Below are 72,089 nucleotides of genomic sequence, written 5' to 3'. Positions count from 1 at the left end.
ATAATTCCATCGTCAAATAAATTACATACTTTGACATAAATCTGCTGGAATAACATTGGGAGTCGAACATTTTGAATTATGGAATGACTGAATAATGCTACGTAGATTAATTTTTTAGCCTAAATTTATAAATCAAATGATATGTCATCAATAGGAAATAAATATGTTAATCAACACTTAAATAATAATTCAATCATCAACAATCACGTCATATAATTTATAAAATTTGGTCTAAATAGTTGGTCTCCCTATCATTACTCGTGATCGAAATGAGACAATTCCTACAATTGGAGGGTAGGGTCCCCATTGTACAGTCGAATATTTGTACTTAAACTATATACCCATCGATATAACCCTAGCTCATTTTCTATTAATTGAGATTAACTTGCACATGCATTATGGATAAACTCGTTTTTACAACATGCACATGAGTATACATGTTGTGAGAAACAAAAATGTTGTGACAGGAAGATTATATATGATAAATCAATTGGTTCTTAATTTAGTCGTGTTGGAATTTTTTTTTTCCAGTTAAGTTAGTTCAACGTAATGAGATTTGCATTTTGGTTTGCAGCATTTTATTGCTGTCGCGGGACAAGTTACAGAGGAAAGAAAAGGTTGGTGTCTATGAAAATGTAATTAATCCCAAATGTGGAAGTTGACTTAATTTTGAGGCTTGTGTGAGAGTAATGAACAACCTTTTTTCTGAAAAAAAAAAAAGAAAAAAAAGAAGAAGAAGAAAGTAAATTGGCTAACCGGGATTGAAGACGATGGATTAGAAATCAGACGGCTGTTTCATCTGTTGAAAATAGTATTCCTGATCGGTATGAGAGGTACCCTAAATTTTAATTAGGACGAGGTTAAGACCGTAACACTTTATATCCCCTATTTGTGTTCTTTATTGGTTAAATTGAATTAATTTTTTCCTAGTATCGTCGAGATTTCTCAAAAAATTTAGCAAAAACAACATGCACACGAAACCCGACCACTTCTACGTGCACTTACTGCATCTCAGACCTATCTTATTTTGCTTTGTTTATAATTGATCTTATTACTATTACTACTGGAGTGCTTTTGATATTGCGCTTTGGTAGCTTTAGAATGTTGACTTGTGAGCAAGAAAGAAGGTTCATGAATGAAGAATTTAGGACAAAGCACTTTGGCGTGTTTAAGGGCTCACGACGAAATTCTCAATGTTAAAAAGCTATCGTTTCTAACAAGTTAATCATCTATAAGTTCTGAGCGCAAGAGCGAAGAAGCTTCATTTACCATTAAAAAGGAATGAAGAAGTTTCGTGGAAGAAATTATTGCAATTCATATTAAAGTTGTTCTGCTTTTGACATGTTATACTGGGGCCAAGAAAAGACAGAAAGCTATTAGCTTTACAATTTTTTGCCTATAGAATACTAGGTGCTTTAGATTTTGGCCCTTACAATTCATGATTCTTAAATAAAAACCCATCTACATTTGAACGTCCAATAAAAGTCCAAATTTAAAATCTATAGCCACATCGGAATACTATTGACCTACTAATACAAATTATTTACACCCATGCAACTTTCTCAAATCGCTAAATTTATTTCAAATTAAAAGTTGTAGAAAAAGTGAAATAAAATATATAAACTGTTGTATTGCATTAATTGTATCCATATCATACCAAAAATTTACCTTTTTTGTGATATATATATATATATATATTTTGCATTAATTGGGAAGTAAATTAATTTGTTCCAATTATTAAAAAAAAATTATACTAAATCCGTATTATATATTTTGAATCAACTAATACTTCTCTAACTTGTAGGTAAATTATTTTTCATGTATTGTTACATATATTAGGCACGTTTTATTGTTGTATAAATATAGGTATGACATAATATTTTTCAATATAATACATCAAATTATATTTCTTCTTGTTATGGGTAAATTAATCTCTATGTATTAGTGAAAAAAAGATATTATATTACACACGGGGTATAATTTTTTGTAGGTAAATTATTGAAAATTAATTTGTAGGTAGGTAAATTAATTTGTTCCAATTATATATATATATACACACACACACACACACTACATAGATTATATATTTTGAATGAAATAACATTTTTGTATACATGGTAGGTAAATTATTTTTCATGTATTATTACATATATTAACCTATTAGGGACGTTTTTTGATAAAAATATATAAAGTAATATGTATATGATTGTTTGTAGGTAAAAGATTAAATCAAAAGCATGATCCAATTCCTAAGTTTATGCAATATTTTGTTGTTGATCATATACAATATTTTGCATAATTGGAAATGAACATTTCAAATAGTAGGTAGGTAAATTAATATGGTCTAATTATATAAATACACACACACACACACACACACACACACACACACACATATATACACACATTTTGAATCAAATAACATTTTTGTAAATGGTAGGTAAATTACTTTTTTTTTTAATGTATTATTACATATATCAGGTTTTTTTTTTTTTTTTTTTTTTTTTTGTAAAAATATATATATGAACTCATAATGCCAGATACATAGAATTAAGCCAACAATTCTCATATTTGATATTAATATGCAATGAATTTTTTAACATTAATGTTTTATTTTTCTTTTTGCAAAATTATTAACTCTCTCCTTACAATTTGCATAGAATTAATTGTGCACATCAAATATGCAATAGGGTTATTTTAGGCATCTAAAAAATGTAAAATGTGTAAAGTAATATGTAATTAATGAATTCACTTAGGTGGATCCTAGTCACTGGGTTTTTTTCTTGGTAAAAAAAATTATGTCGGGTTTTATATGGAAAAAATTTGAATTTGAGGGGTTAAAGTCATATTTTCAGTAGAAGGGGGTAGAATATTTTAGCGGCATCTATGACTCACTTGAGAAAATAGTTATTAACTACATTGAAGAAAAACCAAAGAACAATGAAGAATTGATAATGATGAATAGCTAGAGAAAAGTTTAGTTAAGAGCTGAGGTTTCTGTATTTCTGAAAAAGGTGACTGACTGATTACATTTGTGAGTTGCAATTCCTGATATACTAAGCACAATAGAAGCTTACTTGTAATGAATTAACCAACGAACACTTAACATCTAATAAATATTTTAACAACTTTGGCTGACGTGGCAGTGATTATGACAACCAATGATCATGAGACATCTGTCCTCTTTTTATGAAACGGTAGTTGTATAATTGATAATCAAGAGAAGTTATATTTTTCAAGAAGCATATCGGGAATAATATCAAATTAAAGGAAAGGTGTTGAGTGCATGTATGACGATATAGGTTCAAACTCCGTTGGTGACTAATCTAACAAAACATATCGTTTGACCAAAAAAAAAAAAAAAGAATTTCAAATCAAAAGGACTCATGCTAAAAAAAATAAAGCCAACTTAACTAATTTATGAGCGTTGAATTAGTAGTGTGGCGAATATAACACACACAAGACTCAATAAATGAGTCCAAGTTTTATTTCAAAAAAAACAAAAAAAATGCAGCCACCACGCTCAGCGAAGAGAGGTTTCATGCAGGCTACCAATGGTTATAGTGTACAAGTAACGCGCACTTTAGACTCCTACATTGATTATATTATCAATCGTATTTCAATCCTTGACTTCTACATTGATTTGTATGCTCATTCCAGTTTCTGATAGTTCACAATTCTTCCAACCTCTTCATATTATTGTTAGTCTCGACTAGAAGTTGGCTCATCTAGTTGTTACTATTTCTTTTAATTATATTGTTGTTTGGGCCATAAATATTAAAAAAAAAAAAAAAAAACGCTTGTTGTGGGATCAAACAATTTTTATTACATAAAGTCATGCGACTCTGGTCCACCAATTTCGAAACCTAAGCTAGGATCCTATCTTAGGGATCGGACGACCAACTCTTTTCATCTCAAACCATTCGAGGGCTTGGATAGGATTCTTCCCGAAGTGTGTATGCGTGCAGCCAACCAAGCCTGGAAATATTTCGCCTCCCTAAATGCCAAGGAACATGTCATCCAACATGCTGATGCCACCACAAGACACAGCTGAAGGCCACCAATCAAGAATTATAGTCATCGTTAGAGCCAAATGACCGATCTATCTGTGCTTGAACTCAGCGTTAAAGGTTGAGGTTGCTTCTTCTTCACTGCTCAATCTCTACAATTATATGAAGGGAGACTTTGAATGCAGTCCTTAGTTATATATAATCTTTGATTGAAACCTTGTTGGTTTTTAATTTTTGATCAAGGTCCCTGAAATTAATGTGATAATTTATTTCTATGTACGTTACTATATTTTTTTAATTAAAAATTAGAAATTTTAGTTGTTTATATAAATGAGATTTTAAATAATAAAAAAAACCATAATTTCTGGGATTAAAAATATTAAAATATAAATATACTATTGTGTGTGTGTGTGTACATGGGTACATTCTTCAAAATCACAAAAAAAAAAAAAAAAAAAAGAAAAAAAAAAAAAAAGAAAAAGAAAAAAGATATTAGGCTTAATAACGTTAGTAAATTTCTTCGATTAAACTTGACATGGATACATTTTAAAATCAAAAAAAAAAAAAAGAATGTACCCATATAGGTTTAAAAATGGATTAGAAAAAAATTGAATAGATTTTATATAAAAAATTGTACATGTTACATATAACAAATTGATATATTTAAGAATGAGTACAAATTGGTATATTTAAGAATGAGTATATTTAGCAAAAATAAAAAGTACAAATAAAAAAAATATGGGCACAAAAAGAAATTAATATATGGGTACAAATTAAAACTGAAAAGAAAATTGGTACAAATTAAAAATGGGTACAAACTAAAACTAAAAATATATGATAAAAAATTTAGTCATAAATGTAAATATACTAATTGTAACATTTTAAACATTAAATGAATATATTTAGAAATAAAAAAAATTTATTATTGAAATAATTAATGATGTTATTAATACCAAGGATCTTGATCAAAAATTGAAAATGAATAGGATTTTAATCAATGGAGTAGCAAAAGGAAGAATGAGAACCTAATTTCTCCTTATATGAACCTAAGTGATTCTTTAATCAATCCAACTACTCTTCAATACAAACCCAAATTGCTCTTTAGCAAAACCTCTAGCTCTTCAATTACAATTTCAAAGCCTACCTTCGAAATAAATACTGCCTACGACCCTAGGATCTAAAACTTTTATAGCTCTACGACCCCATGTTATAATTTGGTTGACGTGCAATTTCAACTACCTTGATCACCTCTACCAGGCAATATTTCCTATTTTATCCAATCCGACCCTAGAGACCTCAGTGGACTCCTCCATATTTTACTTTTGTAAATATTTGTAATCTTGACTCTATCATGAAATGATTACGTTTTGTTTCTCGTTTTAGTTTCTTTTTCTCTTTCATTTACATTTCACCCAAATTCACACCAAAATTGTAAGTCCTAGTTTGCTTGGGGCACAAAAAATAACTTAACTGAACCAACGTCCCACTTAGTGTACAATCTTTTGGTTAAGAAGTTGGTTTTACGCGCAACTCTCACACACTCACTGTTTGTTGGCAGCTTCCAACACTAGCACTTTCCAGAAGGAAATCTGTAGTTATAATCCTCACATTCCAAATGTATGTATCAGTAGTTGTTTGGTGAGCATTATTGTACATCATTTTTCCTTTCCTTTTAGATTAGCTTGGACTGGAAATTGGCTCATTTTTTACGTTTTGGTTGCAGAAGATCATTTTTATGTTCTACTTTTTGAAAATACCATGTACAAAAAAGTACCATGATTCGATGCTCTCCACTTTTCCTTTTGGTGTATGAAAAAATAAAATAAATAAGTGATTAATGGATGGACTTCGGTTAACTTGTTATGAATTTCTTATGAGCCACATGTAGCTTTACTTTTCTTGAGCATTATTCTGCAGACAGCAATTGGATTCTGCATTTGGTGCTCCAATCTCCTTTTTTGACAAGTCAGAATTTCAAATAAAATGTCACTTTCCATGTCAAGAAACAAGAAATCTGTATATTACAGCACAAACATCTCACACAATTAAACAAACTTTACAGGGGAACAACAGAAATTTTGCTCCACTTACGTCTCAAAGACCGTTTCATCAAAATAGGGCTTATATGTAGACATTGCCTAATGGGAGAATGACGCCTTCGAGCAAGGTCCGAATGCATTTTGTCAGCATTCTGCACTTTGATGACTAACTTTGTTGGAGCCAATGAGGAAATAATTGAGATAGACCTTCTTTCAAGAGCCCAATTTTCATTTGAATTTATTTCCTGCTTTGGCATATTTTCACCGTCATCATCCACCCCAGCTCTGTTTTCGCAAACGTCTTGATATCCCACTTGATTATTTGCACCTATTTCATCTTCACTCTCAGAATTCTCCATCTGGGGTTCTCCATTTGTGTCTGTGGAAGTACTGATCTGAGTCTCTCTCATAATATTAGCGCGGCATATCGGGCAATTCGTGTGGGACCTCAACCAAGTGTCAATACAAGGAATGTGGAAAGCATGATTGCACTTTGGCAACAGCCTTAGGGTGTCATCTTCTCGAAACTCATTCAAACAAACCGAACACTCAGTCCCTTCGATCAAGCCCTCGTCTTTCCTGTACTTACAAACTGAAATTGAATTTATGATTGACTGTTGCAAACCAACGGAGGAGATGAACCAGATTGGATGGTCTACTTGATCTTCAAGTAACTCTTCATCCGTGCCGGTAGATTGAGAGGGTGAAGATCCATTACTTCTGTGACTGCACCAACTTGTGCAAGACTTCACCACAATAATATAGTACCCAATAAGAAGGAAAAAACTAGCTAGCAAAGAGACTAAGAGCACCACATAAGGTGAGATATGGTGATTTTGGTTGGTTTGATTGATAACTGAAGTTGGTGGTGGTGGTGGTGGTGTGTAGAAATCAGCATAACGGTAACAGTCGTACGTGCAATCGGGGCAAAAGTCTGGACAATCAGTTTGGTTTGTGGAAATTGGTGCAGATGGGAAGAGCTTTCTGTGTTTGATCACTGCCATTAAAGAGGGTTAGTGTTGAGGAAATTCACGAAGCTTGAGAGAATTGAAAAAGAAGATGAGAGGTATACAAGGAGTGAGGTGGGGTGTCAGTTTCCTTGTGTGAATTAGAAGAAAAGAAATGAAAATAGACACATCTCTTTCAAGGTTAGTGGGAGGGGGTATGAGAGTAACTTGTATAAAACAGGTTTGCTGTCACATGGTGTTCCAATTCAAGAACATAATATCACAAATTGTATTATTGGACGGAACGTTATGTTAGATGTTTACCCATTACATGTAAGTTCTTCTTGATGTGAATTGCTGGGTTTGGAATTTTGAGGGGAGAGGGGGAGTCAGGAAAGTCCATGCCTCCATGATGCCATGGATTTACCAATTCTTTGGTTATAACTAGTTAATTTTTACTGCATTTTCATGTCCGTCTTCTTTTCTACCTACCAAAAGAATGGTTGGTTGGTTCTATTTTTGTATTGATATTGATTTGTCTTTTTAATCATCTTCTCAGGCAAACTGGGGTGCCATTCAGTTAACCAAAAAAAGGGTTACTCTAGTTTTTTTTTTTTTTTTTTTTTTTTTTGAAGGAATTGATAGTGAATTTCATTCATCTTAAAGAGAAAACAGTACATTCAAGGTTTACATAGATGTGGGGCAATCCACAACTAATATGTCGATAATAATACTAGGGGGATGCTCCGCCCATTCACGCATTGATTGATTAAGAGTCTGAGATGAGCAAGTCTATGAGCCCCGACATTGGCTTGACGACAAACGTGGATGATAGGAGCTTCAGTGACCACCAGAGCCAGCGACTTGATGTCTTCGATTAATTGACCAAGAGAAGATCGATTAACCGAAGGTTGTTGCAAGCCTTCAACAATCTGAAGCGAATCTGATTCACAAAGGATATTAGAAAACCCTTTTTTTTTTACCCCCAGATCAAACCATAAGAACATCCATTGCTTCTGATTAGAGGGGAGAAAATATCATGGAAGCTTCCACATTTGGCAGCCAATAAGCCTCCTGAATTATCCCTTATTTTCAGACCGTAGCCACCTGAACAATTGACCTGGTTTTAGCAGGCTCAATGTTGAGTTTTAGGCGACCCGAATGAGGGCATGACCACTTTGCCGAAACTTGCAAAAGGGGGTAGGGACCACTATTTCGTTGGCCAAGAGAAATGAGAGCCACCACTGAGTAGCTCGGAGCACTACGGTGTTCGAAGGACCACATTTAGAACTCCAAAGCTTTGTTTTTCTAGCGCCCCAAAGTGCCTAGCAGATCATCATAAAGGAATCAAACATTTCAGATTTTAGCATACCCGCAATGTCCATGGCCAGAGGAAAATGGGGGATAGGAGTCCCAGAGTGGGCATCCAAGGTGGGACGATAACCAAGCACATTTAGCGAAAGGACATTCCTTCAGTAAGTGAAGGATTGTATCATCATCGTGGTTGCACATCACGCATGGCAAATCAGTCGTGATATGGCGCTTGGCTAGGTTCACTTTGGTAGGGATGATGTCGTTACAAAGGTGTCACATGCTTATTTTGACCTTTGGGGGAACCTTTGCGTGCCATATCTTGGACCAAAAGGTTGATCTCCCAAGAGGGTTTGAGGATGAAGACCCCGTATTGCTTGGATAGAGCCACTCCCAAGCAAGGTGATAGGCGCTCCTTACTGAGAATCTCTCATTCTTTTCGACCTACCATGATAGTAAATCTGCTGGACTTCAAAGGCTCAGGGGGATGAACCGAATTACGTTGACCTCCGGAGCAGAGAAGAAGCCAGAAATGAGGTCGAGATTCCACACTTTAGCTATAGGGTCAATCAACTCACTAACCATATGAAGAGGTGAATTGGCTGGCTTTGGAATGAAAATTTGTGATCGACCATACAAAGGAACCCAAGGATCCTCTCAAATTCTTATTGAGGATTCACTGCCCATTTGCCACCTTGAACCTCTAAATATTATATCCCTCGCTGTACAAATACTTTTCCAGGAGTATGAAGCATCGGGCTACACCGTGGCCTCAAGGAATGATCTATTGGGGAAGTACTTTGCCTTGAGAACCCTCAAAACCAAAGAGGTATGATTCATGATGATTTTCCACCATTATTTTCGCTAGAAGGCTGAGGTTAAAAGCATACAAGTTTCGTAGGCCCAAGCCTCATTCGGATTTCGGGATGCAGAGTTTTTCCCATGAAATCCAATGAGTTTGTTTGTTTCTTTCAATGTCACCCCACCAGAAGGAAGAAATCATCCTATATAAGGCATCACATCAGTACTTTGGCAGGAGATAGCAGTTTATAGTGTAATGGGAATGGCTAGGGCAACAGACTTGATGAGAAGTTCTTTACCAACAACACTAACAATCTTTCATTTCCAGCTTTGGAGTCTCTTCCACATCCATTCTTTGATGTATGCAAATCATTGGCTTTTGTTTCTTCCCATATAAGTTGGCATGCCCAAGTACTTTAAATGCCGATCGACCATCTGAACGCCCAGCAAAGCAACCAGCTTGCCTCGGATAGGTCTTTTGATATTGTGGCTAAAACAGACCTCACTCTTCTGGAGGTTGACTTTTTTACCCGGGGTACTTTCGTAGAACAAGAAAATCTTAGTAATCTGGTGGCATTCCAATTCATTGGCACGACAAAATAGCAGACTATCATCTGCGAAAAGCAAATGGTTCATAGTAAGGTCTCCAGAACTGATTGTGATCCCCTGGATTTTACCTTCGGCCTCTCTTTGGGCGATAAGGCCCGATAACCCTTCCACACACAGAAAAAATAGGTAGGGAGAGATACGGTCCCCTTAACGGATCCCACGAGAGGGGTGGAGGTAACCTATAGGACGCTCATTCACTACAAAGGAGTACGAGACCGAGCACACTAGTTCCATGACCAGGTTTGTCCATTTTAGGGAGAACCCCATACGAGATAAGATACACTATAGATAGCCTCTTTCAATTCTATTGTAAGCCTTGCTAATGTCCAGCTTTAGGGATAAGAACCCTTTTTTACCCCTGCGACGCTTAATGAGCGAATGAGAAATCTTCGAAGCCAACAGGGAGTTTTCTGCTATCAATCTACCCAGGACGAACTCGCTCTGGGTAGGAGAAATGATATGGTTAAGGATCCATTTTAGCCGATTCGCCATTACCTTTTGACGCAATTTTAAAGACCACGTTGCAGAGACTAATATGCCTAAATTAGGACATATCCTTGGGGTATTTCACTTTGGGAATAAGGCAAATATGGGTGAAATTTATCTGCTTGAGAATTCTGCCCGACTGGAAAAGACGTTGGATGACGATTGTCATATTCGGACCAACAATGGGCCAAGAAACGCTGATAGAAGAAGAGGGAGATTCCCTCGGGCCTCGGTGCCGTGGAGGGGTGCATGCTGAAAATAGCCACCCGAACCTCTTCAGCCGACACTGGAAAGTCAAAACTGATATTAGGAGTCACTCGACGATTGGTGGTCTGGAGGACTTCTTCTCGATCCCCCGGTCGCCAAAAGGTCCTCGAAATAGCTCAGGACTGAGCTCTTAATACCTCTGTCATCGGATTGCCATGAGCCATTCCTGTCTAGTAGCCCTTTGATAAAGTTTTTTACCTTACGGTTTTTGGCCCATTGATAAAAAAAAAAAAAGGTGTTCCTGTCCCCTTTCCGCAACCAAAGAGACCGAGACCTCTGGCACCGATAGGTCTCCTTTTGGCCTAGAAGAGCATCCAGATGCTCCATTAAATGCAACATCTCTGCTAAGGATGCCTTTGATAAAGGTTAAGCGAGGATAAAGCCAAGCTTCAAGCGGATCTCATTTATCTTTTCCCTTCTACCTTGAAAGACCACCTTTAACCACTTGAGGATGGCAACTCTAGTAGCCTTGATTTTATAAACAACCTGGAACATAGGGACAAAAAACAGCTTGTCCTTGAAGATGCTGATCACCATAAAATTCTATATGTTTTCCTTGATGGTAAATTGGTAATGAAGCCAATGAACAAATATTTGTAGAAGCATATGACTTAAGACTTGGATTGATTTAATATGTAAAATAATGGTTTAGGGTTTTAGAATGAGTATTAGGAGTTTAAGGGTTGTTTGAGTTTAAGGTTTAGTAATGGTTTTTGTTTTAGGTTGGGGTGGAGTTTGTGGTTCAAGATTTAAATATTGAGTTTTGGGCTACATCAAAATTCGAGATCTAAATTCTGAGTCATAATGATTAACTTGACACCCGAACTCACTCTCTTTATATATGTGATTAATTTGACTATAACAAAATAAAAATTGCAATGCAAGGTTTAAATTCACTTATCGACAGACGGAAACTACAATGTAGTCTAACCTAGAGGTTGTGATGAATTCTAAGCTTGTATTCCACATAGCACATCCTGAGTTCAATCCCTGACGCTAGTGAATTATACGATGGTGGCTTGCCGTAACGAAACGACCAGCTGGTCTCTTTTTTTCTTAAAAAAATATAAAAAAAAGTAAGAAAATACCTGCTAGTTGTACATGTAATGGCACTAGTAATATTTGTTTGGTCTAGGTGCATTAGTGTATTTGAAAATTTTATTGACCAGTTATTTTGTTTCGATCCAATTAGTGACCACTTACTAATTCTACTCCCTATATTAAGAAGGGGGCCTGGAGACATTTAACATAAAGTGATAAAGTACCTTATCTCTATGGGCGGTGTCAACTTGTTAAAACTGTGGGCCACTTTATTGAAACTATGATTGATATAAATACTTAGCGAGTAGTACAATAGCATATTTTTCTATGCAAATTAAGTTATCCATTATGTGGCTTATTCGAACTCCTCTTCTTCTTAAAGTGAAAATATCGATGTATTAAAATAATAATTAGAAAAGAAAAATGCTAAGAAGACTTTTTTAAAGTAGGACTCTTTATTAATTCTTCGTTATCTCATATTTTTAGTACAATATTTTATAACGTGGTCACGTGAAAAATGATAAGGAGTGAGACTCTCCATAAATTTTCTGACACCTCATGTTTTTAACACAATTCTAGTATCAAAATTATAAAATGATGTGCTAAACATATGATATGACAAATAATCCATTAAAAATATAATATCAGCTTGTTGAAACTATGGGCGGCGTCTTGAAGTCTCACGACTCACTGTGTAAATGTCATTAACAGCAAGACTTCCACGGCGTACACAGTTGAGTCGAGTAGCGTGTGATTTCTGGAAATGGGCCCAACTTAAATGGTAACACACACACACACACACAATCCCTATTAAGTCTCTATCAAGTGAAGGGTAGGCCTACCTTCTGTGAATTGAAAATTGTAACGAGTCTAGTGATATATGGCCAATGATTTGGAATTTTGTTGGTATAAATTTGGTATATAGAATTTAGAAATTAAGCAATTAATGTCAAATGCATGTATTGGAACGACGTCTAATATGGTGTTTAAGAGACGGAACTGAAGAGGGAAGAAACATAAATTGCATGGCCCAATCGGCACGTTACTCTCAAAATTATGTTGCAGTGACTAGGATTTGCAAGCATAAGAGCCGTTAAAATATGGTCTCAGTGAGATCTTCCAATCTATAAGAACTTTTAAATATTTTTGCAAATCGTAATTAAAGACGCTTTTAGTATTTCTAAAAATAGTTTAAAAAATACTAATAAAATATGAGGCCCAATTTCACAATACATTGGCCCCAAAAAAAATCTGAACAAGGCCCAGAGCCCATATAAACCAGCCAACAACATTTCATAGATTTTCCAATATATATCCAAAACCCTAGCCTCCTGTATCTCTTACCCTCTCCTCGCCTCACACACACATTCACCAGCCGCCGTCTCCTCCCAACCCCACCGTGCAAATCCGCCAGCATGGGCCGCGTTCGCACAAAGACGGTGAAGAAGTCATCTCGCCAGGTTATCGAGCGATACTACTCGCGCATGACCCTGGACTTCCACACCAACAAGAAGATCCTGGAAGAAGTCGCCATCATCCCCTCCAAGCGCCTCCGCAACAAGATCGCCGGATTCTCTACCCACCTCATGAAGCGGATCCAGAAGGGCCCGGTTCGCGGTATCTCCCTAAAGCTGCAGGAGGAGGAGCGCGAGCGCCGCATGGACTTCGTCCCCGAAGAGTCCGCTATCAAGACCGACGAGATCTCCGTGGACAAGGAAACTCTCGACATGCTCTCCTCTCTCGGCATGGCTGACATGCCTGGGGTCAAGCGGGTCGACCCGGAAGCTCAGACTCAGAACCTCGGCGGGTTCGGGCGTGGTGGTCCCAGGAGGTACTAATCAGGGTTTAGAGAATGATGGGTTTTGCTTAAAATCCCAAGTTATCGTTCCCTTAATTTTCTGGAAGATTTTTAATGTTATAGTACATTTGAAGTAGGAAGGAAACTATTGCCAATTTTCTATGCTTTTCGGGTTTTCTATGGAACGAATGCGGATGCAATGTTTTCTTATGTGATTTTGTTCAAGTTTGGATTTAGAATCGAAAGCGATGCGCATTGTTTCTTTTGGTTAATTAAACGTTTTGGTGAAGATTGTTGGTAGGAACTGATAGTATTGCAGTAGTATTCTTGCTGCTTGCAATGTTTGTGTTCTCTTGAGTCACTATCAGTTTTGGTTAGGTTTTGAATTATAGTTTGGTTTGTGAATTCCGGAGCCATTTTAGTTGTTGGGGATGATTTGTTTGATCTGTGAAACAGTGCTATGGCGTTGCATCTGGTCTGTTAGAATTCGGAACCTGTGTGATGCCAATTTGGATGTTTATTGTTCGGGTTTCGTGCAACATTCGGAATGCAAGTTGCTAGGATTTCATTTGACTAGCATCCCTTAAAATGCCTTCTCTTCTGATTAGCATGTAGACTCTAGTGATTTGTGCGGTTTAATTCACAAGATGATTAGTTCCGCTCACTCGCTCACTTGCACTCATCACTCATGTCTCTGCTTCCGATAGCATCACCTTGATTTGCCCTTCCTTAGCGTAAAATGTGGAAATGAGTTGGTATACTGTTGTGCACATAGGCAGGGCTTGTTGTTAGGATGATGCCCTTGGTTGCTGGACGATGCTTCTTTTTGCTTTCCTAGTTGCAACCCACCGGCTGATTCCATTTGCACCACCTGTAGTCAAGGCTACCTTGCTACCTTGCCTTGTAACCTAGGGCTGATGTTTTGTATCCTAGCCCGACCATGTTGAGCATATGACGATGGTCTTCCTTAAATCTCTCCAATAACATACCTTTCTGATCGTCACGTTTTCTTTCTTGTTCAGCCACTTTAGTAACAACTCCTTGGCAGCATTTTGTCACTTCTGGGTATATCCGTTTGGTCTTGGATAGGGACTCGGATTATCTCTCTTCCTCTGCCCATCTTTTATTCTTTGCCTTTCAAAAAATTTCCTATGGTGAAGATCAAGGCCGTGTAAGAGCCAAAACCACGCAGTCTATTACTCAAATAAAAAACAAGAACTCTGATACTTATTTAAAGCCAAAACGATGTCTATTACCCAAAGTAAAAATAAAATTTGCAGCGTCTTCTTCTACAGAACGACGGGGATTTGTAAGAGGTGGAAGGCGGGCCAGGTGACGAGGACAAGAAGCGATCCATGGTGTCGATCATGGTCGCGATGGCGCAAGGGTCGAAATTGAAGTTCTCTGTTTTGTTCCCAAATAGATTCGCACTGCGTAAATCAAGGTTTTGCTTTTATGTTTTGCAGTTGATGGAGAAGGAGGTAAGGGAGTAGAGCTCGGGCCATGGGCAAAGCAGAAAGAGGAGATGAAAGATTCACATTACACTGCCAGTATACGTGCAAAACAACGAGACAAAAAAATCATGAACCCAAAAATCTCAACTGATGTCATACAATGTGATGCAGTTGGAATCGAATCGATGTTTTCGAATCTGTCGAATCGATCGAGGAACTTAACCTAGTTGGTCTTCCTACCAACAATTAGAACAAACGAAGCCAGCGCAGAGGATAATACAACGCAAATGAAAGAATTTTAGTGAAGCAAAGCTGCTAGCTTAGCTGCTAATGCAACTGGTTGGGCTAACCATTAGAAAACGTTGCAAATGTGGGTTCGGTCATGACAGCAGGCCCTCCTCTACATTCAAGTTTTAATCCTGATCGTCGTATGTCAAGTTTCAATACACATGACAATTTTGCAAGGATGTATCATATTTGATATGCTGATCACAATTTCTTTCTCCGGTGGAGATGCAATTCCATCATCTCTTTCCATAAAAGATGCATTCCTTTACCTTGCTTTTTTGTTCTCACCAAAATAAAATCATCTCTCTTTTTGGTAACGATACGTTCCATTATTTGGAGCTTCCGGGGAAAATAATGGCTGACGCTCTCTAACATAGATAGATTTTATATAATTATAAAAAAAAAAAAATTAATAAAATGTATTAGTTTTATGTGTCCGAATAAAATCATTGTTAGATGAAACACTAATAGGCATAAACTATGCATTTTAATTGTTGATCGGGACGTGGACGGAATCTCCATAGCACGACCATGTGGTAAGTGCTGCTGGTGCAGGCAAAGAAGCTGTCCTATACTAGTTGCCTTGCCTTTACTGCTTTGTCAAGTTGCTATTGTGAAAATTAACAATGGAAAAAGAAGGAAGCTGTTATTGGTACTCTCAAAATTTCAATCTGTATTTCTCTTAAGTTTTTAATTTATCTTTTCTTAGTTTCTCAATTTGATTTTCGATTTTAGCCCTGTATTGCTTTTGATGTCCTAGAATCTTGAAAACCTAATTAAAGATAATTTTTTTTTTTTTTTTTGTCAAACGATAGATTTTGTTAGAATAGATGTTAGATTAGCCATCGATGAGATTTGAATTCATGCTGTCATGTAAGGGCTCAACTTCTTTCCACCAATGTGGTAAAGACAAACAAATATTTTGGTTAATAAAGATTTTTTTTGTTGTATGAGTTATTAATGAATTTGATTGGCATGTATCGGTTAGTAGACGGTAGAGACTTCTTTTTTACATATTTGCTTTTAAGTCCAGTAGGCTAAAAGTCTAATAGACTTTTGAAACTTCATTAGTATGCTTTTTGGGTAAATCATGGGCGAACACACGTATATGGACATGATGTGGCTGAAGAATAATGATCGCATGTGAATGTGAGATGTTTAGGGTTCTCGACAAATTTTAAAGACGTTAGGCACTGATTATTTCTTTATTTAAGTTTTAGTTTAGTCTTTAAGTGAAGTGGCAGTGATATTCACCAATTTTTTTTTTACTATTACGTTAAATGAGTTTAAATTTTGAAATATATGTAGTGGAGAAACGTAAATTTTAAAATTTAAACTCATTCAATCGTGATAGTTTTCCTTACAAGTTTTATCACATAACATATCTTTACAAGTTTTAGAATTACAACATAAATCATCTCTAGCCCCAAGTGTTAAGAAACTTCGTTGCCAAACTTCCTATATTTATCAACAAAAAGAAAAACAAGGAGAAGAAGTTGCATGTCACAATCCAGTCCACTCCGCATAATAAAGGTGACACAACACCTATAACAGTGGTCTCTGCATTTAGAATAAAATATTGTTGTATAGATAGACTTGAGCGATATAGACTAAGTAGGGCGCTCGATTAGTCATATAATTATTAAGGGTTCTACAATAGATAATTCACTATGGTCCCTTGGCACGAGAAATTTTTAATTATGACGGGAATATAAATGGTACATCACGTATTTTAATAGAAGTGGTGAGAAATTTTATTTTTAAGTTGTTAACATCTTAACATATATATCTCATTATTTATATAATGACACATAATATACTATTCCATGTACCGGTCACATTGAAAAATCTTTCCTTAGCACATGCACTTGCAATTTGGCAAAGCAGATTCTACAGTGAATGCACAATGTAGTACGAGATCGAAGGACCCTTCTCATGGTGATTTTGATTTTGATTAAACAACAACAATAATGATCGCATGTGAATGTGAGATGCTCAGGCTACTCGAAAAGTTTCAAGGACGTTAGGCACTAATTATTTCTTTATTTAAGTTTTAGTTTAATCTTTAAGAGAAGTGACGGTGATATTCATCACTTTATTTTGTCACTGTTACGTTAAATGAGTTTAAATTTTGAAATATGTTTAGTGGAGAAATGCAAATCTTAAAATTTAAATTCATTCAATCGTAATAGCGTTTCCTTACAAGTTTTATCACATAACGTATCCTTACAAGTTTTAGAATTACAACATAAATCATCTCTAGCCCCAAGTATTAAGAAACTTCGCCGCCAAACTTCCCAGGTTTATCAACAACAAGAAAAACAACGAGAAGAGGTTGCATGTCACAATCCAGTCCAGTTCGCATAATAAAGGTGACACAACACCTATAACAGTGGTCTCTGCATTTAGAATAAAATATTGTTGTATAGATAGACTTGAGCGATATAGATTGACTAGGGCGCTCGATTAGTTATATAAATATTAAGGGTTGTACAATAGATAATTAACTATGGTCCCTTTGACAATGATTCATTCATTAATCCAACTACCCATTTGAACATTGAATTCACTATGGTCCCTCACCAACATTTAGTTTTAGAACATTGAATTCCCATTTTCTTTAATCCAAAACTTGGAAATGTGATTTTTTTTTTTTTTTATCAGTTAAAATATCTTTCATTACATTAAAAATTAATACAAGGCCAAAAAAAGAAAAAAAGAAAAAAAGACAAGCTAAACAACAGTAGAGATAGTAAAAGCCCAAACAAAATTAGAGCCGCAACTCAAGATACAACGGGATGCTCACACAAACTCAAGGTCGAAGGCTGCAAAAAATAAACAATAAAAAATCATAATCTCCAGCAGCAAAGACCACACCGTCGCCGCCATCACATCATTGAAGAAAACCAAACTTCGAACCGAGAAAGTAGACACTTAGAATTGTTTTTGAGTTACAAAATTTGGGGAGGTCAAGTGCTTCTCCAAGCAGCATACGTGCTTGAATGGAAACAGACTTCGTTTTCAATGGAAGTTTTAACGTGCTTCTATTGGAAACATTTCGGGCAAAATAAAATAAAATAATAGAGAGACGTTTGTGAGTACTTACAGGGCCAAGGGTAAGTTCTACTTATTTAAGCAAACATATCATCACAGAACCAACAGTACCAATGTGTTGTGCGCACATAACTTTTTGGGGGCGTTTGTTTGCCCTCACTAGGTTGGACTGGACTGGACTGGACTACCTGTTAGTCCAATACTGTGTTTGTTCCATGCTGGGACTAACATTAATGAGACTAAAGGGGACTAGCATGGACAAAACCCTTCACTAAGAGGTCTTAGCGAGACCCCCCAATAACCATGGGACTAGCTAAGACTATCCTCTCTTTCTCATCCTCGTCATGCTTAACGACCACTCCCAACAAACTCCTCGTCATCTCCGGTCACTTAGATCAATCATTAACTTTCCGACAGGATTACGATTTTACCTGAATCGAGGCCAAAATGTGGTCGAATGTGGCCGGAAAATGGCCTGGAAGTCTCGGCCTGTTTGGGCTTCTTCAAATCCATGACAGATTTGAGCATTCAAAGCTAAGATCTCGGTCTAAGGATGGTGATGAATTTTTTGGCGGTGCTAACTTCATCCAATTTAACAAGGGTTGGCCGGAAAACACATCGGGAAACCTGCAACTCGTCGGGAAAATTGGAGTCATGAGGTTCCATTCGAACAACGCATAGCTAGAGAGGGAGGGAGGATAGAGAAATAGAGACTGGAATCAATAAGGAGTTTGACCAGAAATGAGAAAGAGACATGAATTGAGAGGTCTAAGAGGAAAAAAAGAGGGAGAGGGTGGGACGATGAGAGAAGAGGAAAAGAGTGGGACGGAAATGGTAGGAAAAGATGAAGAAAAAGATAAGATCATAATAAAATATTAATAATTTATATATTAAATAATATAATATTAGAATTTGTTATTATCCAGCTTCTTAGTCCAATACTGCACCAAACGCTTCACTAAGTTAGTCCAGTTTAGTGTAGTCTAAGCCAGTCCGGCTTAGTCCTTGAAGCTAATCCAGTCCGAGATAGTCCGGCGCAACAAACGCCCCCTTTAGGTTTTCTTTGGAATAACGTGTAGAGCCAATAGATGCTTCGAGCTTTTTATCAGTTTCCTCTTGATTTTTTTTGTGTTTTTAATTAAAAATCTAACAAAAAATTTGGAATATCTGATACTCCGAAGCACTATTAAAAAAGAAAAAAAAATCTGTTTTGAATGAGCAACTGTTCAAGAACTCATAAGTTCAACACACCTACCACCAGTGTTTAAAATATCGGTATCAGTAAAAATGTTGATATGCAAATTTGTAGAAATATCGGCAAATATATCAAATATTGATATCCGTTACTTTTGATGAAAATAATGGAAATTTATAATGAAATTTTAGGGATTGTCAAACATTGGTTTAGACGAAATATAAGAGTTTCTCCGATATTTAACAAACGTGTCAAAAATATTGAAGATATATGTTAATTTTAGCCTAAACTTAAGTTTCTCCGATATAAGGTGAAGCCCCCCATTTCCATATCTTTTTATGATTTTTATTTCTATGGAAATATCGACTGTCTCAAAGAAAATTTAAACCCTGCTACCAATAAGGAGTAGTTATGTTACTGAACTGAAGAAGAGAAACAGAAAGGGTTTCAAGTGCCAGGTGGAAGAAGTTTATAGTATGTGGGGCTTATAGGGTACTACTACATTAGTTCTCGTTGAGGCTACTACATTTGTAGCTCTAGTGAAAATTTTCATTCCCAATAGGCCGAAAAATGAGTCTACATCCACCACATGGGCTAGTAACTTCCTTTGATAACAAAAAATTAGGCTACAACATGCACCAAATTGAGGGCACAATCTTGATTTTTTTTTATTTTTTAGTTTAGAATTTAAATTTTCTTATCTAGAGAACATAGATTTTTTTCATATTTTTTATTTTTTAGGGGGCCAACCCATTTCTAATTCCAAAACATGATTTAAGAATTTAAAATTTCAACCGTTTTTTGATTAAGAAAATATAAACGTACAATAGCTATTTTTTTTTTTTGTGCTCTTGATTAAGAAAAAATGTTGTGCTTTGTGTTTACTTTTCTAGATTGAAAAGTACATAAAAAATGATGAAATTTAACAGTAGTTTAGAGGCCTAAACCGAAAACATAAACAAACAACATACCTATATTGTAAGGGTATTACAATTTAAATATTTGAAAGTATAACAAGCAAACAGACCTAAATTGTAAACTCACTACGATGTAGTTATTTAAATTCTACAAATACAAGACTTAGAATGTTGTTATAAAATGAAATCTTATTTTGTTTGACTGTGGAGAATGTGCCATCAGATAAATAAATCAACGGATGAGGTTGAGATAATATAATCAAATTTAATGGTTGTAATGAAATGAAATCTTATCTTGTCTGATTTCTTAGAAACAACCAATGTATTAGACTGAGATAAGAGAATCAAATTCAACGGTGCATAAGTGATGAAATTTAACTTTGACAGAATTTTTCCACTTAGTACTACAGAGTAGTGGTATTCGTCTTTACTTGTAAGTGAGAGTTCTTAGGTTTGATTTTCAACAAAGGTGAATTTGAACCACATTATTGCAAGCCCATTGTAAGGCTTAACTTATTCTCCACACCCTTAATGTTGATAATATCGTTTGTTCATAAAAAAAATTTATCAAAATTTGAATTTTTTTAGGTTGAAAAGTTTATAGAACAAAAAATTTAAAATAACACATACACAAATCAACTTAAGAAAAATTAAGACAAAAATAAATCTCCTGACACGCCCCGACCCCGATATTCCCCGAATACCAGGATAGGCACGTGCTGGCCGACACCCGAGGGTGACGAGAGCCATTTATTGAGTGCAAATGCTGAAAACAAAGGATAAATAAGGTTTATAAATATAAAAGAATAATGAATATGCAAATAAGGACCGTGTTCAGAGCACACCACTAATCTTGAACACTAAAAGAAAATAATATAAAATTGAATGAACAAAGGAGTGGGTCCTACACCGAGAGGACTCGAAGATGCCGATGCGGAAGTGCCTGGACGTCGGGATTGTATGCCTTGATTCTAAGTCCTGAAGGGGGCGCAAAACAAACATGAGTGGACCAAGTTGATATATATATAATAAAACAGTTATCAACATACTAACCCCCAGGTTTTATGAAAACACAAATATATAATGATAAACATAGGTTTTCCAAAACCTAGCATGTCGTGCAATATCTCAAATCATAAATCGCATAAATAATAAACACTAGCGAATGTCCGATATAACTCTCCAGGCCCCATGCCGGCTCCCCGTCTCTGAGCACACAGTCAGAGGAAAATGCACTTCAGGCCCCTTGCCGGCTCCCCGTCTCTGAGCAGACAGTCAGAGGAAAACACACTCCAGGCCCTATGCCAACACCAAACCGTCGCCCGGGACGGACCGGATCTATCCCTACGTCCCGTAGCGGAAAGGACCACTAGGTAAGTACAAAACCAGTGAACATACATATATTGAAAATCAACTTCATAGTATAAAGTCATCCATCATCTATACTATAAAGAGGTGTTCTAAACATGTTCTAAATATCATATCGTCATCCATCAGATATTCTATAAGAACATGGGTTATAGGAAAAATAGTAATAATTCAAACTAGCTTTAGTAAGCATATTATCTCAAAACGTTTCATAAAACATAATCGTAAAGTCATGCTTTTCTGTGTATGCAATTCTACCATTAAAACATGCATTTTTAGAAGGGGTCCACTCACAGTACTTCGCCGTCGAAAAGCCACGTCATCTAGCGAAGAAGGAAACGCCAACGATAATTGCCCCTAAGCACATAAATGGTACATTTAGTCAAACTCTACTCAAACGATTGAATTTGGGAAAACGGACATCGGGAACGGGTTTAGGACGTCGAAATTAGCCTAGGAGGGGTCCCGCACGAAAACCCAAAAAGTCAACCCGAGGTCAAAGCCAACGTTGACCGTTGACCGGTCAAAGTCAACGCTGACCGTTGACCGGGTCAACGGTCAACGGGTCAGGGTCAACGGGTCGTGGGTCAACCCGTCAGAGTCAACCCGGTTTAGGGTTTGGGTAATGGATCCGGGTTTGGGCCTAAGGGTTTGGGTTAGGGTAATTGGGTTTAGGTTTTAGGGTTTTGGGTTAGGGTTTTGGGTTAGGTTTTTAAGTGGGTTGGGTTTGGGTAAAAAGGAAAATGGGTTTGGGTTTTGGGCTAACAGAAAATGGGTTTGGGCTGCAACCAAGGCCCTAAGGCCTTTGGGGTTTTAAAGTAAACAAAAATAAAAATAAAAACATAAAGGGTTAGGGTTTTGGGGCCAAATACCAAAACAGGCCTAAGGCCCGTGGTGAAAGGAAACGGCCTGAAGGCCTGGGTGTTTTCTTGGGCTGGGTTTCACGCCGGAGAAGAAGGCCGGAATTCGGCCGGAATTCAGACAAACTTTGAACGTCCATAACTTTGTTACTACTCGACGAAATCAAGTGATTCAAAAATGAAAATCATAGCTCTCGAAGAAACGAAGAGAATGGTACCTCACACGACGTCTAACTCGCCGTGGTTTGGCTGGAAAACACCTCGAAAGTCACTGAGGTCGCCGGAAACTGGGTAAGATTCAAATGAGTATAACTTATTCAATACTCAATGAAATTAGGTGAAACAAAAAGGAAAGTTGTAGTACTCAGCGAGACGAAGAGATTGATACCTCGCACGTCGGCCAACTCGCTGTGGTTTGGCCGGAAATCGCCTCGAAAGGGGCGGTGCTCGCCGGAAAACTGAGAAATGTCTCCCGAGGTGGTTTCTTCGTGGTTTGACGTCCAAAACACCACCACGGGGTTAGAAAAGAGTTATAGGCGTGGGCATGGGTGTGTGTGTGTGTGTGTGTGGGTGTGTTATGCTCGGAGAAATAGCACCGAGAGGGGAAAGGATGGAGAAATCAGAGGGAGAAAGAGAGAAGAGAGAAGAGAGACTTTTCAGAAAAAACAAAAGGAAGGGAAAGGGAAAGGGAACCGGAAACAAGACAGGGGGTGGGCCCCTTGGGCTCACCAATTAAGGATAAAAACAATTTTAAAAAGGACGGTATCCCCAAACTTAGCGAAAAAAAATACAAAAATACCCATTTTCTTACGTAAATCCCGGGACGGGTTGTTACATCTCCCGTGTAATCAAATTACTAACTAAGTGTCACTTAGTACTACGGTTTAGTGGTGTTCCTTTCACTTGTAAGTGAGACGTCATAGGTTCAATTCTTGTCAAAGACAAATCTAAACCACAATGTTGCTATCCTATTATGAGACTTCGCTCACTCTCCGACCCCCTTAATGCAGATAATATCGTTTGTTCAAACTACTACATAAATAAATATGTAGCCCCATGGAGAGTCCAAAAGGTGTATAACACCTCATTCAAAAAGATTCTTTTTAGAGCTCTAAATTAGGTTATATCCACCACTTTTTCAACCTCATATAGAGCCCCTCATTGTAGATGCTCTTAAATTAAGATAGTATTATCCACACATATCTTTCTATCTTTTACATAGCTTATGTTATTTTTTTTGTTCTTTCATTCTCTTTAATTTATTTCGATGTAATTGCTAAATATTAACCGAGGCATGTGAAAATAAAAAGGATGCGCATCACCCTTAAATTATTATTTGGCATAGGAATTGAGGGTGGGACATCTTTCCTTTTTCCATGAAAGTTTGCATCCACCTTCCATGGAATTGTCTGTTTCTGGTTGATTCAATTGATCAACCAACAAACAAACTGAATTGAAATAAGTTTCCGGTGCTACACTGTTAGTGCTACTCCCCTTCTCAACTACAATTTTAAATGATGACTTGGGGTAAAGTCACATCATTACATTTTACAGTAATCGTACTTAGGATATTTTTCGTGTAATTTACTATAAAATTTAATAAAATAATATATGAAACCAAACTTAAGCACAAAACTTACATATAAATATCTACATTTCCTAACCTCATTAACATATTGAAAACAGTTTCACTTGACACTATCAATATTCTCAAAATATTTGAAACTATCTCAAAACCTTGTAGTGACTAGACAGAGATGGGATTTCGTGTGTATTGCCTAAGAAAAAACAATGTCAGGGAGGCCCTGATAACGTTGTCCTTGAGACAATTGTTTTTTTTTTTTTTATAAAAGTGAATTGTGGATCATTATTTGGCTTACAAGTGCAGAGAAAAATATTCTTAACTACTAAAATTACAAGTCTCTTGCATCATGTATGAGAGCAGTTTTAATTTTAACACATAGTCACATTAAATAATTGCTTATCCCTTTCCTCTCATTTTCTTTTGGTCTTCTTTGTTAACTTCCAAAGTCTCAAGAGGGATTTCTAAGTCTCAAGAGATTGATATCATTTTTTTTTAACAAATGATATTATCTATACTAAGGGGAATGAGATGGGTTTAGCCTCATAATGGGTTAACAATAATGTGGTTCAAACTCGCAGTTGGCGAGAATTGAACCTAAGATCTCTCACTTATAAGTGAAGAGAAATACCAGTAGACTATAGTACTAAGTGGTTGATATCAAGTTAGTAAGAGCTAAATTATAAAATGTCAAACCGGAGGTATGAAAAATGCACACAAAAGCATATAAGAGAGAATTGTAAATGACTTATTCCAAAAAGGGAGTTACAAATATCTTCACATGTCTTTGTAATACTCATATGGTGCATTTCTAATCCTTTCTATCTAATAATTTTGTGATGCATTTTTTACTAACCTGGCATCAATCCCAGAGAATTAGAAATCCCTCGACCAAACAAAGCTAAAGGTTTTTAAGAGAAGAATGTTTGGGTTGGATATTGATCAAAGGGTAATGCTAGGAAGACGAGATTTTTAAATTAAATTTTCTAAACCAAATGATGTAGTTATTGATGATTGGATTATTACTTAAATGTTGATTAATGTGCTTATTTTCTACTGAAAATATATCATTTAATTTGTAAATTTGATTTTAAAATTTGGTCAACCTAACATTGTTAAGTAGAGTTGGAAATCCATTTAACTTTTTGTATATAAAAAAAATGATAATAGCCCACAACTGTTGGGCCTCAACTCTCGATAAACTCGTGACACTTCCATTGGTCAAGTTCTACTTAAGTCAATCTCTTGAAAACTGAAATCATATTACTTCAATCTATTCTGTTTTATTTTCTTCATTATTGTGTCCATCAAAGGCAAGTGACTATTTATCTGCTTTTATTTATTTATATAACGGTTACACATTAATCAATATGATCATTAAATCATATCATGACGATGAATTTATATGAGAGCAAGAGCTGCAGTCCCTCTAACTCTATAGCAAGAACGGGACCTCAGTCCATTTATCTTTACTTCCCTTCCTATATGAAGGGCAGGCATGTATCACCATAAGAATAATATAATGAACATCTTGGGAGCCTATAGCTCATTGTGTCCATAACTAGATGGTTATATGAATATGTCGAATTCGGTGGATACGTCCCACCTTGAGTATTTTGCTTTTCCCTAATATTGATGATGATACTATTATTTTGTCCCTTGACTAGGAATGAAATTGCACATACCTTAGATGAAAATTATTGGCTTGAATCAGAACTTAGAGTACGTTGATTCTAAGTAATTGAGGGTGTGAAGTTCCTTAGTTTAATTGCATAATCAACCCACAAGAATTTTTTCTGTGGTAGGACTTATGGTATTGCAAATAGGTAGCGAGCATGACTCTGCCTCATGCAAAAGCAATTGACGGTTGAGTTATCTCCCAATCGTTTGGCTCTTCATTTTAATTTTTTTTTTACAGCACTTTTATTATGTTAATTTCAATTTTCTTATGTTATTATGAATTTGTTAATTGAATTTACTTTTATATTGCATTGTATTTTAATTCCGTTCAATTCAAATTTCCATAGAAACTTATACTTTCTCTTATGAATTGTATTGCACAATTGTATAAGTAGTGTATGCTTGTCATGAACCAGAAGTTCATTGACCAATTCATAGCATCATATATTGGCCATTTTCTATCCACAATGAGATGTATGATTATCTTTGATATGTTCTAAGGCTTAACATAGTGCATTGTGCACGTCCTTGCAAGGATTTCTCACATGGGATTGGTCCTCATACCATTTAAGTCATAATTGACCTTGGCCCCCCATTTTTCTTCTTGAGAATTTAAGAGCATATTTGTGAGCTTAATCAACATCTATGACTGGGACTATTTGACATCGATGCATCTGCAAGATGGCCATAACATAATATAGTGATTTTGATTTTCATTTTGATTAAACAACAACAATAATGATCGCATGTGAATGTGAGATGTTCAGTCTTCTCGACAAATTTTAAAGACGTTAGGCACTGATTATATCTTTATTTAAGTTTTAGTTTAATCTTTAAGTGAAGTGGCAATGATATTCACTATTTTTTTTTGTCACTATTACGTTAAATAAGTTTAGATTTTGAAATATATGTAGTGGAGAAACGTAAATTTTAAAATTTAAACTCATTCAATCGTGATAGTTTTTCCTTACAAGTTTTATCACATAACGTATCTTTACAAGTTTTAGAATTACAACATAAATCATCTCTAGCCCCAAGTGCTAAGAAACTTTGTTGCCAAACTTCCTATATTTATCAACAAAAAGAAAAACAACGAGAAGAAGTTGCATGTCACAATCCAGTCCACTCCGCATAATAAAGGTGACACAACACCTATAACAGTGGTCTCTGCATTTAGAATAAAATATTGTTGAGGAGTGGTACATCACTATGATTCCATGGCACGAGAAATTTTTAATTGTGACGGGAATATAAGTGGTACATCATTTATTTTAGTAGGAGTGATGAGAAATTTTATTTTTAAGTTATTAACATTTTAACACATATATCCCACTATTTATATAGTGACACATGATGTACCATCTCGTGTACCGATCACATTGAAAAATCTCTTCCATGGCACATGCACTTGCAATTTGGCAAAGCAGATTCTACAGTGAATGCACAATGTAATACGAGATCGAAGACCCTTCTCGTAGTGATTTTGATTTTGATTAAACAACAACAATAATGATCGCATGTGAATGTGAGATGTTCAGGCTACTCGAAAAGTTTTAAGGACGTTAGGCACTAATTTTTTCTTTATTTAAGTTTTAGTTTAAACTTTAAGAGAAGTGACGGTGATATTCATCACTTTATTTTGTCACTGTTACGTTAAATGAGTTTAAATTTTGAAATATGTTTAGTGGAGAAATGCAAATCTTAAAATTTAAATTCATTCAATCATAATAGCGTTTCCTTACAAGTTTTATCACATAACGTATCCTTACAAGTTTTAGAATTACAACATAAATCATCTCTAGCCCCAAGTATTAAGAAACTTCGCTGCCAAACTTCCCAGGTTTATCAACAACAAGAAAAACAACGAGAAGAGGTTGCATGTCACAATCCAGTCTAGTTCGCATAATAAAGGTGACACAACACCTATAACAGTGGTCTCTGCATTTAGAATAAAATATTGTTGTATAGATAGATTTGAGCGATATAGATTGACTAGGGCGCTCGATTAGTTATATAAATATTAAGGGTTGTACAATAGATAATTCACTATGGTCCCTTTGACAATGATTCATTCATTAATCCAACTACCCATTTGAACATTGAATTCACTATGGTCCCTCACCAACATTTAGTTTTAGAACATTGAATTCCCATTTTCTTTAATCCAAAACTTGGAAATGTGATTTTTTTTTTTTTTTTATCAATTAAAATATCTTTCATTACATAAAAAATTAATACAAGGCCAAAAAAAAAAGGGCTAAACAACAGTAGAGATAGTAAAAGCCCAAACAAAATTAGAGCCGCAACTCAAGATACAATGGGATGCTCACACAAGCTCAGGGTCGAAGGCTGCAAAAAATAAACAATAAAAAATCATAATCTCCTGCAGCAAAGACCACACCTTCATCACCATCACATCATTGAAGGAAACCAAACTTCGAACCAAGAAAGTAGACACTTAGAATTGCTTTTGAGTTACAAAATTTGTGGAGGTCAAGTGCTTCTCCAATCAGCATACGTGCTTGAATGGAAACAGACTTCGTTTTCAATAGAAGTTTTAACGTGCTTCTATTGGAAACATTTCGGGCAAAATAAAATAAAATAATAGAGAGACGTTTGTGAGTACTTCTAGAGCCAAGGGTATGTTCTACTTCTTTAAGCAAACATACCATCACAGAACCAACAGTACCAATGTGTTGTGGGCACATAACTTTTTAGGTTTTCGTTAGAATAACGTGTAGAGCCAATGGATGCTTCGAGCTTTTTATCAGTTACCTCTTGATTTTTTTTGTGTTTTAATTAAAAATTTAACAAAAAATCTGAAATATCTGATATTCCGGAGCACTATAAAAAAAAAAAAAAAAAAATTTCTGTTTTGAATGAGCAACTGTTCAAGAACTCATAAGTTCAACACACCTACCGCCAGTGTTTAAAATATCGGTATCAGTGAAAATGTCGATATGCAAATTTGTAGAAATATCGGCAAATATATCAAATATCGATATCGATATCGGTTACTTTTGATGGAAATAATGGAAATTTATAATGAAATTTTAGGGATTGTCAAGCATTGGTTTGGACAAAATATAAGAGTTTCTCCGATATTTAACAAATGTGTCAGAAATATTGAAGATATATGTTAATTTTAGCCTAAACTTAAGAGTTTCTCCGATATAAGGTGAAACCCCCCATTTCCATATCTTTTTATGATTTTTAAGACATTTCTACGGAAATATCGACTGTCTCCAAGAAATTTTAAACCCTGCTACCACTTAGGAGTAGTTGTGTTACTAAACTGAAGAAGAGAAACAAAAAGGGTTTCAAGTGCCAGGTGGAAGAAGTTTATAGTCTGTGGGGCTTATAGGGTACTACTACATTAGTTCTCGTTGAGGCTACTACATTTGTAGTTCTAGTGAAAATTTTCATTCCTAATAGGCCTAAAAATGAGTTTACATCCACCACATGGGCTAGTCTTGGATGACAAAAAATTAGGCTACAACGTGCACCAAATTGAGGGCACAATCTTGATTTTTGTTTTATTTTTTAGTTTAGAAAGGGGGCCCATCCATTTCTAATTCCAAAACATGATTTAAGAATTTAATTTTTAACCGTTTTTTGATTAAGAAAATATAAACGTACAATAGCTTGTCTTTCTTTTTTTTGTGCTCTTGATTAAGAAAAGATGTTGTGCTTTGTGTTTACTTTTCTAGATTGAAAAGTGCATAAAAAAGGATGAAATTTAACAGTAGTTTAGAGGCCTAAACCGAAAACATAAACAAAGAACATACCTATATTGTAAGGGTATTACAGTTTAAATATTTGAAAGTATAACAAGCAAACATACCTAAATTATAAACTCACTGCAATGTAGTTACTTAAATTCTACAGATACAAGACTTAGAATATTGTTATATAATGAAATCTTATTTTGTTTGATTGCGGAGAATGTGCCATCAGATAAATAAATTAACGGATGAGGTTGAGATAATATAATCAAATTTAATGATTGTAATGAAATGAAATCTTATCTTGTCTGATTTCTCAGAAACAACCAATGTATTAGACTGATATAAGAGAATCAAATTCAACGGTGCATAAGTGATGAAATCTAACTTTGGCAGAATTTTTCCATTTAGTACTACAGTCTAGTGGTATTCATCTTCACTTGTAAGTAAGAGTTCTTAGGTTTGATTTTCGCCAAAGACGAATTTGAACCACATTATTGCAAGCCCGTTGTGAGGCTTAACTTATTTTCCACACCTTTAATGTTGATAATATCGTTTGTTTATAAAAAAAATTATCAAAATTTGAATTTTTTTAGTTTGAAAAGTTTATAGAAGAAAAATTTTAAAATAACACATAAACAAATCAACTTAAGAAAAATTAAGACAAAAATAAATCTCCGTGTAATCAAATTACTACCTAAGTGTCATTTAGTACTACGGTTTAGTGGTGTTCCTTTCACTTATAAGTGAGACGTTATAGGTTCAATTTTTACCAAAGACGAATCTGAACCACAATGTTGCTATCCTATTATGAGACTTAGCTGATTCTCTGACCCCCTTAATATAGATAATATCGTTTGTTCAAACTATTACATAAATAAATATGTAGCCCCATAGAGAGTCCAAAAGGTGTATAACACCTCATTCAGAAAGATTCTTTTTAGAGCTCCAAAGATTCTTCGGAGCTCTAAATTAGGTTATTTCCATCTCTTTTTCAACCTCATATTGAGCCCCTCATTGTAGATGCTCTTAAATTAAGATAATACTATCTACACACATCTTTTTATCTTTTACATAACTTATATTATTTTTTTGTTTTTTGATTCTCTTTAATTTATTTCGATCTAACTGCTAAATATTAACAGAGGCATGTGAAAATAAAAAGGGTGCGCATCCCCCTTAAATTATTATTTGGCGTAGGAATTGAGGGTGGGACATCTTCCTTTTCCAATGAAAGTTTGCATCCACCTTCCATGGAATTGTCTGTTTCTGGTTGACTCAATTGATCAACCAACAAACAAACTGAATTGAAATAAGTTTCCGGTGCTACAGTGCTAGTGCTACTTCCCTTCTCAACTACAATTTTAAATGATGACTTGGGGTAAAGTCACATCATTACATTTTACAGTAATCGTACTTAGGATGTTTTTCGTGTAATTTACTATAAAATTTAATAAAATAATATATGAAACCAAACTGAAGCACAAAACTTACATTTAAATATCAGCATTTCCTAACCTCATTAACATATTGAAAACAGTTTCACTTGACTCCATCAATATTCTCAAAATATTTGAAACTATCTCAAAACCTTGTAGTAACTAGAGAGAGATGGGATTTCGTGTGTATTGCCTAAGAAAAAACAATGTGAGGGAGTGTCACATCCCGGCCCGGGGGGGCACCACTTCCCGGGCCCGATCCACCACCGTAGCACGATATTGTCCGCTTTGGGCCCCGACCACGCCCTCACGGATTTGTTTCTGGGAACTCACACGAGAACTTCCCGATGGGTCACCCATCCTGAGAATGCTCTCGCGCTCTACTCGCTTAACTTCGGAGTTCCAAAGGAACCCGAAGCCAGTGAGCTCCCAAAAGCCCTCATGCTAGGTAGAGATGGGAATATACATATAAGGATCACCCCTGGGCGATGTGGGATGTCACAGGGAGGCCCTGATAACGTTATCCTTGAGACAATTTTCTTTTTTTGATAAAAGCGAATTGTGGGTCATTATTTGACTTACGAGTGCAGAGAAAAATATTTTTAACTACTAAAATTATAAGTCTCTTGCATCATGCATGAGAGTGGTTTTAATTTTAACACATAGTCACATTAAATAATTGCTTATCCCGATCCTCTCATTTTCTTTTGGTCTTCTTTGTTAACTTCCAAAGTCTCAAGAGGGATTTCTAAGTCTATATTTGAATGAGGGATTTCTAAGTCTCAAGAGATTGATATCATTTTTTTTTTTAACAAATGATATTATCTATACTAAGGGGAAGGGGGTGGGCTTAGCCTCACAATGAGTTAACAATAATGTGGTTCGAACTTGCAGTTGGCGAGAATTGAATCTAAGATCCCTTACTTATAAGTGAAAAGAAATATCAGTAAACTATAGTACTAAGTGGCTGATATCAAGTTAGTAAGAGATAAATTATAAATTGTCAAACCAGAGGGATGAAAAATACACACAAAAGCATATAAGAGAGAATTGTAAATGACTTATTCCAAATAGGGAGTTACAAATGTCTTCAAATGTCTTTGTAATACTCGTATGATACATTTCTAATCCTTTCTATCTAATAATTTTGTGATGCATTTTTTACTAACTTGGCATCAATCCCAGAGAATTAGAAATCCCTCGACCAAACAAAGCTAAAGGTTTTTAAGAGAAGAATGATTTGGGTTGGATATTGAACAAAGGGTAAAGCTAAGAAGACAAGATTTTTAAATTAAATTTTCTAAACCAAATGATGTAGTTATTGATGATTGGATTATTACTTAAATGTTGATTAATATGCTTATTTTCTATTGGGGACACATAATTTAATTTATAAATTTGATTTAAAATTTTGGTCTACCTAACATTGTTAAGTGGAGTTGGAAATCCATTTAACTTTCTGTATATAAAAAAAATGATAATAGCCCACAACTGATGGGCCTAATCATATGTTAAATTGTTATTATTATTTATCCTATATTATTTGAGATTTTATATTATTGGCATGTGGAGATTGCATACTAATCATTTGAGATTTTATTTCTTGAAATAATTCTTTAAGTATGAAAATGCTATGAAATTCTTTATCAAATTTTTTAAATGAAGATCCTCAAACCCAAAGAATACAAATAGCTATTGTCAACTCTCGATAAACTCGTGGCACTTCCAATGGTCAAGTTCTACTTAAGTCAATCTCTTGAAAACTGAAGTCATATTACTTCAATCTATTTTGTATTATTTTCTTCATTATTGTGTCCATCAAAGGCAAGTGACTATTTATCTGCTTTTATTTATTTATATAACGGTTACACAGTAATCAATATGATCATTAAATCATATCATGACGATGAATTTATATGAGAGCAAGACCTGCAGTCCCTCTAACTCTATAGCAAGAACGGGACCTCAGTCCATTTATCTTTACTTCCCTTCCTATATGAAGGGTAGGCATGTATCACCATAAGAATAATATAATGAACATCTTCACGCAATTGGGAGCCTATAGCTCATTGCGGGGATAACTAGATGGTTATATGAATATGTCGAATTCGGTGAATACTTCCCACCTTGAGTATTTTGCTTTTCCCTAATACTGATGATGATAGAATTATTTTGTCCCTTGACTAGGAATGAAATTGCACATACCTTAGATGAAATTTATTGGCTTGAATCAGAACTTAGAGTACGTTGATTCTAAGTAATTGAGGGTATGAAGTTCCTTAGTTTAATTGCATAATCAACCCACGAGAATTTTTTCTGTGGTAGTACTTATGGTATTGCAAATAGGGAGCGAGCATGACTCTGCCTCATGCAAAAACAATTGACGGTTGAGTTATCTCCCAATCGTTTGGCTCTTCATTTTAATTTGTTTTTTTTTACAGCATTTTTATTATGTTAATTTCAATTTTCTTATGTTATTATGAATTTGTTAATTGAATTTACTTTTATATTGCATTGTATTTTAATTCCGTTCAATTTAGTTTTCCATAGAAACTTATACTTTCTCTTATGAATTGTATTGCACAATTATATAAGTAGTGTATGCTTGTCATGAACCAGAAGTTCATTGACCAATTCATGGCATGATATATTGGCCATTCTCTATCCACAATGAGATGTATGATTATCTTTGATATATTCTAAGGCTTAACATAGTGCATTGTGCACGTCCTTGCAAGGATTTCTCACATGGGATTGGTCCTCATACCATTTATGTCATAATTGACCTTGGCTCCCCATTTTCTTCTTGAGAATTTAAGAGCGTATTTGTGAGCTTAATCAACATCTATGACTGGCACTATTTGACATCGATGCATCTACAAGATGGTCATAATATAATTTGTTTGTTATTACAAGTGCAATTTCCTAAATTTTGTTGGCTATTTCATGCCACTTGGGATTAATTTTGAGCACAAAACTTCTCATGGTTTACCACAAGCTTTAAGCATTTTATTCATTGCTAATTTTTTCTTGGGAGATGCATCTTGATCACGTGCATCATCATGATCAGCTGAGTTGAGGTATACGTTCCAACCAATAAGTAAATGTGTACAAAAAGATGATTTTGTGTCCATTAATATTGCAATTCAAGTCAATTAGTTGTGCCCATATTTACCGTATTTTTTCGAATTGTCACTTTAATGAGACATTATTCTCGCCGCTAGGGAGATAAATGATAGTTTAATGAATGTCATGAATCAGCTTTGATACATTCGTTCTTGTCTCATAAGTCATAATTGTTAATTTACTGCATGCATGAAGCACAACAAATATATAGGTTCAAACTTTGAACTCGCTAGATGTGGAGATTAGAGAGTTCAAGCCCCGATTTAATTGACAATTATACGAGGCTACGATCCAATTCTCTAAGTTATTCATTTAAATTTCTTTGTCCTAGAAGTGGTAATGGAAGCCTCAAAGAGGCAAAATACCTAAAGTATGATGAGCATGCACATGAAAAATATTTGGATTGCAAATTGATTATAATCGATAATTTTGATTATAGTAGTTACTTATATCATCAAGGATATTGAGTTACATTTTCCTAATAATGTTGACAAAATAAAGGGTTGGCCAAAATTAGAAAGATGGCAATTCCATTTTTTGAGAGCCATTGAAAAACTTGAAATAAGGAAGCCTATAATTTAAACCCCAGAGGTTATTCTTGGGTGTGAGTAATGAAATGAAAAAAAAAAGTCACTAATATGGTGTAAGACTTTGTAATATATTCTCATTGTAGATGCAACCACATTTTTACAAGTACAGTGTTACTTTAGACTTGAGACTTGTGGCATGTGGAGGCTGCACGCTAACCATTTGAGATTTATCTCTCAAAATAATTATTTAAGTATGAAAATGCCATAAAATTCTTTATCAAATTTTTCGAACGAAGATCCTGAAGTGCAAAGAATACAAAAGCTATTATCAAATCCCAACAACTCCTGGCACTTCCCATGATCAAGTTCTACTCAAGTTCAATCTCTTGAAAACTGAAGTCATATTACTTCAGACTTTACAATGATGACCAGTTGAATGAAGGGTTACTATCATCATGGGTAGTCAGTCATCTAGCAGAGTTTATTGATCAAGGGGAGTCTTCGACAATATGCTATAATGGACATATAAGTGCATTGTGTCTTTCCCTTCGACTAGGTTTTTATCCCACTTGATTTTCTCTTGTCAAGGTTTTAGTGAGGCAACATTATGCGTCTATCGCCTTATTAATGTCTTCTAAAATTGTGCTCGGTTTTTCTCCTTCGTTTTGGTTTTGTCCCACTGGATTTTTCAAACAAGGTTTTATCGATGAAAATTGGTGGACATCTAGGGGGTGTTGTAGATATCATCTACTTGTGGCTGCCCATATTCTAGTGTTGGAAAAAAAATCTGCGCACCGCCATGGCTAGTGAAGGCACAAATCCAAGTAACCTGTAAAATAGAAAATAACCATGAGCAAGCCTTTTTTATGATAGAATCATTGTGCTAAGCTGGGAGAATCCTAAAGGATATCTAGGAGTAGATATTGCATCTTCTTCAGGAGTGTGATTCCTTGTGGCACATGCCAGTTCTTAGAGAATAGAAACTCCACGACATATAGAGGATCTGACTGATTCCGTGTTGGATCAGATCTCCGTGTCTTGCGGAACAAGCATCTCAGCAAAGTCACTCAAGTTTTGCCCATTGGTCCAGAACAAAATGATGGTGGCACCACTACTCCATTAATCCAGCTCCACTTGAAGCTATTGGGTCTATGGCCGAACTTCTAAGGTAATTGTATTCCAATCCGACTCACTCCGGCACTGAAAAATCATGATCCCACATCTAGGACAATATGTAATATGTTAATAGTTTAGTTCCTCATTGATGTAAATAATGAGAACCATATGCTTATACATAGGGATTCTAATGAATGGAATAAGACACTCAGATTTGTCCTCTTTTTTTTTTTGATATTGTCTCTCTATTGTCTCTTATACTCTGTTGTCGCGTAGTTTATTTCCAACAGTTAGCTATATTTGTCAAAAGAAGGCACGGATTCACAAACATACAGACTTCCTCCACAAAGAAACAGGGGAGTTTCAAAGTCCAATATGAAGCATATCCAAAAACCAAAGTCAAATGCCCCATTGGTAACCATGTTTTAGCACACAGGTTATCTGGATCAAATGTGGATTTTGTGAAGCAGTTGTCCTTTATTATGGTCCTATGTAATGTCCAAGAAACGTTGGCAGATCCAAAGTGGAAGGAGGCCATGAACGAAGAAATGCGAGCTCTTCAGAAGAACGCTAATTGAGAGATGGTTCCCCTTCCACCAAGAAAAAACATTAGGATACAGATGGCTATATACAATTAAGCTGAAGTCAGATGGATTAGTTGAACCATACAAAGGCAAATTAGTCGTAAAAGGGTAAACATAAAAATATAAAATTGATTACCAGGAAACGTTTGCTCCAGTTGCTAAAATCAATACCATCAGAGTTCTTATATCTCTTGCTGCAAATCTGGATTGGCTGCTCCATTGAAAGAAGTTTATATAGACCCCCTGCCATGATGTAATATGGCTTTAAGAACCAAGTGTGCACTGTGCAGACTGAATAAGTTTCTTTGCAACTTAAAATGGTCTACCAGGGCATGGTTTGGAAGATTCACCAAGTCCATGAAGGCTTTTGTGTATAGACAGAGCAATTCTGGTCATTTGTTATACTTGAAGCATAAGAAGGGTAAAATCATTGCATTAATTATTTATGTAGATGACATGATGGTGACAGGGGATGATCCTGAAGAAAGAACTGCAGTACAAGCATATTTGTCCAAAACAATTGAGATGAAGGATCTTGATCCCTTAAAGTACTTCTTAGGGATTGAAGTGTACATATCGTTAAAAGTTATTTTCTTGTCTCAAAGAAAATATGTGATATAGCTGTTAATAGAGATGGGAATGCTTCCTTGTAACTTGCTGATGTACCTATAGAGATGAACCACAAGTTGTGTGAATAGGAACATCCTATACCAACCAATAAGGAACAGTGTTAGCGCCTTGCTGTGGGGTTAATATATTTGGCACACACTAGACCTGATATGTCAGATGTAATAAGTGTAGTTAGCCAATTCATACATGCTCCTAGTATTGAATATAGGAATGTTGTTGATTGTATTTTGAGATACCTAAATGCTGCTATGGGGAAATGACTTATGTTCTCTAAGCATGGTCATTTGGATGTTTCTGGATATACTGATGCAGATCGGGTAGTATCTATTACTGATAGGCGTTTAACCTCAGGTAATTTCACATTTGTTGGAGGCAATCTCATCACTTAGCGAAGCAAGAAACATAATGTTGTTGCCAGATCAAGTGCTAAGGCAGAGTTTCAAGGTATGTCCCATGGCATTTGCAAGTTGTTGTGGATTTGAAATTTACTTCTAGATTTGGTTTTTAGACCAAAAAAAGCCTATGCCCATGAGGTTGCATTGTGATAACAAGACCGCAATCGACACTGCACACAATCCAGTTCGACATGATCAAACCAAACATGTTGAAGTGGATCGACACTTTATCAAAGAAAAGTTGGAAGCTAGATTAATTTGTATACCTTTTGTTTAATCTGAGGATCAATTAGCGAATGTTCTTACAAAGGTTGTATGTAGCAATGTTTGTCACAACTCACTTGACAAGTTGGACATTGGTGATATCTATGTACCAACTTGAGGAAGAGTGTTAACGTGAGCATTAGCAGTCCTGCCTAATTAGATTTCCTAGTTGACTTTATATTAGGGTTTCCTATGAATGTATAATTACCATGTATTGTCTCTTGTAAATCATATGTATACTTGCTTCCATAACGGAGAAGAATATACAAAAAATGCCAAATACTTTAGTACATCGTACCCATAATAATTTGAGTAATGCTAAGAAGATAATTTTTTTTAAACCAAATTTGCAAACTATAAGATGTGTCCTCAATAAGAAATAAGCACCTAAATCAACACTTAAGTAACAACCCAATCATCAACAACCACGTCTATAATTTAGAAAATTTGGTTTCAAAAGTTAGCATTACCCTAATAATTAATTTTATAGCATGCACCTTTCAATTAATGTGATCTAAATGAAATTTTTGTACTGCCAAAAAATTGAAGCAAATAGTAGCCCTTACTCACTTTATTGCTTTGATTCATAACTAAGTTGTTGTATGCATATGTGGAGCTCAACGTGCCAGTAGGCAATGCCTAATGGCACTATGACTCAATCAACATTTAACATGTGGTAAGATTTTTAATTATGATTTTAAAGTTATGTTACCTTTTAAAGATCTCATAATTACATAAAAACTGAAAATATATTATAAAGATTAGTAAAATTAAAAGTAGACTCCAACCACCCAACCGGGCCACTCTTCCATCATTTGAGAATTCACCCCTTCGGCGCGGATGTTGGTATTGTTTGACTAAACTTTGAGGGAATAAGGTTTATATTTTCCATTCTCATAGATTTTCCTATCATGGTTAGCCTAATTCTTTGAACAATAAAGGAGAAATATTTTGTGTTTGAAGAAAATGGTTCATCATTGGAAAAAAAAAAAAAAAAAAAAAAACGAATCTGGATTCAATTATATGTAATCGTTTTTCATGACCAAAGTCTATACAATATATTCCAATTAATCTATTGAGAGAAAATATGAAGAGGTGGGATTTCAATTCTTTAAAGACGGGAGATTTAACACATAAACTAGAGGAACATGGTGAATGCAACAAGCATCCCTTACTTAGGAAACTGATCAACATCAACCCATATTAAAGTTTATATACTAGGCTTTTCCAATGGAGGAAGTCTGGGTGGGTGTTTTTGTTTTATTTGTTTTAGCGTTGGAAATAATATTTTTTTAGTTTTTATGTAAATAAGAAATTGTAGTTAAATTTAACCACGTGTCAAATTTTGATTTAGTTGTAGTGCCACTAGGCATTGTCTAGTGGCACGTTGTGCCCCACACAAGTTTTTCTCTTAATTATCAGACACTTATATCTCATTTGATAACAATTTAATTTTTAATTTAGGTAAATTATACAAAACTACCTCAATTATGGGTTTATGACAAACTCATACATCATCTTTTAAACATTGCAATGTCATACATCAACTTCAAATTTCATTGCAATGTCAGACCTCCGTTAACTTTTCTGTCAATTTTTCTGTTGAATGATGACGTGGCAATTGTAGGCCTATATTTTTGCTGATATGGATATCAAGTTTGCGCCAAGTGGACAAGAAACTAACAAAAATTTGTTATTATTTATAATATTTGAAAACTAATAAAAAAGTTTTATAAAATTAAAAAAAAAAAATCAATTTAGGCATTATATTCCCCACATTCATCTCCACAGCCACCTCGCCACACTCGAGTCCCGACCTTCAACCACTCCAGTTCTTATCCTTTCTCTCCGTCTCCACTGTCACTGAAAATCCCACACGCTGTCACCTCAACCCCACAATGGGTATCGGAAATGACTTCTTCTCCTTCTTCCACTAGTGCTTCGGAAAGTCGCAGTTTTGGGGGATGGCGGGAATAGGTGGAGGACACGGGGAAGGTGGGATGTGATATGATTTGATTTTCTTTTTTTCTTTTTGTTTTTTGGGAATTATTTGGTTTGGAACTTGGAAATAGATTTCTAGGTTTGGATTTGGGGTGGGATGGTTTGATTTTTAGGGTTTGGAAATACATTTTCTAGGTTTGGTTTGGAACAACGTGATTTTCTGGGTTTGAAAGTAAATGAAGGGAGACCCAAGATTTGAGAGTAATTGAAAAGGAATTGAAAAGATGGATGTATTTGAGGTTGGGGAGGTCGGGGAGGGATGAAGTTCTAGGGAGATGAGATATAGAGATTTTTTTAATTAATTTAATTATTTTTTTCAATTTAATTTTAATTACTAAATAAAAAATCAATAATTTACAATACTTAATTATTTTTTTCAATTTAATTTTAATTACTAAATAAAAATTAATAATTTATCAATAATTAATTAATTTTTTATTCCTGTTGGCAAAGGAGTCGACCCTGTTCCCACCACATCATCATTTAACATCCAAATTGATAGAAAATTTAATGGAGGTATGACATTGCAACAAATTCATAAGTTGATGTATGATATTGTAGTGTTTAAAATATGAGGTATGATATTGTGGTTTGACCTATAGTTGAGTTAGTTTTGTGTAATTCACTCTTTTAATTTTATATTTTGTAAAAGAAGATAAGTATGTAGGAAAATGAAGAATAAAAATGAGTAAAAGAAAAAATAGTGAAACACATGTCAAATGAATTTGTATATTAAAAATGAAAACTAAAACTAAAACAAATAGTTATCAAATAAGACATTATTAAGCATGGACCGAACCACCTTGGGCCCAGAGGGGACAAATGCCCCCACTCAGACTTTTTGGTACACAAAAAAATGTATATGCTTGTGACATTAGTAAGGTGTATAACTAGTTTACTTGCTTGTGACGTTCGTATTAACTCCTCCAATTGCAACTGCCAACGTTGAAAGAGCATTTTCGGTAGTATTTTTTTTGAAGAATCGATTGATAAATCGGATGGGAAATCAATGTATGAATGATAACATGATTATTTTTATATAGAGAGATATTTGATGGTATTGGTAATGAAGTTGTCATGCAACGTTATCAAAACATGAAAACACATCGAGAGATATTGTAATATATTATATGAAAAATCTTATAGACTAATATATAAATATTTTATTTAGTAAATTCTTTAGCTTTTTATTTTGTGACTTTGTTGTTTAACAATGCACCCATCCATACAAATTTCTAGCTTCGTCTCTATTATTAAGTGATATGTTATAGTAAAAAATCAATATTTAGTTATTAACTCTACTATTATAAAGTCAAGCTCTCACTTTGGAGTCACAAGCTTCTAAAATAAAATTTGGACAAATAAAGCACTAAAAGCACATTTGTTAAGTATACTCTTTAATGCATATGTTAGTTAAATTTAGATCTATTGATCTCTTTGTAGACGTGAATGCAACTATTTCTCTTCATATTATAATACTTTACACTAGTGTAAATTACCCTTCAACTTTTTAATTTATTGATGATAGTCTTACAGGTGGGCCCATGCACTTTGTTGAATTAATATGGTTTGATTCTTCTTGTAAGTTTTTAATTCGAATGCAAACCTAGATGGACTATTATTTTATCAGAAATGCTAAGTAGATTTTTCTAATGTAGACTCTCTAAATATTTTCTAATACCTCACAATTTAATATTAATTATTATATTTTATTATAAAATATTATGTAAAATATATAAGCTAATAGAGAGTTTATAAAAAATCATACTTTTCAAGAGATGTCCTTATCATTTCTCTTATTTTATACACACGTCTCGATATTAATGAGGAAAGTTCCTGTAGTGTGAAAAAGGTGTCGGTGATGATCATGGACTTTCATCAGTCTTTTTTTTCTTTTTTTCTGAGACTAGACCTTCATCAGTTTATATAGTATTAACTTGACACCCAATCCACCAAAATAAAGCTAGAATTCCAACAATCCTATACACCAAGCCTTCTAACCTCGTTTCTCTGTCTTGAGCAGAACCCCATCTCAACAAAAACTTGTATTTTTAGGCCATGGCCATGTTGATCAGAAGCTCAATGAGTTCTCGCAGTTCTAGGCATTTCCAGGTTTCAGTTATAAGACCCAGTTGTCTGAGTACTAATCACTGGGACCGATGTCGTTTCCTCGAAAATCGGAGCTTCTTGCAGCCACTTATCATGAAGGTCGAAAATGGTAGCCACAAAAAGATGTAAGTAAATTTTTTCCTAGCTGTATATCTTCAACTCCATGAGTTTCCAGTTAAATTTGATTATCATATGGATATAGTACGACCCTTCACTACATTATCACGGAAATTTTTTCTCGGCTCAAAGCTGATTTCGTAACTGCAGCATTGAGTCGAAGGAGGTTCGTCAAGAAAGACTAGTCGGGGAAAACCCGTCGCCCAAAACCTTAGCCAACGAAAACACAATTTCGTCGGCCAAGTGGTAGTTACCTTGAGGGATATACTCGTCGGGTGTATGTGCGTTGACCGAATTAGCACGACAAAATCTTCTTGCCCGACGAGGATATCAAAAAAATTAAATAATGTAATGATCAACTTGAACTCTAAGAAATCAAATTTAAAAATATTGAAAAATTTTGCGCAATGAAACGTCTGTCAGACTAACCTTTTTCAATTTTAAAAATAATAATATTAAATAATTTACTTAATTCTAATTTTTTAAAAACAATATTTATAATAAATATTAGAAAACAATATCTACAATCAAACTAAAATTGTTTGTACAATTATATTACAAAAAACTAAACAAAAAAACATAAACTACTAGGGTGGCTGGTGGAATGGCTGCAAAAGCTCGATTGGGGGCTTTGGAATCCTGATGCTAGAAGCTAACAAGGATTGGGCTATGACAACGAAGTACAAGTGTGTTGCTTCTTCTTGTAAGCGCTCACCTTCTTCTTTTTGGCGTGCTATCTCCATCTCCACCATCTAAAGTCTGCAATTAGTCTTGGTCAAAGGATTAGAACTCGCTCAAGAAGAAAACCCACTAAGTTCCTGAACCCCCAATCCTAGGCCACAAACTTTCTTGCCATTCCGTCGCCTAACCCCGTCCATCAACAGTTCTAGAGACACCTCTTAATCAGGTGTCAACTCCTCCATAGGCACGTACGGTTGCTACTGGGAGAAGTTGACGAGGTACTCATCCTTCTTTTGCATCATATATGCCTAAAAAAAAGGAAAACCAATTCAAATTATCAATCATAATTTAAACTTATTTATTGCAATGAAATTTACAATTAAAATAATAGAAATGAATACTTACATAAATTTTTTGAGGTACTCATTGTCATAATTGACATGCGTCATAGGGGTCGAGAATCGGATTGGTGAAGGTACGACTTTTTCTCTCGAATAGCTTTATTTTCCGCTGATTTTTTTCTATCCATTAAAAAATATTAATTAAACTTAACTAAATAAAATATTGACTAAAATTAAAATATAAATAAAATTTAATTACTCGAAAACTTTCACTCTAAAAATGAGTGCAAGTCACTGCCACTCGTCCACCCTTTCCACAACCACCTGGGGTGGATCTGTAAGAGCTGCCTTAGGCCATGCGCAACTTTCGTAGTACTTGTGCAACTTGTACTTCCACTATTTATAGTAATTCCTCAACACTCGGTCTATGCAATCGAGACAAGCCTTGTCCGGTTATCCCACTCAATGTTGGCCTAAAATACCCCCCCTGAAAAAACAAATAGCTTAGTATAAAACCATATAATTAAGTAAAGGAAAAAAATTAAGAAAGTTATTGCATACTTACCAAAAGCTGTCGGTTTATATCGGTACAGACGTGGGTTGTGCTTCTTCTAGTAATCTGCGACCATGGGCCATTTGGTGCATATGATGACACTGATGTTGTGAGTTAGCAAACTATTGACTTTGGCACTCACTCGGCGGTGAATAGGGAGGTATACAACTCAGATCCGCTACCATATGACTCGAGTGATCTGGTTGCTCGCCAACCCCTTATATATCCTCTGAGTTTTTTATGCCTCAGGCCGGTGGAAAGGTATCCATACCTCACCTCATCAATGACCATTGAATTGGCCTCTACGCTAAAGCTGCCCTAATAAGGGTTAGACGGGATGGGGGCTACCATAAGTTTGTGGCGACTGCAGCTGTGAAGTCGCCTGACAGATCAAACAGCTTAGGTAAATGGTGCATAAGTACTCATGTCGGCGGCTGACTCGGTTGTGGCCGTTTGGGTCTTGCTGACCATTAGAGTGGCATTGGGGGTTGACCGTTCACTTTGAGCAGAGCCGCAGCCATTAGCGATCAGCCGCGAAGACATCTGCAAAAAAACCACATTCTTTCTAAAATTTGCTAAAATTTCAACTAATTTCCTAAATTGCCTAAAATTTCACATAGTTTCTAATGTGTTCCAAAAATTTCACATATTTCTAAGACTTCAAATAATTTCCAAAATTTCACAGATTTCCAAAATTTCAAATAATTTCTAAGATTTCAAATAATTTCTAAAATTTCATATAATTTCCTAAAATGTCAAATAATATCTAAAATTTCAAATAATTTCTAATATGTTTTACCACCTTCCCCACCCCACTACCCTATCCCACCATTTGACCAACTAAAACCACCACTATACTCGCCCCCAATGCTGCATTCCGCCATCCCCACCACCTAAAGCCACCATAATAGCCCACCCCACCGTACAACACCCTACCCTACCCTATTATCAGGAAATGTATTTCATTAAATGAATGATAAAATTACATCAGTTAGTATTTATACAATAGCTGTACACTTAACAGCTCACCATAACAAACTAACTACCCTACAACCACTTATATCAGAAAATCAAAGTAATTACAAATTTGACACTGTTAACTTTTGTCTTTTACAAAACTATCTTTAATATGCCCCCTCAAACTGAACTTGGGCAGCCGAAGTGAAAGTTTGGCTTGGAGCAACAAAAATCTTGGCTTGGACAATGATTTGGTGCAAATATCTGCAATTTGATCTTGTGAGCACACAAAATGAACAGTGACAGCATAAGAAAGAACTTTTTTCCCGATACAGTGGTAGTCTATCTCCACATGTTTGGTCCGGGCATGAAATAAGGGATTCTTGGCTAAAGAAATGGTAGAGATATTGTCACACCACAACTTAGGAAGACAAGGAAGAATCACACCAACATCAACCAGTAATTTGCAAAGCCAAGTGATCTCAGCAATAGTGTTGGCCAGGGATCGATACTCTACTTCAGTGGAGGATCGTGCCACTGTTGGTTGCTTTTTAGCACTCCAGCTAATGATGAATTTCTCATAAAAATGTAGAAATCTCCTGTTGATCTTCTATCTAGAGCACACCCTGCCCAATCTGCATCTGAGAAAACATTAATAGTGAGAGGGTTTGAAGTCTTTGGAAACCAAAGACCTAAGTCAAGTGAGCCTTTCAAATATCGCAATATTCTTTTGACTACTTGAAAATAAGACTGTCTTAGTTGATGCATGAACTGACAAACCAAATTAACTGCAAAGGAAAGATATGGCCTGGACCAGGTAAGATATTACAAGCCCCTTACAATTGATCTGTACTCTTCTAGATTAGAGAGAAAATGAGAGAAATGATCTAATTTAGATGTACTTAGAGGTGTAGCACATGGTTTTGCACCTTCCATATTTGTCTTGTTGACCAGATCAAGGATATATTTGGTCTGAGAGATAAAGATACTAGAAAAAAAGACCTTTTAACTTCAATTCCAAGGAAAAAATGAAGAGAACCCAGATCCTTGATTGGGAAAAGAGCACTAAGTTGAGCTATTGTATCTTGGCAAGCTTGTGAAGAATGACCTGTGACCAAGATGTCATCAACATATACAAGAATAAACACCAAAGAAGAATCTTTCTTGACAAATAGTGAGTGATCATTCTGTGATCCACTAAATCCCAGAGACTTAAGTGCACCATGAAGCTTCTCATACCAGGCTTGAGGAGCTTGCTTGAGCCCATAAAAACTCTTGTGTAGCTTACAAACATGATTAGGCTTGGTAGGATCTTGAAAACCAGATGGTTGCTGCATAAAAACATTCTTAGACAGAGTTCCATGCAAAAATGCATCGTTGACATCTAATTGGTTGAGAAACCAATCATATTGAAATGCAAGTGTAAGAAAAAGCTTGATAGTCACTGGCCTTGCTACATCACTGAAAGTTTCTGTATAGTCTAAGCTTTCCTGTTGATGAAAGCCTTTAGTTACTAAACGAACTTTATACCTGTCAATAGTACCATCACCCTTCCTTTTAATTTTGAACACTCATTTACACCCAACAAGATTCTGAGATGGGTGAGAAGGAACAAGTGACCAAATGCCTGTATTTAACAATGCATTGAACTCCTCCTGCATTGCTTGTCTCCAATGAGAGTGTTTTGAAGCTTGGAGATAAGTGGTAGGTAGATAATCATGAGAGATGTGAGAATGAATAGGGTGTTTATTGGCAGAGTATGCCTTAGGTTTAAAAATTCCAGATTTGGATCTTGTTTGCATATGGTGACTGTTTTAAGGTGGTGGTGTTGGTGGAGGTGGTGAAGGGTTAAGGATAGATGGAGAAGATGTAGTAATAGGTGAGGATGTAACATGATCAATAGGTATTGAAGGGTAGACTAGTGCATCAATAATCTTAGTAAAGGTTAGGGTAAAAGGTATTTGAGGAGAATGGTTAGAAATTGAAGATGAGACAGAAGGTTGAACTTGGGAAATTTGACGAAATGGGAATGTCATGTCATCAAATATGACATGTCTAAAAATGTAAACCCATTTTGATTAAATGTCAAGGCACCTATAACCCTTGCGATTTAGACTATAGACTAGAAAGACACAAGGTTTACTCTTAGGCTCTAATTTGGAATTTGTATATGGTTTTAACCAAGGAAAACACATGCACCCAAAAACAATCAGTGTTGTATAATCTAGAGACTTGGTGAAAAGATTTTCCCAATGACAAGATCTAGTTATGGTAGGAAATCTGTTAATGAGATAAACAGTTGAGGAGAATGCCTCAACCTAGTAAATATGAGGAATACTATGAACAGCTAGAAGTGTTCGAGCAATTTCCACTAAATGCATATGCTTGCGTTCCACACAACCATTTTGTTCTAGCGTGTGAGGGCAAGATAGTTGATGATTTATGCCATTATCTTTGAGATATTGAGTGAACACATAGCTAAGAAATTCACCTCCAAAATCAGACCTCAAAGTAACAACTTTGGTATTCAACATAATTTCAGCAAGAACTTTGAATTCAACAAAGGTTTTGAACACCTCAAATTTACATTTGATATGAAAGAACCAGCAATATCGAGTGAAATCATCCACTATAAGAAGATAATATCTATAACTAGATACAGAGAGAATTGGAGCTGGACTCTAGACATCTGTGTGTAAAAGTTCCAATGGTCTAGTTGTAACACTAGAAACTGATACAAATGGTAGTTTTGAACTTTTACCCAAAGCATAATTAGAACAAAAAGTCTTATTCATACTAGTAGAAATAGGAATACTAGACTTAGAGACAAGTTTATTTAAAACATTGAAAGAAGGATGACCTAATCTTTGATGTCAAAATACTATAGAAGCTTTGATAGTAGCAGCAAAAAGCTTTTGTGAACCAGCAATGATAGAGGCAGAGAAAGGATAAAAGCCATTCTTCACAGGGCCTTTAATAAGCATCATCTCCGAAGAAAGATCCTTCACAGTAAAGTGAAAATGATATAGGTGAATTGAACACCAATTGTCAAGTGTAAATTGATTCACAGAGAGTAAGTCTTGCTTTAAATCAAGAACATGTAATACATTATTTAAAGAAAAACTATGATGATGAGTATGTATGTGTAAAGAACCAGAATTAGAGATAGGCAAACCTTTGCCATCACCAATGTAAACTTGCTCAAGGCCTGTGTAAGGTTCTGGATTCTGCAGATTTGCCAAAGAGTTTGTCATATGAAAGCTAGCTCCGGAATCAATGAGCCATGAAGGATAAGCATTCTGAGAGGTGTTTGTACACATAATTGTCTGAGAGTTCATGTTACCAAACTGATGATTCATACGATGAGGACACTTAGAAGCTTCATGATCCTAGTGGCGACAAATTTGACAAGTAGTTCTTTTTCCATAAAAATTGTAGCTTGAGCGACCTCCACAATTATTCCTTTGATTATAGCGATTGTAATTCTGACGCTGATTATTGCCACGATAACTAAAGAAATTTCCTTTATTCTGAAAAGACCTAGGGTTTGACTGATTTCGATCTTGGCTACGACCTTGATACTGATTGAAATTTGATGAATTCTAAGCAAGAAAGGCTTGTGAACTAGAATTTGAGGTCGGTGTAGGTAGAATTCTTGTTTATGATCCAAGATTTGAATTAAAAGCCTGAAAAACGCTAGAAGAAGTAGTAGCTTTCTTGCGATTTGCAAGTTGAATCTCTTTGCTAAGAAGCAAGCCATGAAGTTCGTTAATGGTTGTAGATCCTAGATGAACTTAATTGCATTAATAAAAGAATTATTCTCAAACGGCAAACCATGAAGTGTGACAGAGATAAGTTTAGAGTTCTCAACGGAGCTTTGGCGCTGGCAAGAGCATCAGTGGTCTCTTCAATTTGTTGAAGATCTGCAACATCAGTGGATTCACCTTTTGAAATGTTGTGAAGTCGAGATTTGAGTTCATGAATATAAGATTGTGAGGCGACTGCAAGACGCGACTCAAGCTTGGACCATAGCTCTTAAGATGAATTTACACCAACAATATATGGAATTAAAAATTCAGAGAAAGTTGAGTTGATCCAGATAGGAATATTCTGATCATTCTCAAACCAAGCGATGTACTCAGGATTCAAGATTAGGTTACCGGATGAATCTTGAAGAACTTTAGATGAAGCTTCGATCGAGTCGTCAAAAATTCTGATACCATATCAGGAAATGTATTTCAATGAATGAATGATAAAATTACATCAGTTAGTATTTATACAATAGTTGTACACTTAACAGCTCACCATAAGAAACTATCCTATAACCACTTATATCAGAAAATCAAGGTAATTACAAATTTGACACTGTTAACTTTTATCTTTTACAAAACTAACCTTAATACCCATAACCACCTGAAACCACTCCATACACACCCCTAAACCCCATTGTGGACCACCCTAACCCATCCCTAAACTATACCCACCCCATCCCATCCCACCTCGTAACCACCTAAAACCACCTCGTACCAACCCATAAATCGAATCCACATCAAAATTTCATAACAATTTCACATTCAAATGCACAACAAAATTAAATTCACAACCAAAGCGAATTGAAATTGTAAAACAAAAAAAAATAATGAAATCAAAATTAAAAACTTACAATGAGAGTGAAAGATCGAGAGGTAGTACGGTGGTGACGCGGTGGTGGTTCACGGCACATGGAATAGCGATAGATTGATTGGCTCATGACGTGGTGGTGGCGATTGAGAGAAAGAATTGAGATAAAAAGAGGGAGTATGTGGTGGTGGCAGGGTCTTAGGTCACTGAGAAGAGGTTGTAAAGTGAGGGTTAAAACGGCACGAGTATGAAGAAAAAGAAGTTCTCGGTGTTGCAAAAATTTAAAAGACTTTGATTGATGGCATGTTCGTTGGGCAAAGGCTTTAATTTTTTGACACATGTAGAAAACCCTAAAGTTTTGTCAGGCAAACCCCAGATGTTCATTGTGCAAGGTAAACTAAAATATTTAATTTTGCCTGACAAATTATTGGAAAACTGTGTCACGCAAATTTGGATTTTGGTGAAATTTGGAGGGGGGTTTGATTTTGCTCGACAAAATAAAGTTATTAGTGGACGAAAGTTAAAAAGTTGACCTTCAGGCAGATTTATAAAAAAAAAAAAAAAATTCTCAAATTTTGAACATTATGTTCAAACGGTTAAAAAAATCATCGAATTTGATGATCAAGTAAATTTAATGTGTACCTTTACTCTCAATTAAGGACCTTATTAAAAATCAACAATATCACTGTTAAAACGACCATTAAATCGTGATTTTTTGTTAAAACGCCAAATGATTTCCTCCCATTACCTAATCTCCAAACATTGGTTTTGGGTGATTTTTGGCATAGGAGATCTTAAAGTGTATGCAAACATGTTTGACGGTTAGATTGTGGAAGCTAGTTTTGTAGAATGCGTGCCCCCCTTGTAAAGAATGGAATCCAAAACATTTAGAGTTTATTCTATACTTCCATTAAGTATAATGTAAGCTTTTGTTGTATCCACTATTTTAAATATTTTAAAATCGAGATCTTTCATCTTATTCTTCTAGTGTTGAGGATTGTATTTGTAAAAAATCAACAAAAATGGAGCTCAAACAACTGTTAAATCGTGATTTTTTTTTTCTAACCGTAGAATGATTTCATCCCAATACCTAATCTCCGAACCTTTTTTTTGTGATTTTTGGCGTAGGATATCTCGTAGTATATGCAAACCTATTTGATGGTTCGATTGTATAAACTAGTTTCGTAGAATATGTGTCCCCTTGAAAAGAATGGATTCCAAAACTTTATTCTTTACTTCCATTAAGTAAAATGTAGGCTTTTTCTTTTATCCACTATTTTAAATTCATGATCGAGTTTGTTCATCTTACTCTTCTAGAATTGAGGATTTTATTTGTAAAAATCAACAAAATTGGTGCAAAAACGATTGTTAAATCGTGATTTTTTGTTTCTAACCATCAAATGATTTCGTCCCGTTACGTAATTTTAGCAAGGATTGTGATTTTCTCATAGCAGTGGATCTATGTGAGCTAAAAAATGAAGGAAGAAGGGGTGTTTATAAAGTAGATGTGAAGATGAAACCAACGGTAGGGATTGGAGCATAGATTAGGGCTTTGTTTTCACATATCTAGATATGGGATCCTTGAAATGATGAAAATTGGACTTCGCGTATACTCATCATGACTCATGCATTAAATGTTATCAACCAATGTTGTGATACAAGACAAATCTGATTTTCCACTGCCTCATGCATTTGTTGGGGATTCCAAAACACTTAGAATTTATTCTATACTTCCATTAAGCACAATGTCGTCTTTCATGAAAAAGAACTCAGCTATAGGGCTTAGAGCAACAAAAAAAAAAAAAAAAACAAACTGAGAAAAGAAGAGAAATTTTAAATGCTATCAACCAATGCTATGATACAAGACAAATCTGATTCGCACTGCCTCATGCATTTGTTGGGGATTCCAAAACACTTTAGTTTATTCTATACTTCCACCAAGTACAATGTAGTCTTTCATGAAAAAATGCTTAGACATAGGGTTTAGAGCTTTGGAGCCTATTACAAAAAGAACTGAGAAAAGAAAAGAAAATTTAACTGCTATCAACCAATATTGTGATACAAAACAAATCCAATTTGGCATTGCCTTATGCATTTGTTTCTAAAACAATTAGGATTTATTCTGTACTTCCATTAAGTACAATGTACTCTTTATGAAAAAGCCTTAGCCATAGGGCTTAGAGCTTTGGAACCCATTACAAAATGAACTGAGGAAATGAGATAAATTTTAAATGCTATATGTGGATGCAAATTTCTTTCTCCTTGTTCTTGGACAAAATTGCACCTACAAAACAAATAACACCTTAGGTCAAGGCCAAGAGCCTCCACATGCCCACGATGAATTGGGGGGAGGGGGGCTTTGGCCGAAGAACCTCCGATGCCAAAGTCAGAATTTAGGGAGAAGAGTGTTTGGAGAGTTTTTGGGAGTTTTGCAAGTGTGTGAAACTCTCATTTTTAGAGAAAATGGGGTGATATATATAGGGCATGGCCGGTCCCCTTTGGAGAAAAGGTGGCCTGCCCTTTGGGGTATTTTTGTGTGAGATGGGTGGTTTAATTGGCAATTAATGGATTAAGTAGGTAATAAATCCATTAATTAGCCAATTAACTCAATTTATATGGAATGTTTTGAAGGTTATGGAATCAATACCTTATGGAGAATATAGGATGAGGATGGATGAAATAATTTTGAATTTTTTATCTATTTTGGGCACTTTTGGCTTGATTGAAGAATGATTGTCCACTGCTCGCATGTAGGAAATCCGATATGCCTCAAGGGTAATTTTGTCCTTTTCACCAAAAATCCACGTGTCGTCTTGTGATTATTTTTGGTTCCATAAATGCCCCCACACCTGCTGGGCTGCTCGTAAGAAAGGGCAGCAGGTGTAGAGATCTTCTTGCTCTAGGAAACCTAGGACTGCTTCCTATTTTGATGTAGATTCCCTCTTTAATATGAGATTAGATCCTTCTAGGAAAGGGAAATAAATTTCTCTCAAAGCCTATTTAAGTCCACCTTAAGTGGATTGTTAAATCAACTTTGGAGAGCGATTTATTCTACCCTACAAGAGAGAGAAAGTTTAGAGGATATTTGTTCCCCCTCCCCTAGCAATCTTCTACACTTGCCCGTGTAAATGACCGTTTTTCATTGCTTTCTTCATTTTCTCCGCACCGCATCGATGCAAGAAAAACTTAATTCTTCTTGTCTTCTTCTTGGGTGGTGCTACCACGTGGCAGTTGTTAGGGTGCTGCGGCACATCGGTTGGCAGGGGCCAGGAGTCGGCTTGTCACCTACCAAAGAGGTGATGTGGCAGGGGCTATTGCTTGAGCAGCTCGACTTGATTGAAGCCAATGATTGGTTCGGCATGGGCCGAGGAAGTGGCGTGGCATGGGCAATTGTTTGGGCTGCCACGTCTAGGCTGCCTGCCAAAAATAAGGAAACTTCTTGAGTTTGATTTCTCAGTTGCCATAGATGGAACAACCAAGGATAGAGCTGCCAAGATCGGTGTTGCTAAAGATAAAGTGTCAGATGAGCGAACTATTAAGTGCAAAAGTGGCTGCTGCCCCCTAACCATTTGCTGCCTAGTTGATCTTTGAGCATTTGATCTTTTGAGCTATGTGGCTTTCTTACATTGGAGAGCTTACCCAGATGGGTGTCAGGGAATTAGTTTACCCTCTTATGCTGGAGAGCAATTAGTTTACCCTCTTACACTGGAGAGCAATTAGTTTATCATCTCGCGTTGGAGAGCAAACCCATATGAGTGTCGGGGAATTAGTTTCCCCTCTCACACTGGAGAACAGTTAGTTTATCCTCTCGCACTGGAGAGCAAACCCATATGGGTGTCGGGGAATTGGTTTACCCTCTCGCACTAGAGAGCAGACCCAGAAAGGGTTTTGAGTAGTTGTTGTAGACAGCAGTTGAGCCAGGCTTAGGAATAACTTCTTGAATCTTCATTGAGAATAAAGAAATAAATCAACTGTGCTAGAAGCTAGAAACTGCATAACAAACTAAATAATCCTCGGCTTGCGAGGCCTTGTTCACCGAGTTGCTTAAGACTTCGAACTTATTTGGAAAAGCCTTAACGGGATTCAGGGGGTGATGGAAACTTCCCTGCTTGTGTAGGCTGTTTCATTGACTTGTCAAGATATTCATTGCACCGACCCTTATTTGTCAGCTTCTCAAGGTACTGTTTCCACTTCAGGCAGCCGTTAGTAGTGTGGCCTGGTCCTTGATAGAATGCGCAATACTTTGAATGATCCAACCTGGTAAGATCATCTTTCATGAGTAGCGCCAGTTCGAACCAAGGTTCGTTCTTAAGCTTACGGAGAATTTGGCCGATTAGAATTGTGAACTTGGTGAATGTTTCGGCTGCTGAGTCTTCTCTGATCGGGGAATGTTCCATGTGCTTCTTTTGTGACTCGTTTTTGTTAGACTGTTTGGCCTCATCCCATAGTGCATGTTTTTCCACCAAAGCATACGAAGTTGCTAGGGCCAGTTCTTCTCCCATGATCAATTTTTCGAATAAAGGGTGTTTGGTGGGAAGCCCATTTCTGAATACTGCCGTTGTTATGTCCTCATTGCAGCCAATAATCTTGGCCTTCTCCATTTTTAACCTTTTGACATAGTCGCGAATTACCTCCCAAGGGTCTTCCATGATGTTGAAGAGATGGTCAGATGCCATCTTGATTGAACGGTTAGACGAATACTTCTTAGTGAAAACAAAGGAAAGTTCATTGAAACTCCGGATCGACTGCGGTGGTAGAGTGTGAAACCAATATTAAGCCTCGCCTTGTAGAGTTGTGGCAAAAATTTTGCACATAAGGGCATTGTTGTTCTTGTAGAGGATCATGGTACTGCAATAGTGCTTCAGATGTCGATCTAGATCTTCATCTCCCTTGTACGGAATGAAGTGAGGCATAATGAACCCGCAAGGTAGATCTGTCTGCTCGATCTCATTCGTGAATGGTGACATGCTTATGTTGGTTATGTCTCGTCGAAACGCATCGTCAGTAACCTCATCACGTTGGAAATTACACAATCGTTTAGTTAGGAGCCTCTCAATTTCCTCTTGAATTTGCCTCTGCTGGGGCAGTGGAACTTTCGGTTGCCCCTGGTTATGACATGTGGGTTTGGGCCACTATTCCCTATACTTGACTCGTCTATTTCCCGACTGCGGTGCATGTGGCACATTCCTGGCAGGCGAACGTGCTGCTCGCAGGTTGCCGATTGAACTTGAGTTGGTTTGAGTGACTGCTTCTCTCCGTCTGCTGTGCTGCCTACTCCTTGCAAGCCTAGTTATGAATAAACGCTTAGCCTGGAGATTTGTCCATGTTGATAACTGGAGTGAGGCCTCAACCATAAACGTATGCTCGTCTGTGAGCTTGATCTGGAATGCACACTCCTCTGTGAGCTAAGATGAGAGTATACGCTATCCCAATGACCCATGCGGGAGCGTAAATTGCCATAAAGCTCGAATCGTGGTTGGTTGAGGGGCTGCTTTCCGGGACGCTACTGGAGAGGTTCGTCTGCCTTTGTCCTACTTTGGGATTCTTCGTCCAGGGCACGTTGCATCTCAGTGCACTATAAGAGCTGATTCACCAAGGTCGTCTACTGTGTAAGGGCGCTCATCAATTCTACGACTTGTCGAGACAAGTGTTGTTTGCCATTTGGATTGGAGTAGCCTGGAAGGAATGCACCTCCTTGAGCAGTGGAAGGGTGGTAGACTCTAGAAGCAAAATTTGAGTTAGGAAATGTCAAATCTGTGGAGAAATGTGGTGAAAATGCCCCTGATTCAATCGTCGGCCCATAAATTTGAAGTCGGGACGGTTGAACTAATCTTAGACCGATTTGGACTGCTTGAAATGTCACGGGAGTAGGTTGGGCCATGGGAGCAATCTGGGCCTCGAAAGCAGGCTGGGCCGCAGGAGCAGGCTAGGCCACGAGAGCAGGCTGCTCAACGCATAATGCTCACGAATGCGAAGCTTGGGCTCGGCTTGGCAACGTATTGGGCTTGCATTGGGTATGGAGTGACATGGCTCGGGCCGTGGCCTTAGTGGCGTGGGCCTTGGATAGCATGGCTTGGGCTGTGGTGGTAGAGCCATGGACCTCGCTGCGGGTGATTGTCGTAGTGGTCACTGCGGTGGTTGCCATGGTGGAGCCTTGTGGTGGTGGTGCCGCTCCCCCTAAGATCACATTTAGTCTCGTGGATCGCCGCGGTCCCATTTCTTGAATATTGGAATTTTCACTCTTTGGAATTTTCTAAATTTCTAGCCATTGTATTTCTCTTTTACGTTTTATCAAAAAATCTTTGCAAATAAAAAATTCTAATAATAAGAACGTACGAAAAAATGCAAGTGGACTAGAAAATAGAGAAAAACCTTTTTATGCGAGAGTCTTCTACGAGTGTGGATCTCTCTCTCAATGAAATCACCAATTTGTGGATGCAAATTTCCTCCTCCTTGTTCTTGGATAAAATTGCACCTACAAAACAAATAACACCTTAGGTCAAGGCCAATAGCCTCACGGGCCCATGGTGAATGGGGAGGGGGGCTTTGGCCGAAGAACCTCCGATGTCAAAGTTAGAATTTAGAGAGAAAAGTGTTTGGAGAGTTTTTGGGAGTTTTGCAAGAGTGTGGAACTCTCATTTTTAGAGAAAATGGGGTGATATATATAGGGCATGGCCAATCCCCTTTGGAGAAAAGGTGGCCGGCCCTTTGGGGTATTTTTGTGTGAGATGGGTGATTTAATTGGCAATTAATGGATTAATTAGGTAATAAATCCATTAATTAGCCAATTAACTCAATTTATATGGAATGTTTTGAAGGTTATGGAATAAATACCTTATGGAGAATATAGGATGAGGATGGATGAAATAATTTTGAATTTGTTACCTATTTTGGGCACTTTTGGCTTGATTGAAGAATGATTGTCCACTGCTTGCTCGTAGGAAATTCGGTGTGCCACAACGGTAATTTTATCCTTTTTACTAAAAATCCACGTGTCGCCTCGTGATTATTTTTGGCTTCGCACTACCAGCTAATATTGTGATACAAGACAAATCTAATTGTGCACTGCCTCATGGATTTGTTGGGGATATTCTGATGATGGTGTGGTATCCTCAACATATTCTTCCACATGCAAGACATCCGAGTAACTATCGTCATCACCTTCTTCGTCACAGAGAAATTACTCAAGTACTCCACACAGCGATCCTATATTCCTTCCAACTACTAGTTCTAATATTACCATTAGAAATTTTATAGTTGCTGCTAACCCCCACAATTGGCTTCGCCAATGTCCTCTTCTCGTACTTATTGCTATGATTTTTACCACCAATACCACTCCCTAGACCTTCATAACTGAAGGTACCTTCTTCCCCTAACTAGCCGTATGGGCCTAGGCATTGTCATCTTCTGGTTGTGGACTCAGGCAACCACAGCTATGGCTTTGCTGATGTTGTTTTCATGAGGAACTTGGGAACCTTGCACAACGTGGTGAATGAGTAGGTTTGGGTAGGAAAAGGGGGTATTGAAGCAAAGAACAAAAAGGGTGAAAGAGGAAGAGGAAGGCACAAAGGAGAAAGAGGAAGAGGAAGGCATGGACTTATAATTGATGAATAGGTTTTGTGGGTGGAAATTTTTACATGTCATTGTAACAGATTCTGTGCATCAATTCCTTGCCAATGGCTCGTATCGAAAGAAAGGGCCTTTCCCACCTACAGTAATACTTGGTCGATGAATACTAGATTGGTTGGGCAAACCGTCAGATATTACACATCATTTTTTCCCTTTTGGCGTCAAAAGTTTTCCCAATGAACTGTACTTTGCCCTACGATTAACTTCCATCGCGTAAAGGTTTTGAGTAAACCTTATACATTGACCAGCTTTGCCCTACAAATTAAAAAATCCATCTAGTAACATTCCTACCCCTGACGAAATCGTGTTCATCTGGCAAACTTTTGTAGGACAAACCCTAATTTATGGTATTGCTTTATTTTCAGGGACGTGGTTGTCAATAGTGCTGAACCAGGAACTCCTCTTCCTTTTGATCCTTCCGGTACTAATTGGTACGTCGAATCGATGAGGTTCTGATACTTGATCTCTTTGAAATACTTGTCTAGATAATTAATTTCCCACATATGCTGTTCTTTTAATTTATGGTCTTGTATATCAGATCAGTGCATGATTACTGTTAACAATATTATACATATTACATATGCAGGGAACTATGGCTTGTGGGGATGCTTTTCTCAGTAGTTATACCCTTTCGCAAGAACAGAATGTGGCCATTGCTAAAATTCAAGGGTAAGGAGTGAGGAGATATTTAATGTCATTACCATCATCACCGTCCTGATTACATTTTTCCCTGATCTGGAAGGAGAGATTCAAAGTAAAGATTTTTTTCTAGAAGACTTTAGTTCCGGTCTCTTATTGACTAACGCATTAGATTGAAACTTTATTAACGTAAACACTTTGATTGAAGGACAAAATGTTAAATTTTAGTATAAACTGAGAGATTTTATAACAAAATTATTAAGGGATTTTTGAACTTTAATTCTTGAAAAAGATTAAAAGTTAATAAAAACCTGGTGTTAAATTGGATATTGATTTTAGTCCTTTAATGTGGAATAAATTCAAATTCATATTATATTTTTGTTTTAATATTTAATATATATCTTATTTAATTTTATTACATTAAATTTTAGATTTATTATTTAATTCATTAATTTTATTTAACTTTCTGTAATTAGTCCGTATCATAATATATTTTACTAAATTAGTGTACCAAAATGTCCGTACCTAAATATATTATAATGAATTAGTGACACATAAAAAAAAATATGCAAAAACATAAGTGAATCGAAAATTCCGTATCTAAATATATGATAATAAACTAGTGCACCAAAATGTTGATACCTAAATATATTATACTAAACTAATGTACTGAAATGTCCGTACCTAAACATATTATACTACCCCAGTGTACCGAAATGTACATACCTATATATATTGTAATGAATTAGTGGCACATAAGAAAATATGCAAAAATATAAGTGTACCGAAAAATCTCTACGAAAATATTTTCTTATATAAGATACTTAGCATAATGAGAATTAAAATTTATAATATTTTCAAAATTTAATTTATGAACACCATAAAATTATAAATAAAAAAGAGAGACATTGAATACATATGCTAGCATTAAATAGAGTCTAGGGACTAAAATCAATTTTTAATCTTGTATAAGACATTTTTCTAAACTTCATCTTATTTAAGGATTAAAATCTATAGTTTTCTTAATTATGAAATCCTTCCTAAAATCATGCAAAGATTCAAACCAAATAGAGATTTTTATTTTTTTTCCTCAAATTTTTAATTGTGTGAAGTCTGATCTGATTTTTTTTACTTTTTCAAAATAAAATGTTTTATTAGTATTTCTAAATATTGATATGTTTTACATAAAAAGGGTACATTTTATTATGAAATATGGGTACATTACAAATTAAAAAAGTGAACAGATTTTACATTAAGAAAATGGGTACAATTTACATAAAAAAAATTGGTACATTTTACATATATATAAATTTTTCTTTATGAAAAATGAGGACATTATAAAAGATTAAGGGGTCAAACAAAAGATTAAAAAAATTATGGGTACAAATAAAAGTTTAAAAATGAGGCACAAAATGTCACATCCCGACCCGGGCGGGACCACTTCCCGGGCCCGCTCCACCACCGTAGCACGATATTGTCCGCTTTGGGCTTACAATTCCCTCACGGTTTTGTTTTTGGGAACTCATGAGCAACTTCCCAGTGGGTCACCCATCATGGGATTGCTCTAGCCCCCTTCTCGCTTAACTTCGGAGTTCCTACAGAACCCGAAGCCAGCGAGCTCCCAAAAGGCCTCGTGCTAGGTAGGGATGGGAATATACATTTAAGGATCACTCCCCTGTGCGATGTGGGATGTCACACAAAATATATATATATATATATGCGACAAATTAAAACTAATAAGAAAATTGGTACATTAACAAAATGGTTGCAAATTTAGCCATAAATATAAATATATCAAATGTAACGTTTCTAACAATAAATGGATCCATTTGGAAATGGTTAAATAATTGTAATTATAAATTTAAATATATTGATATGTAAATATTTATATTATTAAAATGATAATGTGGATAAAAACAAAAGTACTTGATCATAAATTAAAAGCAATAAGTTTTCAATCAATGAAATACAAAAATGACGGATGAAAACTTAATTTCTTTTTTTTTATTTTAGTGAAAGAAAATATCACTAAATTAATTAATGTAAATATTTTATTATTGTCATGTAATATTCTCCGTGAAGAGAAATATCACTAAATTAATTAATTAATGTATTTATCATTGAATATTGTAATATTCTCCGTGCATATATACACACCACACACAACACTATTCAAAATATATTTTACTATATGCACAACACCCCCTTATGTACAGAGACATTTTCAACGGTGCTGCATACAATGAAAGATACGGCAGAAATGGTAGAGGAGGTGGCTGAGATGGTGGAGGAGGCAGCTGACGACATTGCTGTTCATCTTCCAGAAGGGAAACTTCGAAGGGCAGCAAGGTTTGTTGAGAGTGTGGCAAGAGAAGCAGCCAAGGATGCTGTGCTAGCAGAAGATGTCATTAAAAAGGTGATCTTTCTGTATACCAAATCTCTTGTTTGATTTCTTGATTTCCACGTTTAAAAGTGAACCCCATATATATAATAAATTCGTAATTAAAATTAACGGGTGAGGGTCACATGTTTCCGTCAGCTGTGTTTAGCGGTTGTCAACGTTAGGCATATTATATAGATTTTGTTGATATGAAGAATTTAAAACGAGGATATGCGTAACAAAAAAGAAGACTAATGTGCTTATTCTAAACACGGTAAAGGGTGTAGGCGTGAGCGTAGCCAACTTGTAGGATAAATCTCATGTCAAACTTTATTATGATCATAGGTTGTGTCCACGTGTGATGGTGCATGTTATAATTTGTTTTTCTATTTAAACTTTGAATAAAAGATTAATTCTTGTCCGATCAACCAATTAGGTTATGCCATTAATTAATTTGCTATTTATATGTTGTGTTCATATGTGATGGCTCGTTTATTAATATGTAAGAAACTTAATTGAGGAAGAATTGAATTGATGACAAGTTAGGATTGTAGTTGTTTATTAAAATTTTGTGGAATCGGAATAGAATTAGTATAGATTTCACATAAACTATTTACTAATTCACCTATATCAAAATGGAAATCAATATAATTACTAAAATGCCCTTAGTTGATATAAATTATTTTCTATACTAATTTTTTGGTTATATAATCGCCAAATATTGACCACATTGAAAGTTAATTTTTTTAATTTAATTGTAATTATGGCTATTGTAATTGTTAAATTTCATATCCAACTGGCTTAGAATTTTAGAAATAAGTGAGAGTATAAGGGAGAGGAAAAATTCATTCTGATTTCCTCAAAAACCTGGAATTCAAATACCACCTAAATGTAGGGAATCCAATTCCTCTAAATTTTGGAGTTGGATTACAAAATTCAACTAGATCCCACCAACGTTTTGATTCTCTGATATTCAGTAAATGCTGGAGCATCCATAATCAGCATTCAATTTCATGTTTTGATTTCAAATTACATCTACGTATACGTACCATTAGTACCTTCATTAATTAAGCAATTAAATGGAACTTCTGTTTGCGCCCCTAAATTAGATGTCTTTTTTGTTCTTACTTTTTAAAAATTAAAATAAAGATAATTGGCGTGAATTTTACTTTAGAAGGCCATGGCGAAGAATGTCATGGTGTGGTGAAACCATGACGTCCGTTCATGACTTCCGAGAATAAGTAAACTATGAACTTTCTTAAGAAATGATAGATGCGTTGAGTCTCTATGTGATTTGATGTTTACTTTACAAAATTTTGTAGGCTGAGGAATTCGAAAAGGAGATGGATTCTATCATTGAGCAAGGCAATCAGAAAATGGAAGTAGAAAATGACACCGAAAATCATGCAGCAAAAGCGACTGAGATTAAAACAAAGATAGCAGAGATCAAACAAATGAATGCTGTTAAAAATGAGAAAATAAAAAGCTAAGGCAGCAGATGGCTCAAAGTAGCAACTCATGTATTTATTTTTATTGTTTTTTTAACAAACAATATTATCTGTATTATAGGAGTGAATGAGTGTGCTAAGTCTTATAATGAACTAACAATAATGTGGTTCAAATTCGTCTTTGGCGAGAATAGAACTTAAAAGCTCTCACTTACAAGTGAAAATGAAACCATCCGTGAATTTTATTTGGGTTTAAGATTTAATATTTTATACAAATTTATTTATTATTAGATACAAGCAATGTTTAAAATTTCTTCAACAGGGTCGATATATACGTGAAAATATCAAAAAAATTAGTGTTACATCCTTAGACTTCATCCTATATCAAAGACAGATTTCGTCGATATTTCTCATATATCAGTTAAATATCAACAAAGTGTCATATGGCATTCCTTAAAGTTTCATTTTAAATTTTCACGTTTTTAGCAAACTTTCATCATTTCCATAAAAAACAACGGATACCGGTATCAACATATTCATCAACATTTTCACAAATTTGCATATCAATATTTCCACCGATACCGATATTTTAGACGCTGAATACAAGTTCCCACTAGTTCCTTTTGTATGCAAAAATATAATTTTACAAAGATGGATTGAAGTGACTCTACCCGATTCTTTGAACAAATTCACAGATTTGTATTTGATCATTATGCTTTTGACAAAAATATTTGTTTACAAGCTAAACGGATGAAAAAGAACACAAATGGCTAGCCTATTTACTATACAAGGAATGAAAGAATCATTTATATACTGCCACACAATTGGTAACCCTAGAAGCATCTTCTCATTCAATTTTATTAATGCATTGCTGTCTTTGTCTTGTTGTCAACAGAGAGGTCTGAAGTTTTCTCGATGGAGTTTGGGTGGTTTGTTCAGTTGTGTAGGTGGGTCCATGAGGTGTGACAAAATGAACTTCAAGCTCTGGGACTATGTTCAATAACCCCACTCAAACTAAGCTGCGGTGGAGGAGCAATTAATCATTGAGAAACTTGAATCGAGCCCTTGCTAAGCTCTTTGTGATGATGTCCACAAGTTGATTCTTGGAGGCAGCATAACCTGTACCAATGGCTTTGCTAGTGACCAATTCTCATATATAATGATAATCGATCTTTATATAATTTGTCATAGCATAGAAAATATGATTAGCATCAATGCCAGGGCACTTAAATTGTCCCAAAGCAACATAGATAGTGTCTAAAGGTAGAAGTGAAGAACCCGGAGTAGATAACAAAGCCAAGAGATTTCAGCAACGGTGTAAGCAAGAGAGCGATGCTCACTTCCAGTAGATGAGCGGGCAACAATGGTATGCTTTTTTGCACTCATTGAAATAAGATTGTTGGCAAAGAAAATGCAAATCCAAAAGTAGAGCGTCAGTCATGTTGAGAATGAGTATCAGAATACTACGATGTTGGTTGAACCCTTAGTAAGACGTAGCCTCATGATCCGGTGGTCCCTTTAGGTACTGTAGAATTCGTTTTACCGTGGTGAGATGAGTGGTTCTAAAATTTTGAAGATGCTGACATACTTGATTAACGGAGAATGAATCCTATCGTGTCAATGCAAGGTATTGAAGAGCTCCAACTAAAGATCGATATATAGCTTGTGGAGTCTTGGATAAGTATCAAGCTTGGTGGCCTTGGACAAAAGATCAAGAACGTACTTGATTTTGAGCTTCTACTTTTTTGGGCTCCAGACAGATTTTGGGTCGATGTCTTTTTTTTTTTTGTATTTCGATTTTTTTAGTTATTTAATGAAATGCATTCTCATTATAAACAAAATATATATATATATATATATATATATATATATATCTAAAATAGTCTTTGAAATTGATCCACCCATCAAAATGATCTCTGAAATTGAATATCAATCAAGGTAGTCCCTGAAAATAAGTGTTGCAAAATAATGCAGTCTTTCCGTTACAATTCCGTCAAAATTTTTGTTATATGCTGATGTGGCACATAACTGGTCCCACTAGTCTAATTGAATATTAATATATGGATTTAAAATGTTTAAATAATAAAAAAAATTTATAGTTTTATATAGACCTGACATTTATGTCGTGTTTTTTGTGTTCGTATCGTTTTCGTGACATAACCGATATCTGAACGGTTCGTGTCGTGTAATACCTGTTAAAGTAAACGGGTAATATGACCCAACTCGAAATCGACCCGTTAATATTATCAAGTAATATGACCCGATCTGTTACTCATTAAAGAAAATATATTTTAAATCAATAAATAATGAAAAGCTAAAAAATGAAATTCAATGAGTAGAATAAAGCGTAAACGACAATATAGGTTAAATTTAAAGGAAAACTAATGAAAATAACTTGAAAACTTTGAGTTTTAACTATAACCAGGATTGACTTTTTAGTTTAAAATGTGGTTTTTCGTTAAAATGAACAGTACCAGAAGTTTTTCGTTAAAGTTCCCTAAATTTAAATCTAATGTTTACGGATTATGGTGTTGGATTTTGGAGTTGACCACTTCACGAAAATTGTAAAGTTAGTCGTTACGTTTGATTGTATTTTTTTTTTTTTACATTTTTCAAACTCCTATAACAATTATTATTAATTTTGCACTCAAATAAAAAATACTAGTCATGAGATTTGGAGGATTTTAAAAATCTAAATGACCATGTAACCATCGTTTAAGCGTAGAGGATGCAATTACAAATGTTTATATATGTTTTCACATTTTTCATACTTGTACATTAATGATTATAAATTTTATTTATTTTGAACTCTCTCAAAAATACTATCATGAGGGTACGTATGGTTTTAAAAATTTAAACGACGATGTACCCATCCTCAAAACGTAAAGGATGCGATCACGAGCGTTTGCATATTTTTTTTTCATATTTTTCGCACTTGTAAATAATTAGTATAATTTTTTTTAATGTGTCTGGTATGTTAAATTACTTGATCATTTTATTTTAATTTGTTTTATAATTTTTTTAATCTCACTCATTGCATATAGTATACTATAAAAATAAATAAAACATAAATTTTCTTTAAATTTATATAGAATAATAATATAGTACTACATATTTATTGACAATATATACATATACACTATGACCATTGTATTTTTTAGTAGTTTAAAAAATTAAAATCATCAAAATAAGTTTTTTCTTATCGTTTTGAAACAGGTCAATCGCGTGTCATCCTCGTGTAAACCTATTAAAGACCCATTATTAATAGGTTCTTATCTTGTGACCCAATAACGACCCAATTAGTTTTTGTGTTCACCCGAAACCTGTTATGTGGAGCCAAAAATAATCCCAAAAACCATGGAGCTGACACGTAGATTATGTCCCAAGAAAGACAAGACTGCCCCTATTAAATGAGCAAGGACAAGCCTCATTCACCACATGCAGCTAAGGTAGAGCAGGCAGAGATCAACCACTGCTCAAGACACCCTTGCCCATAGGGAAGTCAAAGGTATTTATGATAAAATAATCCCTTATTCTTATCATAAATACATTCATAATCAGAAAAGACCTCTTTCAAGTAAGTAATCATAATCCCATTTATTTAGGATATTTACCTATTTATTCTAAGATATTTATTTACGCAAATATTTTAGAATATTCCACCCAAAATACCACCTAGGGCCGGCCACTCCTAAACCCTAAAGGGTTGGCCCATATCCTCCTCCTCTCTTATAAATACACCCTTTATCTCCAAAATTCAGTAAGCTTTCACTACCCCTAAAGAGGCTTTTTGCTTCCCACAAACACTCAAACACATTTTCTTATAGAATTCTAACTTTGGCATCAAAGATTCTCTGGCCAAAGCCCCCCACCATTCATTGTGGGTGTGTGATGCTTTTGGCCTTAATATTAGATGTTATTATTTTGCTGGTGTAGATTCGTCAATCAAGGAAAGGCGAAAATTTACATCCACAAATTGGTTCAAAGACTCAAAGAAGACTCTCGTTTTCAATTTCCTTCATTCATAGATCCACGACTATGATGGTAAGATATGGAACAACCAATGGAGATCGCGACGTGGCTCTAAGTCGTCGCTCTTCGAGGCTCACCACGGCAAGGACTACACCTTTACCACCACGAGATACTGTAGCCATGCGAGCAATGGCCTACGAGGCAGCCTCCACACAACCCGAGGAAACCCTAGGGTAGATGGCCCCAGGCACAAGCGGCCAGCAGGCGCATACCCTAGCAACTGCTTGCCCTCGACAGCAGCGTTTAGCACCTACCACCTTCACTTGGATGCGAGTTACACAGACTAAGGCAGCCCAAGTAGCGCCGACTGAGGTGGCCCAGCGCCTATGCGCCCAACCTGCTCCTACAACCCACCAGACGGTCCAGCATAGTCCCAGACCAGTTCAACCTGCCTAGATCCAGATCCCGAGGTCGACGGTTAAACCAAGGGTATTTACACCTTACTTTACTACAGATCTGACCTATCCTAGCTCAAGCTTTGCACCTGAAGCCCATTACACTTCCACAACTCAAGCATACGTCTACCATCCCAGCTATTCCACTCCAAATGGTGAACAACACTTATCCCAACAAGTCGCCGAATTGACAAACACCTTCATGCAACAGACTACCTTGGTTAGTCACCTCATGTAGCGCACCGAAATGCAACGTACCCCAGACGAGGTGTCCAAAAGTAGGATAAGGGCAAGCGATAATGTTTCTCTTCAACAACGTCCCGATAAGCAGCTTATCGACCAGCCACAAACCAAGCGTTTTAACAATGTACACTCTAGCCTAGGCCCCTGATATAGCGTAGACTTTCGTCTTAGCGGGCGAATGAGCGTGCACTCTTGGTTAAGCCCCCAGACAATCATACATTCACGGTTGGGGCCACACTCCGATAATCAACATGGGCAACCTTTCAGGCGAAGTGTTCATTCACGGCTAGGCCTGCAAGGAGCATCCTTCACCTCACATTGGAGTAGGCAGCACAGCGAATGGGAGAAGCGGTCACACAATTCGACTCAAGTTCAACCGACAGCCTACGAGTAATCCGTTTGCCTACTAGGAACACACTATATGCACTGCAGCCGCTACATAGACGAGCCGAGACTAGCAGGTCTTGATTGGAGGCAGCCGGAAGCCTCGCTGCCGTGACAGAGGTAAATTTAGGAAGAAGTAGAGAGACACTTTACTAAACGATTGCGCGGATTCCAGCTCATAGAGACCACATACGAAACCATTCGCAAAAACGTGGCACACATAGGTGGATCACCTTTTACGGATGAGATCAAGCAGATGAAGCCCCCGCTTAAGTTCAGTACGTCGCATTTCACCCTATTCAAGGAAAACGGAGACCCGAAAAAGCACTTGAAGCACTACCGCAGCACAATGATCCTCTACCAAGCCCACTACGCTTTAATGTGCAAGATGTTTGCCATTACTTTGCAAGGTGAGGCACAGGATTGGTTCCATACCTTACCTCCATAGTCCATCTGGAGTTTCGACGAGCTTTCCGTATTCTTTACTAAGGAATACTCATCTTACCGCTCGATCAAGAAGAAGTATGATCATCTTTTCAACATCAAGAAAAAGCCGAATGAGCTCTTCCATGACTATTAGACCTGGCATTCGTGTCGTGTTTTTCGTGTTCGTGTCGTTTTCATGTCGTACTTGATATCTTAACGGGTCGTGTCGTGTAACACCTGTTAAAATAAATGGGTAAAATAACCCGACCCGATAATATTAACAGGTAATATGGCCCGACCCGTTACCCGTTAAGAAAAATATATTTTAAACCAATAAATAATCAAATGAAAAACATAATATTAAATAGGTATATACATACCATATTGTCATATCCCAAACATAAAAACGCATTTTTCTTTTAAGTATATTTTCCCTTACCTAAATTGATTGCTCTAGCCTTTTTCTTTGTCAGACTCGTATTTGTATTGTCTATACTTCCGCTTCCAATATCTCATTCTGTTCCCATTATAATCTCCACAGACTCCTCATCATTAAGGTTTACTAAATCTAAATCTCTAGAATCCATTGCTTCTAAAACAAAATGGGTATAAATTAATTAATAGCTTTGTTAACAGGTAGGATTCTAGGAACACCCGAACTCAATCCAATTTATAGAAGCATGAACAAACAGTAACACACACCAATAATGGATATTACTAAGCAATGAAGTGACTAGTTAAACATGCCTAGTATAGACATTATTTTAGTACAACTTACAATTCAAATAACAACACTGATATAAGACACTGGTAATTTAAAAGAAATTGGCTGAAGAGTTGAGTAAGGTAGATCCACCCATAACCCAACCTCCAGGAAAAGTTAAGTGTTCAATTTCATGACGCATAGATCCACCCATCACTCTCTAATATATATAAACTAATAATTGTATCAAAGAATCGTCACCAATGACGTAAATCAGATAGTTTACTTTGTAGAAATTTTAGAAATGAAACATTAAAAGCAATACCATTGTTACCAGAATCTACCTTCAGATATAAATTTGGTAGGACAAATGTAAGCAACTCTTATTCACAAGTGTAAGCAATTACTAAAAAGCATAACATGAACTTTAATCCTAGACAACATACCTAAGCTTGCTAATTCCACACTTCTAATTCAAATGTCATTTTGTTTTAAAATAGAAATGACGTACTCAAAACACTTAATAGTTATATAAAAGCTTTGTCATTACTATACATATATGCTTCGTTCCACACACACCTATATATATATATGTATGTATGTATGTATATCATGTCGGTGGAGAGTATAAGCATACTAAAAGTATAAACACTGATTACCAACATGCTTTTTTAACAATACACATATATCCATACATATATATGCAGTAGAAAATGTACTTAATAAGCATATCAGTCTTTTGCATTCGACCAACAACTTCTACATATAATAGATCAAAGCAAGTATCTACATAAAACTGGCCCTGACTAATATATAATGGACAAATCAACTCCACTTGATCAATCCATGTCATACAAAACATGCTTTTTAGCTTTTATACCAAACTAGGGTTTAGGTATCTGCATTTAAAACTAGTTATTGTATCAAATAAGTATTTGCATAGAAAAGCTTGCACAGACATCTGCATATAAAACTAGGTTTCCCTAACAGCATTCATAGAAATAACCATGAAAGGAAACAAGTTCTGGGAATAATTACCAAAGCCTTACAAGCTACAAGTCAACAGGATTTGGAATCATAAACCCACTTGTTCTTCGCTAACCCCAATCTCCCTTTTAGTATCTTCTCTGATCAAACTCTCTCTAGCCCGCTTTCTTTCTCTCCAATTCGACAGGATATATAAATATGCATTCCCATCCTAGGCTTTCCAAAATCCATATTCTCATCCTTTTTTAACCTCTAAATTCCCTCCCCACAATGAATCTAAATCAACATCATCAAGCAATTCTAAGTACAGTAAAACTTTGTTCTTGCGGAGATCGATTAAAGCAGTAACTGAACTTATTCAGGAAATAGCCAAAGTCTTACATATTTTTCATCCAAGTAAATAGCCAAATTTAGAGGCAAAATCGAACCTAGAGTAGAATCTGGAGAATAGAGATGCAGAGATGAAGAGATGTAAAGATGACCAGAGATGCCAAGGATGATTCCGTCCACTACACAAGGGAGGAGGAAAAAAGAGACTGAGAGAGGCTACCGGAAGAACTATTAATGACAAATGGTAAAATTGAAAAATATTGGAATAAAGAAGGGGTTTTTTCATCCAAAAAAGTTCTAATAATATAAGTGAAATAGAATCCAACAATATAGATTTACTTTCATTTATCTTACAGCTGTTATTTAAGTAAAGTCTTTAATAGTTTTTTAATTAATGTAGAAGTTTAAAAAATATATATAAACGCTCGTAAGGACAAGCTTTACAACTTTCATGCAGAGCTTATCTTCGGAATTTGCCACTATAATCATATAAATCATAGATCAAAATTTAACCGTTGATTGTTGTTTACATTTACGCTTCATTGTTCACATCAAATTTTGTTTTTCAGATTTTCTTTTTCTGAAAACATGATCTATTAGAGGATGCAAGAAGATGAACGGTTTGGATCGTTGATATTATATTCAGAGTTTTACGGTTATTGAAAATATTGCTTGATGTTTATAAAGTTTCTACAAACTATATGACATTGATTCATATTTCAGTTAACCGTAAATATCGAAATGTGATATCAAAGATCTAAACCGTTCATCTTCTTACATCCACCAGATGATCATGTTTTCAAAAAAGAAAATTTTAAAAATGAAATTCAGTAAGAAGAATAAAGCATAAATGACAATCAACAGTTAAATATAAATTTAAGGTTTATGGATTATAGTGTTCGATTTCGAAGTTGACCCCTTCATGAAAGTTGTAAAGCTTGTCACTATGAGTGATTGTATATTTTTTTTTTTACATTTTTTACACTTCTTCAATAATTATTATTAATTTTATTAATTTTGCCCTCAAATAAAAAACATTATTCATGAGGGTGTGGAGGATTTTAAAAATCTAAACGATAATGTAAGTGTAACCATTATTTACTTGTGGAGGAATAATGCTGAATCACGAGTGTTTATATATTCTTTCACATTTTTCATACTTGTATGTATGTCTTCTTAGTTCTTGCCTATACAAGTGTTGTACTAGTTTATTTTAATTTTGGACAACAACATTTTAAGTAAAATTTATCCTAGTAATGATAGTAAGGAACTCTCGTAATAAATAATAACTAAAACTTTTTTTTTTTTAACTTATATAGAATAATAATACAAAACTATATATTTAATATAGAATATATTGTATATATTAATATGGCTATTGTATTTTATAATAAATCTTTTAGTAATTAAACTTAAAATTTATCGAAATAAATTTTTTCTTAACGAGTCGAAACGGGTTACCCACTTGTTACCCGTGTGTCTACCCATTATTAACGGGTTCTTAACGGGTCACCTAATAATGACCCGATTAATTATCGTATTGACTCAAAACCCGTTATTTTCATGTCATTTTCGTGTCGTGTCACCATGTTGTGTCAGAAACTGCCGGGTCTAGCGACTATGTCAAGAGGTTCAAGGCGAAGAAGGCAAAACAAGTCGGTTGCAACGACTTAATTACCAATGCAGCCTTCCAAAAGGGACTTCCAGCAGATCATCCCCTATTCGAAAAATTGATCATGAAGGAAGACCTAACTCTAGTGGACTCATTCGCTCTGGCAGAGGAACATGCGTATTGGGATGAAGCCTAACAAGTAATCAAGGCACTTGAGTAGCTTTAGAATGAGTCCGAGGTAGCCTAGAAGAAAGTGGACGAAAAGCAGTCCAACGATCAAAGTACGTAGGGGGCCAAGCATAGATAACCGGTCCCCGACAAGAGGTTGCCAAGCCACCAAGAACTATACCAAATTCTCGATTCCGGTCAACTAGATCCTCCACGACCTTAAGAAGAGCCTTGGTTCCAACAAGGTCCTGGTAACACGACCAATACTTGTTATACCTTGAAAGCTTACCTAGAAATACTGGTAAATGAGGGTAAATGCGACAGATACCTAGACAAACCAGCTGCGCAGCCTAGGAGGAAAGCAGACGTAAATGATGAGCTGTCTTCCAAGACTATCAGAATTAACAGCATTTTCGCAGAGTCCAAATACTTGGGCGCCACAAACAACTCCAAGAAGAGGAAGATTCAGCAGGGTATAGCAATCTTCTAGGTTCAGGCAACCTACGCCCAACTTAGACCGATCGTTGCTTTCACCGAGTAGGATGCTGAAGGAGTTGACTTCCTACACAACGATGCTCTGGTAGTATTCATTCAATTAGCACATGCTATAATTGATAGAGTAATGGTGGACAACGACAGAACAGTAAATTTACTTCAGATATCCGTCATCCAGAAGATGGGTCTGGAAAGCACGATAATACGTCGAGCAAAGGTACTTACCGGATTTAATGGATACACCTCACTACTATTAGCAACATAAACTCGAAGTGAGAACACCACCAGTAGTCTCAAAGCAGACGTTCATTATAGTCAACGACTCGTCTCCCTATAACGGGATTTTAGGAAGGTCATGGCTAATGAAATTGTGCGCTGTAACCTCCATCGAGTAACAGAAAATCTGATTTTGCATCCCAGGAGGAGGAGTCGAAGTAATCAAGTTTGACCAGGCCGTATCCCGACAATGCACGGTACAAATGCTGAAAGAGTCAAAGAATAAGTCATGCACTCCCGTAAGAGATACCGAGGTTGAGAAGGACGAGCCTGCTACTAAATAGCAACTACAGCAGGCAGATCAAGTTGATGGCATCCAGAAGGACACACCGACAAAAGAAAAAAGGATTAAAGCTAGGGGAAGTCACCGAATACATCATTCTTGATCCTAAATAGTTGGAGAAGATGGCTAGAATCAGCTCACGACTGAGCCCGAAGGAAAAAGAAGAACTCACAGCATTCCTTAGGGAAAATTGTGATGTCTTTGCATGGTCACCCTTCGACAAGCCTGGCATTGATCCCAAGACAGCTTGCCACAAACTACACGTCGACCCTGCTGCCAAATCGATGATCTAAAAGAGGAGACACTTCGCTCCAGAGCTAGTAGCGATTATTGAGGTAGAGATAGACAAGCTACTGGAAGCTGGATTCATCGAGGAAGTGGTGCACTATTATGCTGGTAATGAAGAAAGAGAAAAGCAAGTGGAGAGTATGCACAGACTACACCGACCTTAACAAGGCTTACCTGAAATATCTGCATTGATGGACTCAACCGTAGGGAACCACCTGCTCAGCTTCTTGGACGTATATTCCTGCTACAATCAGATCGCCATGTTTGAGGCTGATAAGGAGAAAATTATGTTTATGGTCAAGCAGGGCACCTACTACTACAATGTTATGTCTTTTGGCCTCAAGAACGCATGAGCTACCTATCAAAGGTTAGTAAACATGATGTTCAAGAAGCAGATTGGGGTTACCATTGAGGTCTACATCGATGACATCATGGTAAAAGGAAAGCAGTAGTTAAACCACCTTAGAAACTTGGCA

The 72,089-nt window shown here is 35.9% G+C and overlaps 2 protein-coding genes and 1 pseudogene across 3 annotated transcripts; 2 read left to right on the top strand and 1 right to left on the bottom strand.

The window, feature by feature from the left end:
* Positions 1-6,008: 6,008 nt before the first annotated feature.
* On the bottom strand, positions 6,009-8,280 carry LOC103940297 (annotated as a pseudogene).
* Positions 8,281-12,841: 4,561 nt separating this feature from the next.
* On the top strand, positions 12,842-13,519 carry LOC103940296 (40S ribosomal protein S17-2). The gene has a single exon (XM_009350387.3). The coding sequence runs from the start codon at positions 12,927-12,929 to the stop codon at positions 13,347-13,349; it is 423 nt and encodes a 140-aa protein (XP_009348662.1). The 5' UTR covers positions 12,842-12,926; the 3' UTR covers positions 13,350-13,519.
* A 27,839-nt stretch (positions 13,520-41,358) lies between these two features.
* On the top strand, positions 41,359-61,247 carry LOC103940298. 2 transcript variants are annotated; one of them, XM_048581397.1, is made up of 5 exons: positions 41,359-41,751; positions 56,890-56,973; positions 57,111-57,193; positions 59,380-59,579; positions 60,866-61,247. In XM_048581397.1, the coding sequence occupies exons 1-5, from the start codon at positions 41,576-41,578 to the stop codon at positions 61,031-61,033; spliced, it is 711 nt and encodes a 236-aa protein (XP_048437354.1). In that variant the 5' UTR covers positions 41,359-41,575; the 3' UTR covers positions 61,034-61,247. The 2 variants fall into 2 exon arrangements, with proteins under 2 accessions (XP_048437354.1, XP_018501269.2); XM_018645753.2 differs by having other exon boundaries at positions 41,362-41,751; positions 56,890-56,955.
* Positions 61,248-72,089: the final 10,842 nt, after the last annotated feature.

The sequence above is a fragment of a genome, unplaced genomic scaffold (genome assembly GCF_019419815.1).
Source record: "Pyrus x bretschneideri cultivar Hongxiangsu unplaced genomic scaffold, Pyrus_bretschneideri_v1 Contig17, whole genome shotgun sequence".
Taxonomy (NCBI): Eukaryota; Viridiplantae; Streptophyta; class Magnoliopsida; order Rosales; family Rosaceae; genus Pyrus; species Pyrus x bretschneideri.
Note: the sequence above shows the minus strand (reverse complement) of the source record. Positions and strands in the feature narration are given on the sequence as shown.

Coding starts and splice junctions, on each gene's coding strand:
- LOC103940296 (XM_009350387.3), top strand. CDS start 12,927: ATGGGCCGCGTTCGCACAAAGACGGTGAAGAAGTCATCTCGCCAGGTT.
- LOC103940298 (XM_048581397.1), top strand. CDS start 41,576: ATGGCCATGTTGATCAGAAGCTCAATGAGTTCTCGCAGTTCTAGGCAT. Junction 41,752..56,889: donor AATGGTAGCCACAAAAAGAT/GTAAGTAAATTT, acceptor CTTTATTTTCAG/GGACGTGGTTGTCAATAGTG. Junction 59,580..60,865: donor CAGAAGATGTCATTAAAAAG/GTGATCTTTCTG, acceptor AAAATTTTGTAG/GCTGAGGAATTCGAAAAGGA.